This window comes from Zingiber officinale, chromosome 5A (genome assembly GCF_018446385.1).
Source record: "Zingiber officinale cultivar Zhangliang chromosome 5A, Zo_v1.1, whole genome shotgun sequence".
NCBI classification, from domain to species: Eukaryota; Viridiplantae; Streptophyta; class Magnoliopsida; order Zingiberales; family Zingiberaceae; genus Zingiber; species Zingiber officinale.
Window position 1 is genome coordinate 21283796 of NC_055994.1, and position 71798 is coordinate 21355593.

At 41.1% G+C, this 71798-nt stretch overlaps 4 protein-coding genes across 4 annotated transcripts; 1 reads left to right on the plus strand and 3 right to left on the minus strand.

Annotated features, from left to right (window-relative positions):
• The first annotated feature begins 16645 nt into the window (after positions 1-16645).
• On the plus strand, positions 16646-18321 carry LOC121979466 (putative protein TPRXL). The gene is made up of 2 exons (XM_042531456.1): positions 16646-17551; positions 17983-18321. Exons 1-2 carry the CDS (start codon positions 16646-16648, stop codon positions 18319-18321), a joined length of 1245 nt encoding a protein of 414 aa, XP_042387390.1.
• A 3871-nt stretch (positions 18322-22192) lies between these two features.
• Positions 22193-24729, minus strand: LOC121979467. Its single transcript, XM_042531457.1, has 3 exons — positions 24680-24729; positions 23715-23952; positions 22193-23155 (listed from the first exon to the last, which is right to left on the minus strand). The coding sequence occupies exons 1-3, from the start codon at positions 24727-24729 to the stop codon at positions 22193-22195; spliced, it is 1251 nt and encodes a 416-aa protein (XP_042387391.1).
• Positions 24730-25052: 323 nt separating this feature from the next.
• On the minus strand, positions 25053-26384 carry LOC121982676 (sialyltransferase-like protein 3). Its single transcript, XM_042535794.1, has one exon. It carries the CDS (start codon positions 26327-26329, stop codon positions 25130-25132), a length of 1200 nt encoding a protein of 399 aa, XP_042391728.1. The 5' UTR covers positions 26330-26384; the 3' UTR covers positions 25053-25129.
• A 25133-nt stretch (positions 26385-51517) lies between these two features.
• LOC121980300 (monodehydroascorbate reductase 3, cytosolic-like) lies at positions 51518-55412 on the minus strand. The gene is made up of 10 exons (XM_042532287.1): positions 55240-55412; positions 54948-55019; positions 54671-54722; positions 53777-53857; positions 53343-53461; positions 52988-53207; positions 52685-52803; positions 52354-52479; positions 52135-52275; positions 51518-52046 (listed from the first exon to the last, which is right to left on the minus strand). Exons 1-10 carry the CDS (start codon positions 55288-55290, stop codon positions 51723-51725), a joined length of 1305 nt encoding a protein of 434 aa, XP_042388221.1. The 5' UTR covers positions 55291-55412; the 3' UTR covers positions 51518-51722.
• Between the last annotated feature and the right edge of the window lie 16386 nt (positions 55413-71798).

Below are 71798 nucleotides of genomic sequence, written 5' to 3' on the forward strand. Positions count from 1 at the left end.
ATAGCCGACCAGGAAGGTCGTTGGGCGTGAGAGCATAGCTCACTTATAACTCGCACTGGGGCGAGAGTCTGGGACAGCCGACCGGGAAGGTCATTGGGCGTGAGAGTCTTGCTCACTTATAACTCGCACTGAGGCGAGAGTCTGGGACAACCGACCAGGAAGGTCGTTGGGCATGAGAGCATAGCTCACTTTTAACTCGCACTAGGGCGAGAGTCTAGGGCAGCTGACCGGGAAGGTCGTTGGGCGTGAGAGTTGTTCTCACTTATAACTCGCACTGGGCGAGAGTCTGGGATAGCCGACCGGGAAGGTCGTTGGGCGTGAGAGCCGTGCTCACTTATAACTTGCACTAGGGCGAGAGTCTGGGACAGCCGACCGGGAAGGTCGTTGGGTGTAAGAGTCGTGCTCACTTATAACTCGCACTGGGGTGAGAGTCTGGGATATCCAACCAGGAAGGTCGTTGGGCGTGAGAACATAGCTCACTTATAACTCGCACTGGGGCGAGAGTCTGGTGTTGGTTAGTCCTAGGAAAATCATACCGATTCCACTGTACAAAAATTTTGTACAAGTGTCGAACCTTTTCTTAAATAACCTATTGTGTTCTTTAGAAGTTAAATTAGGAATCACAGACAGAACTTAACATCATTGATTCTAAATTTAACTTATCTGTTCTTAATGGTTTAAATTTGAATCGCAAGCAAAACTTAACACTATTGATTCAAATCCACCTATGTTATTAATTCCATTAAATATTAATTTCCCAAATTGGCTTCCAGGACTGCATGACGAGGCACATGACCTTCTTAGATATGGGAGCAACCACCACCGCCTAGACAATGCCTTTTAAGGAAAGTTAATATTTAATTTCCTTAAATAACTCTAGGTTTAACCAAAAAGAACAATCGAATCACAAATTCGAAAAATAAAAGAAAAGAAACACAACTTCGAAACAAATCCGAAAACTCTAGAATCATATGCCTCTTGTGTTTGGTATTTCCAAAAATAACTATACAAAGAAAACTAGTATTATGCGGAAAACAATTACTAGTTATACCTTTTTTTGTAAGCAAATAACCTCTTGATCTTCTACCGCATTCCTCTTCTTATCCCGGACGTTGTGTGGGCAATGATCTACCGCAATGAGAATCCACCTAAGCCACCTTCTTCTCCAAGCAAGATTCGACCACCATAATTCTCCAAGAGAAGTAGAGGTCCGACCACCACCACCAAGCTCCAAGGGATGCTAGAAACAAAAACTCCTTTCTCTCCTTCTTCTCCTAGCTAGAACCGGCCACCATGGATTTCTCTTGTGTTGATGTCGCCAGCCACAAAGGAGGAAAAGAAGAGAAGAAGAAGAGAAGAGACCCTAGGGCCGGCCACACCAAGGAGGAAAAGAGAAGAAGAAAAAGAATAGAGTCGTTAGCCATAAAGACATCTCTACCCCCTCTTTTATAATCCTTGGTCTTGGCAAATAAGGAAATTTTAATAAAAACTTCCTTAATTCTTTTGTCATGAAAAATAAAATTTAATTAATTAAAATTAAAAATCTTTTCTCACATATCATGTCCGACCACTATAAACTCCAAAACAAGGAGAGTTTTAATTAACATAAGAATTAAAACTTCCTAATTTGTTTCCGGAAATTTATAAAAAATTTCTCCAATAATTTTCCCCTTCATGGTGGTTTGTAACAAGGAAATTTTATAAATTAAAATCTTTCTTTTAAACATGTGGATGATTTCCAAAAAGAAAAGTTATCTCTAAAAATTAAAATCTCTTTTCAATCTACAAATAAGGAAAGATATCAAATCTTTTCTTAATCTTTTGTAGAAACTTATAAAAGGGAATGTTTAATTTTTTAAACTCTCTTTTAAATCATGAACATGGTTAAAAAGGAAAATTTTCTTAAAATTAAAATCCACATTTCAATCTGCAAATAAGGAAAGATTTAAAATCTTTTCTTAATCCTTTGTAGAATGTTATAAAAGGAAAAATTTAAATTTTAAACTCTCTTTTAAAACCATGATACCCACATTAAGAAAAAATTTTAAATAAAAATAAAATCCTTTTTAATATGGCCGGCCAATCAAGCTTGGGCTCCAAGCTATGGCCGACCAATTAACTTGGCTCAATCCTTTGATCTTGGACGACCCTAGCTTGGGTTTCAAGCTAGCTTGGCCGACCCCATTAGGATGGGTAAAAAGTGGGTATAGTGGGTATAATTCTCTATATACAAAAGGCTACGATAGGGACCGAGAGGAGAAATTGGTTTTGGTCTCCTGATGAAATTAAACTTCCCGTATTCGCCCCGAACACACAACTTAATTTCATCAATAATAATTCATACCACTAAAGAATTATTATTGAACTACCGCACCAATCCCAAATTACATTTTGGGCTCATTCTTATTATGAGTGTGTTAGTCTCCCTGTGTTTAAGATGTCGAATGCCCACTAATTAAATGAGTTACTGACAACTCACTTAATTAATATCTTAGTCCAAGAGTAGTACCACTCAACCTCATCGTCATGTCGGACCAAGTCCACCTGCAGGGTTTAACATAACAATCCTTATGAGCTCCTCTTGGGGTCATTCTCAACCTAGATTACTAGGACACAATTTCCTTCTATAATCAACAACACACACTATAAGTAATATCATTTCCCAACTTATCGGGCTTTTTGATTTATCGAGCTAAATCTCACCCATTGATAAGTCAAAGAAATAAATACTAAATATATGTGTTTGTTATTATATTAGGATTAAGAGCACACACTTCCATAATAACTAAGGTCTAGTTATTTTATCAAATCAGTATAAAAAGAACTTACCTAAAATGGTCCTACTCAATACACTTAGAGTGTACTAGTGTAATTTATTAGTCAAGATAAACTAATACCTAATTACACTACGACTATTCCAATGGTTTGTTCCTTTCCATCTTAGTTGTGAGCAACTGTTTATAATTTATAAAGAACTGATAACATGATCTTCTGTGTGTGACACCACACACCATGTTATCTACAATATAAATTAATTGAACAACTACAAATAAATGTAGGTATTTGACCATTGTGATTCTTCATTTCTTAATAAATGTTTATACAAAAGCTAGGCTTTTAGTATACACTCTAACATCTGGGACAGCCGACCGGGAAGGTCGTTGGGCATGAGAGTCGTGCTCACTTATAACTCGCACTTGGGTGAGAGTCTGGGACAACCGACCAAGAAGGTCTTTGGGCGTGAGAGCATAGCTCACTTATAACTCGCACTAGGGGGAGAGTCTGTGACAACCAATCGGGAAGGTCATTGGGCGTGAGAACCGTGCTCACTTATAACTCGCACTAGGGCGAGAGTCTGGGACAACCGACCAGGAAGGTTGTTGGGTGTGAGAGCCGTGCTCACTTATAACTCGCACTAGGACGAGAGTCTGGGACAACCAATCGGGAAGGTCATTGAGCGCGAGAGTCGTGCTCACTTATAACTCGCACTAGGGCGAGAGTCTGGGACAACCGACCGGGAAGGTCGTTGGGTGTGAGAGTCATGCTCACTTATAACTCGCACTGAGACGAGAGTCTGGGATAAGCGACCGGGAAAGTCGTTGGGCGTGAGAGTCGTGCTCACTTATAACTCGCACTGGGGCGAGAGTCTGGGACAGCCGACCGGGAAGGTCGTTGGGCGTGAGAGCCGTGTTCACTTATAACTCGCACCGGGGTGAGAGTCTGAGATAACCGACCAGGAAGGTCGTTGGGCGTGAGAGCCGTGCTCACTTATAACTCTCACTGGGGCGAGAGTCTGGGACAACCGACTGGGACTTCTTAGGAAAGCCCACTCGAGGAAAGATGTTGCCGACCTAGGGGTGAGCTCCCGACCAGGGATTGTTTGAAGGGAACACGTTGACCCCGTCTGCAGTCAAGAAATATATAGTATCATACGTAAGAGAAAATTAAAAATATTAAAACCTTACTCAGCCCTCGGGAAAATGACGCAATGCAACATTGCAACATTCGAATTTATGTCCTGCCCTTTCCTTCCCCGCTTCCCGAGAAGATCGCATAGCAGACGCTTCCGTACGCATTCCCCCTTTCATGATTTCCTTATCACGTTTATCATTAATACGCTTCCTAGGGTGGTGACACCTGCCCACGTCTTTACTGCTTACGCCGTATGACGACGTCTGCTTAACTCCTTTTTGTACACGACTTCCCATAAGTGCATGACGTTCCTTGATTGGGCGACGTTTGGGCGCTTTACCCAAAAAGATACTCGGCTCCTCCTTCGATACTTTCCAGGAAAGCCTGCTTTATAAGCCCTAAAGGCAGTCCATCGTCGTCGTCTTAGCGCTTCGACTACCTTCGCCTCCTCGTTGTTTTGCTGTCCCCGGTGCCTTAGCCATTCCCCTTCTCGACCCCCAACGCCCGGTGTTCTTCCTCCTCTCGTCTGATTTCCCCTTCAATCTTCCTCATTTTGATAATGGCGGACGGTAAGCCATTCTTCTGGTATTCTTATTACATTTCTGACCTAGACACTATGACCTGTCCATGATCTAGTCTAGCTTGGAACTTAGCAAAGATTATGAACTTCGACTCCCCACACCCAACGAACATCCTTCATCTCCTCCTAAAGGCTTCATGACTGTTTTCAAGGACCAACTCCTAGGAGGCCTTCGTTTTCCCCTACATCCATTCATCTCCTCACTGAGTCGATACTTTGGTATTTGTCCCTCTTAATTCGCTCCCAATTTCTTCAAGGCTATATGTGGCACCGTCATTCTATGCCGCGTATACCAAATCCCCTTAACTATCCAACTATTTCATCATTTTTATTCCTTCAAATGATCCGAACTAGGGGTTTCATGGTGCAAGCCAGACCCGGTTATAAATTCTTCTCCGACATGCCTTCTTCCAATAAAGGTTGGAAATCTCATTTTTTCTTCATTAGATTACCTGGACCTCAGATCGGGCTAACCCAATGACGCTCTGATCTTCCTACTAATCTTCCTATGCACCAACATCAACCCTCCTGCCACGCCGCTTCAGAAAAACTCCAGGGCGTGAGCGTTCGCTTGTCCATAATACTATTGGAAGACTTCTTGCACTCTTTTGGGCTCAACCTAGTTTATACAGAGATAGGGGCTCCGTTAGGTAAGACCCTGCTTTCCTTGTGGCTATTCTTCGCTAACTGAGGTATTTCTCTTCCACTTTGCAGAGGATGCTATGCTCCGGGCCTACTCCTCATACATAAATCAACAGTCTCTCGTAGTTTTGAAAACCTTGAGTGAGGAGCTTAAACAGGGCCTGACAGCTTCCTCGCAGACCATCCCCCTTGCGCCAGCCCGGGCGGAGACCTCCCCTATACTTCCCCTAGAGGTTGCCCCTCTGGAAGACCTCGCCATACCAGAACAGATCAAGGAAGAACGGGCCGCTTCTCCTCCTCCAGCTAAACGACTGCGTCTCCAACGCAAAAGGAAAAGGGTCACTCCCGCGGCCCAGGCCTCTCCTCCACCTCCTCCTGCCGGCCAGCCTTCATCAGCAGCCTCCCAATCTTCCATGGCTTAGGTTGTCACTCCTGATCGGGAGACTGCTTTTGGAACAAAGGTTCCCACCTTGTCGCCGTCGCCAAGAATATCGGCCCCTACTCCCATTCGGGCTTTGTCTCTCGGGCAGGCCCCTCCTCTCGTTCAGGCCTTATCTCCCGAGCAGACCCTTCTTCCCGTTCGGGTCCTGTCTCCCGGACAAGCCCCTCTTCCCACAGTGGACCAACCTGGGAGCTCTGCGACTCTGGCCGCCTCCTTTCCTGTGGTCGCTTCGGCCTCTACTTCTTGAACCAGGGAGAGAATCCCCAAAAAGTATGCCTTCACTATTTCCTGGCGCCTGCCCTCCTCCACCGGGTCTGATACAGAAGCCGAAGCTGTGGAAGGTACCCCTCCTGCCGTTGGCCTGGTTCAGCAGCATGGTGATTTAGCCACGTCCTAACGATCAGGCAATCGACGATTTTGGAACAATCTGCCAATGGAAGGGCTGGACCAAGTCTCTCGCCAGATAATTTCTGTGAGTTTTCTTTTATTCGGGCTCCTCCTTTGAAACTACTTATAATCCTTCCTTTTGTGTCTTCTGTAGGCCTGCTCCGCAAGTTTGAGTGCAATCCAATATACCACCAATTTGCAGCGGGAGCACGAAGTGCTGAAGGTTCGCCTTCAAGAATTGGAGCTACCACTTACACCCCGCAATCCGCTCAACCCAACACCCGGGGACCTGGCTGGATATCTTTGGTCCATTGGGGAGTCCGTTGAGTCTGCCCGAAGCATTGGCCATGCAACTTTTGACAAAATAAAGACCTTAGAGGCGGCCCTAAAAACTAGCGAGTCTAAGTTGACTTTTGAGGGGGAGCGTCGTCGCTCGATCATGGCTGAACTGGATGAGAAAGATGCCAAACTGACCACTCTATCCTCAAAATTGAAGATTCTACAGGAAACTCAGGAGGCTCTTCAAAAAGACTTAGCGGATGCCCAGGCTCAGCTAACATCCAGCGCCGATCGGGAGAAAGCTACCCAAAGTCAATGGGAGGCCAGCCAAGCCACAATCAAATCACTACAAGCTGATCTTCTAAGGGACAGGAGAATGCTTCCCAAAGCCAGAAAGATATGGCTCTGATCCGAGCTGATGCTGAGAAGACCAAGGCAGAGCTGGTGGATTACCAAGCGGGTGAGGATGGTCGTCTTAGAGCGTACAAGATATCCTACGTCACATCTCCTTTCTGTTGGACCGTGATCATTAGATAGAAGGGGGGGGGTGAATATCGATTACAAAAATTCGTCGAGTAAACACAGCAGAAAAGTAAAATAATGCTAACACAGAACCTTTTTACTTAGTTCGGAGCCTGTGTTGACTCCTACTCCAAGGCTCGTACTCGTTGAGTACTTTCGTTCGGCAATCACTATCAATTCGAAAAATGGAGTTACAAATTTAGTACAAGAATTAATAGAAAAGAAAATACCGACAAAATGAAAAGAATTAAATTGAAGAGAGCGCTTTGTCGGAGTGGCCTCGCGGCGTTGCAGGAGCACAGTAGAGCAGTCTGAGGGATTTTAGTTATTGTTTTTAGGCTCCACCTCTAACCCTTCTTTTATATGAGGCTCGGGGCGCCCCGGATCCCTTCCGGGCGCCCTGGTGAGACATGGCAGGTCCAACCAGCAAGCTCCACGTGGCGACGACGCGATCAGGATAGAAATTGCCTCCCTGGCGCCCGGACCTGTTCCGGGCCCCCAGACCTCCGGGCGCCCGGACCACCTTTCTCCAGAGATTCCTTCTCCTGCAAGACAAGGTTAGTCCGAGGCACATATATAATATGTTTCCCGCAAAACAAAGTGTTAGCATAGTTTATAAATTCAATATCAAGAGTATGACTTAGATTCCATCTTTCCGAGACCGGAATCTAGTCACGATCTCGACTTAGATATCTGAAATGGATCTAAGCTAGATCGACGCCTAATGTTCCCTTCCCGAGAACGCGTCCTCACAGTCACTCTCTTCCAGTGACTTACCTTTACTCACCTTCCAGACGCCTGGTCAACCCTTCGATCCGTCTGGACTTCTCGCTAGCTATCCGGTCAGCCCGTCGACCTAGCTGGACTTCGTGCCAAGTGTCTGGTCAACCCGTCGACCCGCTTGGACTTCATGCCAAATGTCCGGTCAGCCCGTCGACCCATTTGGACTTCGTGCCAAGCGTCCGGTCAGCCTGTCGACTCGGTTGGACTTCGTGCCAGACATCTGGTCAGTCCGTCAACCTGTCTGGACTTCACCTGCACACTCGGTCAGAGTGTTAGATAACGACAAATCTAACTTAACCTAATTTGTCATTCATCAAAACCTGAGTTAGACTGTTAGTGCTAACTGTACCAACAATCTCCCCCTTTTTGATGGAATGACAATCTGGTTAAGTTAGTGAAAAAATATGCAAGTAACAAAACCAGTATGATATTTAAGGTTTAAGTTAGTTTTTAACTTTGACATTTTGTTTGCTCTAACTTAACCACCTATCCCTCCCCCTTTGGCATTCATCAAGTAAGGACAAAAGTTAAGCAATCAAAAATACAGAATATAGACAAAGTAAAAGTTGAAGAAGTCAAGTCAACTTGAGGGAGTTTTAAATTTTAACACTTAGTAATTTAACTTTTTGCAAAATAACTAATTTAACAATACAACTTAGTATTTAGTATATTTTGAGTAATTTTTAAAGATATTTTTTGCAAAATTAAATGAATTTGCAAACTCAAAGAGAAAATTTTAAAAGCTAATTTTTAAGTATAAGTTTAGGGAAGTTATGTTTAGATAGTCTAATTTTCAAATATAAGTGTTTAAGTTCCAAATTTCAAAAAATTATATTTTCAAAATAAGTTTCAACTTGGAACACTTTACAAACATGAGTTTTCAAAACCAAAGTTTCAAGATCAAGGTGTAAATTTTTCAAAACAAGTTTCAACTTTGAAATGCTCTTCAAACCTGAGTTTTCAAACCCAAACTTTCAAAATCAAGGTTTAAATTTTCAAAATAAGTTTCAACTTTGAAACATTTTTCACACATGAGTTTTCAAAACCAGAATTTCAAAACTAAGTTTGAAAAAAATACTTTTCAAAACTAATTAAAACTAAGTTTGTAAAAGATTCCATTTTCAAAATCTTAGTTTATAAAATCCAATTTAAAAGCTTAGTTTTATAAAAACTAGTTTTCAAAAATAGATATATTAAATTGGATTTTCAAAGATCAGATTTAAAAAGAAATTTTAAGAGAGGACATTATTTTTAAAGCGGAGAAAATAATTTTGGTACTAAGTATGAAAATAAGTTGATTTAATCCTCCCCCTAAACCTGACATTTAAAATAAATCTTTTGAAAATATTTGCTAAGAATATTTAATATAAGATTTTCAAAGTGATTTTTTTTGTTAAATAAATTGAGGTAGAATTTTCTAAAGAGATTTTAAAGAGAAAAAAAAATAACACTTAAGGAGATTAAAAAAATAAACCTCCCCCTGAATTTGATACTCCTTTAATTTATTACTCTCCCTTAATTTATTAATCTTCCTTATTTTATTATCCCCCTTAATACAATGCTAGGGTTTGGGTGTGTTAAATTTTAAAGCCCTAACACATTTTTCTATCTATGTGTTCTAGGGGATTTAGTAACACATAATTATCTCTGTATCCTTGGTATAATTGTTTATTTGAGTTTGATTAATCAATAATTAATTTTAAATTCAGGTGCTTAACTTTAGTTTAAGGTTAAATAAGATAAGATTTTATTAATTCAATAACAGTTAACCATTATCAATAATTTATTGATTGATTTTTACTTGATTTAATAATTTAATACTTAGTGAAATAATTTAAATTTTATATTAATTGATTGAGTTGGTCAATGAAAGTGTAAGTTATAATTATTAATTTTTTTTTATTTACTTCCTTTTAAGTAGGATTAATTTAGTTTGAAGTTAGCACGAAGTTAAAGTTATTAAATATAGTTAAGTAAGGTTTAATTCAAGTCAATTTTAGTTCTCAACTAAAGTGAGACTTAAACAATTAAGTTATACATAATTAGATTTAAAGTTTAAGTTAATGGAATTTAAATTTTTAAGATAAGTATCTAAGTTTTAAATGAATTTAAAAGATTTATTATTATTATTATTATTATTATTAAATTTTTTTTATAAGTTAACAAAACTTTATTAAAGTGAAAAATAATATTTAAAAGAATTTTTTAAAATAGTTTCTAAGACGATTTTTAAAATAGTTTTTCTTAAAAGGATTTTTAAAAGAATTTTTATAACGATTTTAAAATACATTTTAAAGGATTTTTAAAATACATTTTAAAGGATTTTTAAAATACTTTTTAAAAAGATTTTTAAAAAGATTTTTGAAATAATTTTTAAAAAGATTTTAAAATAATTTTTAACAGAATTTTAAATAATTTTTAAAAGAATTTTTTAAATAAATTTTAAAGAATTTTTAAAAGAATTTTTAAAGAATCTTTAAAAGAATTTTTAAAATAATTTTTTTTAGAATTTTTAAAGAATTTTTAAATAATTTTTTAAAGAATTTTTAAATAATTTTTTAAAGAATTTTAAAATAATTTTTTAAAGAATTTTTAAATAATTTTTTAAAGAATTTTTAAAGAGTTTTTTTAAAAGAATTTATAAATAATTTTAAAAAGATTTTTTAAATAATTTTTAAAAGAAGTTTTAAAATAATTTTTTAAAAGAATTTTTGAAAGAATTTTAAAATAATATTTAAAAGAATAAATAATTTTTTTAAAGAATTTTTAAATAATTTTTAAAATAATTATTAAATAATTTTTAAAAGAATTTTTAAAATGATTTTTAAAAGAGTTTTTAAATAAATTTTAAAATAATTTTTGAAAGAATTTTTAAAATGATTTTTAAAAGAATAAATAATTTTTTAAAAGAATTTTTAAAGTATTTTTTAAAAGAATTTTTAAATAATTTTTAAAAGAATTTTAAATAATTTTTAAAAGAGTTTTAAAAATAATTTTTAAAGGAATTTTTAAAATTTTTTTAAAATGATTTTTAAAGTAATTTTTTAAATTGTTTTTTTTAAAATAATATTTAAAATAGTTTTTTTAATGTATTTTTAAAATATTTTTAAAGTAATTTCTAAAATAGTTTTTAAAGAATTTTTAAAATAGTTTTAAAAGTATTTTAAAAATATTTTTAAAGTATTTGTAAAATATTTTTAAAGTAATTTTAAAAATATTTTTTAATGAAATTCTTTTTTTTTTAAATTATTTTTAAAGAATTTTTAAAATAGGTTTTAAAGAATTTTTAGAATAGTTTTTAAAGAATAATTTTTAAAGTAATTTATAAAATAGTTTTTAAAGATTGTTTTAAAAAAATAATTTTTAAAGAATTTTTGAAATATTTTTTAAAGAATTTTTAAAATAGTTTTTAAAGAATAATTTTTAAAGTAATTTTTAAAATAGTTTTTTTTAAATAATATTTTTAATATTTTTTTAAAAATAATTTTCAAATAATTTTTTTGAAAGAATTTTTAAAATAATTTTTAAGAATTTTTAAAATAGTTTTTAAAGAATTTTTAAAATAATTTTTTAAAGAATTTTTAAAATAATTTTTAAAGAATTTTTAAAATAGTTTTTTAAAGAATTTTTAAAATAAATTTTAAAGAATATAAAATAGTTTTTGAAGAATTTTTCAAATAATTTTTTAAAGAATTTTTATAATAATTTTTAAAGAATTTGTTAAATAGTTTTAAAAGAATTTTTAATATAATATTTTTAAGAATTTTAAAAATAATTTTTGAAGAATTTTTAAAATAGTTTTTAATGATTTTTTCTAATAGTTTTTTTAAGAATTTTTTAAAGAATTTTTAAAATAATTTTTAAAGAATTTTTAAAATAGTTGTAAAAAAAATTTTAAAATAATTTTTAACTAATTTTAAGTTAAAAAGATTTTTAAGATAATTTTAAGTTAGAAGGATTTTTTAAAATAATTTTAAGTTAAAAATATTTTTAAAATAATATTAAGTTAATTTTTTTTATTTAATTTAATTTAGTTCCAAATTATTTAAAAATTTAATTAATTTAATTCAAAATTTAGTTTAATTTAAACAACAATGTAATTCAATTCAAATTTTAATTTAATTAATTTAATTTGAAATTTAAATGAATTCAAAATTTATTTTAATTCCAAATTTAATTAATTTTATAAAGAAAATATATTTTATTTCCTTATTCATCTCACCCGATATAAATTATTAATCAGGGAATCTTATAATTTTGTGAGATGAGATAGATTCAATTAAAGGGTTTGGTTTAACTTTATGTTAGATTCAGTTTAATCTTTGGGCTCAACAAATAGACATTCTTGGGATAAACTTCTGGGCTATGGTGAGTCACCTGAACATCATTAGAGTAACCAAACCTTTGAAGTTTTCCGAATAGTCCTATCCACGGAACTTAATACGAAACCTTGGTCTAACTAGTTAGGATCCGTAAGGGGTAGCTTCGGCTAGTTTCACTTAGCCAAATGCACCAGGTCGAAGCCATATCTTCCTAGACATGCATAGACTAAGCTTCCCTAACGTACTATCATCCAAAACTTCACCAGTACTATAGGTCAAGTTAAACCTTGTCCTTTTACTTTAGTCCTAATTATCCTACTGGGTAGATTGGTTTCTGTTACCCTGCCGGGTAAATTATTTTTGGACGTGCCAGCTATTCTGGAGCCTCCCCTAAATTATTGATTTTTCTTTTACGATTTTTTATACAATTTAGTCTTAATGTTTAATTTATAATTTAGATTTAAATTTTTAATTTTGAATTAATTAAATTGGTTAAATTATCCTTCTTTAAGAAAGTGTATTTAATATTTGAATTTTCTTTCAATTTTAATTTTATTAAGTTAATTGAATTGTCTTTATTTAATAAATTATCGTTAATAATTGAGTTTTTATTAATTTTTGAGTTTGAATTAATCAAATTGTTTAAATTATATTTCTTTAAAGGTTTATCTTTTAACCTTTTATTAATTGTTAATTTTGAATTTTCTAGATTATCTTTGTTTAATATGTTATCTTTAACATTTAATTTGAAGTTTGTTAAATTTATTTTTGATTTTATTAGAGTGTTTGATTTTATTTCTATATTTTCTTTATCTTTTAAGTTGATATAATTAGTGGAATTTATTAAATAAGTTATCTTTAAAATTTATTTTTTTTTAATTAAATTATCTTGGGTTTGGATAGGATTTTCCAGATTGATATTTTCAAGATTATTAAATAATTTATTAATTATGTCTAGATTAATATTGACCTTATCATCATTATTATTTGAACTTTCGGATTTGTTTAGGTTTAAATTTGAATTTTTAGGGTTATTAATTATTTTCAGATTTTCTGAATTTTCTAAATTAATTAGATTTATTTTATCAAAAAATATCCTAGGGGTATTTTAGCAATTATTGCCAGCTACACTATTTTCACATATATTTTCAGAAATATCCAAATTAACATGTATATTCTTTAAACTACTATTAGCAGGGGTATTTTGGTAAATATTACTCACCTTAACCACATCCCCTAATTCAGTAGGTTTTTCGATTAGATCTGACCCGAGTTCGGATTCGATTTTTACTAGATCCTCGAACTCCATCGGCTCCTCATGAAGTTTGATCAATTGGGTCCAAAGCTCATGTGCATTTTTGTACTTTTCTAGTCTGCATAAAATATTGTTAGGTAAAACATTACAAATAATTTTACTTACATTTGTGTTTAGTTCTGAGTTTTGAAAAGGTTTTCTCAATATCAGCCAATAATCAAAGTTTAGACTTCCTAAGAAACATTCCATTCTCCGCCTCCAGTAGTTGAAATCTTGATCGTACGGTGGTGGTTCATTAGGGTTCCATCCTTCTTGAAGAGACATTGGTCTTGCACACATGGAAACATAGAAAAAGTCCCAAGACTTGGTCTTGGATTAGCAGTGTTAGAGAAAAATAGTACTTCACTATTTTTTAAAAAAAAATAAAATATTATTAAAATATTAATAAAAAATATTATTTCAAAATTTTGAAAATGTAATATTTTGTCAATACTAAACAATTGTGAAAGGATGACGATGTATTTTAAAGACGAACGATATCTAATTTTTCTTACAAAAAACAATCCCTTTGCCTGATTGGTGGTTACACCAAATCAGAGCGGTACCTGCTCTGATACCACTTGTTGGACCGTGATCGTTCAATAGAGAGACGGTGAATATCGATTACAAAAATTCGTTGAGTAAACACAGTAGAAAAGTAAAACAATGCTAACACAGAACCTTTTTACTTGGTTCGGAGCCTGTGTCGACTCCTACTCCAAGGCCTGTACTCGTTGAGTACTTTCGTTGGACAATCACTATCAATTCGAAAAATGGAGTTACAAATTTAGTACAAGAATTGATAGAAAAGAAAATACCGACAAAATGAAAAGAATTAAATTGAAGAGAGCGCTTTGTCGGAGTGGCCTTGCGGAGTTAGAGGAGCACAGTAGAGCAGTATGAGAGATATTAGTTGTTGTTTTTAGGCTCCACCTCTAACCCTCCTTTTATATGAGGCTCGGGGCGCCTCGGATCCCTTTCGGGCGCCCTGGTGAGACGTGGCAGGTCCAACTAGCGAGCTCCACGCGGCGACGATGCGATCAGGATAGAAATTGCCTCCCGGGCACCCGGACCTGTTCCGGGCGCCTGGACCTCCGAGCGCCCGGACCACCTTTCTCCAGAGATTTATTCTCCTGCAAGACAAGGTTAGTCCGAGGCACATGTATAATATGTTTCCCGCAAAACAAAGTGTTAGCACAGTTTATAAATTCAATATCAAGAGTATGACTTAGATTCTGTCTTTCCGAGACCGGAATCTAGTCACGATCTCGACTTAGATATCCAAAATAGATCTAAGCCGGATCGACGCCTAATGTTCCCTTCCCGGGAATGCGTCCTCACAATCACTCTCTTCTAGTGACTTACTGTTACTCACCTGCCAGACGTCCGGTCAGCCCTTCGACCCATCTGGACTTCTCGCCAGCTATCCGGTCAGCACGCCGACCTAGCTGGACTTCGTGCCAAGTGTCTGGTTAGCCCGTCGACCCGCTTGGACTTCATGCCAAATGTCCGGTCAGCCCGTCGACCCATTTGGACTTTGTGCCAAGAGTCCGGTCAGCCCGTCGACCCACTTGGACTTCGTGCCAGACATCCGGTCAGCCCGTCGACCTGTCTGGACTTCGCCTGCACAATCGGTCAAAGTGTTAGAAAACGACAAACCTAACTTAACCTAATTTGTCATTTATCAAAACCTGAGTTAGACCGTTAGTGCGAACCGCACCAACACTTTCTTCCTGAGGAAGATGGGAGGTTTGATGAACCTTATGTTATGTTATGGCGCGGTCGACGGGGCTCGTCAACTGTTTGAGCAGGGCCTACTCCACTCTACACCTTCGGAAAATTTCCTGGAAACTGCTCGCATGATGCACGAACTTCCTGTAGGGTCTTATCCTTCCTTCAAGGACGATGACGACCTCTTTCTCCTCCCAGCACCCTCAGCTGATGCCGAACCTTGATGTAGAACTGGAGCTATAAAATTTTTGTCGATATTGTTTACTTGTATTTTCAAACTTATTACTATCTAGGACGGCTTAACCCTTTCATGATATGACTGCCTGTTTTTGCCCTTCCCTCTGCTCGTTAATCTCTCAACAATTTCTATGCGCCTTTCCAGACCGGTAGGAACTATGGCTATATGAATGTATACTTCGACCTTCTAGTTCAGGCTTTAACTGGTCACGGTCGGAGCTCACTTCCTTACCCTGACTTGGTTCCATTCTCCTTTTCCTGCTTATCGCCCTGGCTCAGCTAGTCACCCTGGTCTGCCTTTCCATCGTCCTTCCTTAATCCGGTATAAGACAAAACCAGAGTGAGAAAGCGAAGGTTAGGAGTTCATAGGACACTTATAATCGTCACGTCTTTTCCCGAAGTCTATCTCCTCGTACTTCGCACTGATGCTTTTCCAGATATACCCTTGGGCACTGCTTTCTAAGATGATCCATCGACCTTCTTTGCTCCCGCCAATTGTTGTGTACCGATGGATGATAACTGACCAAATTGCCCTTACACCCAACAACTATAAATACTTTCCACTCGCTTCTACCTCCCAACTTTTCCCCACTTTCTTCTTCCTCCAGCCTGAATCCGTTACTACGCTCGAACCTCTATTCTTGTGTCGGTAGCTTCTTACTTGATTTATTCTCCGTCTGCTTCTTTCAAAATAGCCTCTTCCTCTTATCTATCTTCTCTTGCGGCAATGTATTTTCCTGGCTCGTCCACCTTCAATTAATTAGACCTGGATGATTTGCGCTATAACTACGGAGTTGCTGCCAACACCCATGTAATTATCCCAACTAGAGTGCACCAATTTTTTGCTCCTCCCACCGGTTACTGCACCTTCTTTAAAGAGCAATTTACGGCCGGCCTTCGTCTCCCTCTTCACCCCTTCTTCTCTGATGTGTGCCGCTACTTCAAAATTCCCATGGGCCAACTGACGCCCAATTATATAAAGCTCCTCTGCGGCTTTGTAATACTCTGTAAAGTATGCGAGCTATCTTGGCTTGCCCCTCTGTTTCACTGTTTCTTTGTCCTTCACCGGCAGGAAGAAGGCTTATTTCATTTCCAGCCACGCATTCGAACTGTTTTTTTCTCATCCCTTCCGCCTTCTGAGGTGAATTAGAAGAGCAAGTTCTTTTTCATTCGATTTCCCCATGAGGTGGAATGACCCCTGCAATGACAACCGTTGCTTCCCCTGACCTCGTAATTAGGAGAGTTCCACCTTGAGACCTTTTACATAGAGGCTTCCTCTCGATTGGCAGAATGACAACTGAACTTAACGCGATTACTATCTGAGGAATTGTTGTCCTATTTTAGACTGAGTCGCCTTACTTCTGAAACACCCCACTTCCTGGGTAAGCTTTTCTTCTGATTCTTTTGTGACTTCCTGCATTTTCTCTACCTACTGGAACTAACCCCATATTCTGGTTTATGCAGATGATATTTTAACCCGTGCCTCAGAGATCCAGCCCCTTCCTTTAAGTGACATGGAGATAATGCGACAAGGTCGAGTCATCCTGGAGAGGAGGTCACTCCCCCACTCAACTTCCACCAAGGTCGAGATAAATGCCTCTACAATCCCCCGACCCAGTCGTCCTCCGAGGGCCTCGTCTACTTCTCAGCCTGCCTCCTCTGTTCATCCCAGGGCCTCCTCTATTTCTCGGCCTGCCTCGTATGCTCATCCTAGGGCCTCGCCTACGTCCCAACCGACCTCTGGCCCGGGTCGCGGCCATGGTCAAAGATCAACCAATGTAACTTATGCCAGCCCTGCCTTCAGAGAAGCATCTCAGGCGGCTCGTCGTGCACGCTCTGAGACTGACCGCTTGAGTCGGGACACACCCTCTTCTTCACGACGTCAGACCCGATCGCCCTCCGATGATTCTGATTCTGACGATAGACCCCTGGCTTACAAATCTCGCCGCAGAACCACCAAACCTAACCAAGCTTCGGGCCCTTCCTCTGCTCCTCATCCCTCGCCTCCTGTTGCAACCACCACTCCTATCCCGAGCCCGTCAGAGGCTCCTCCTGATCCTCCCGTAGTTCCTGGCGGGCCTCCACTAGCTCAACCTTCAATCTCTCAACGACACAGGAGTATCAAAGCTGGCCCCTCACATCGTCTTTCGCCTGCCACCTCACCTCCAGAGCCCTCCAGTGCACCCCCTTCAGCTCCTTCTAGCTCAGCTGCTGAGCCTTCGCAGCCACCACCACCTGCCTATCACTATTGCCGTACCACCACCCCTTCTGAGGTTGAGTTAAGATCCAAGCAAGATGTCCCCATCAGCACCTTAACAATGAAAAGTCATTTGGCTACTTTATGGGTAGAAAGTATGAATCAGATGGAACTCTTGCCGCTACCCGCCCAAATGGATAGATTTTCAGAGCTGTATATCAGGGTACACTTTAATTATTCCTACATTTACTACCTCTCCCACTCTTATTAAATGCTTCCCTTATGTCCCAGGCTTGTGCCGAATCCTTGATATTAAATCAATCCTTTCACACCACCCATCACCAGAATAAGATGTTGCAGGATAGGGTAACAGAACTGGAGCTCCAATTGAACAACCCCACGAAGGCTAGTTATACCTTGAGAGCGGAGATAAAGGACCTGACCAGAAGGAACACCCATCTGGAAGTATCCTTGGCATAGGCCAACCGTAAGCTTAAAGGCCTCCAAGAAGAAAAGAGCCAGATTGATATCGTGCACCAGCAACACCTAGATCAACAAGCTCTGGTGTATCAACGAGCCACAGACTAGTTAACACAGAAACTACGTTCCGAAGAGATCCTAGCATAAGAGAAGAACAAAAGATTAGAATCCCAGGCGGCGCAACTGGCGTCTCAAGCAACAGAACTTCTGGCCGTTCGGACAGAACTATCTCAGGCTCGTGCTACCACAGAGGAAGTATCCACAGCCTTGACTGTCTACAAGGAAGGGGAGAATGGCCGCTGCAAGCAGAGCCACGACTTGTACTTACGCTCTCCAGAGTTTTGCGCTCAAGCGGGGCAACATTTTTCCGCATCTGTTATCTATGGTGCAGCTGGGGCTCTGAGGCAACTATATGAACAAGATTACCTGAAATCCGCTCCTCCCGCCGAGTTTCTGGATCATGACCGGATCATTAAAGAGATTCCGGATGATATTTTTGCTCCTTTTAAATGATTGGTACTGACTGCCTATACACACTGTGGCTCAGTGATGTCGATCCGAATATTTTTATTTCTTGTATAACCATTTACACTTTAAGTTTTAACTTGCCGAAGCATCTTAGTTTACTGAAAGAAATGTGAGGACCTACAATTCCCGATCGAATGTATCTTCTTACTAATGTTCACCACCTGGTCTGGCAGACACTTTATAGCCCAGCTCCTTCCACTTTATAAAATTACCTAAACTCGGTAAGGTCGCAAGTAATTAGCACTCCAAGGCCGGTCTAACTTCCTGCCCTAGTTATCCTGTAAATAATAAGCCCCGGACGATAATTTCTTAATGACTTTGTAAGGCCTCCTCCCATTGTGGTGCTAGCTTGGCCACGTCTCTCACGGGTTTCACTTGCTTCCAGACCAGGTCATTCCCCGAAGAACCATGGGATTACTCTCTTGTTATAATTCTGCCTCATTCTTTGTCTATAGGCCTTCAGTCTGGCTGCTGTCCTCTCACGGATTTCACTAATAAGATCCAGCTCAGCCAGTCGCCGCTCGATATTTCCTTCATCGTATAACATCCTCCTGACTGACGGCACTCCAATCTCTATAGGTACCACCGCTTCGTTGCCATAAACTAGATGGAATGGTGTCAGGCCTGTGCTTTCTCGGGGTGTTGTGCGATAAGCCCATAGAATGCTCGGTAACACTTCTACCCAGTTGCCTCCCACGTGATCCAGCTTAACCTTTAAACCTTGTACTATTTCTCGATTGACCACCTCGGTCTGACCGTTGCTTTGGGGGTATGCTACTGAAGTGAAGGCTTGCATTATACCGAACCCCTTACACCAGGCCTGGATTTTTTGCCCTTGAAATTGCCTCCCATTATCTGATACCAATTTGTGGGTATGCCGAACCTGCAAAGAATATTCTTCCATAGAAACTGGATGACAGCACCTTCTGTGATCCTGGCCAATGCCTCTGCTTCTACACACTTAGAGAAATAATCCACCGTTACCAATAAGAAACGCTTCTGGCCTGGAGCCCTTGGAAATGGTCTTACAATATCCATACCCCACTGATCAAAGAGACACCAGACTATAGATGTTCTCAGAAGTGCAGTTGGTCGGTGCATCAGATTCTGATGTTTTTGGCAGGACAGGCAGGTGTTCACCAACTTTTGAGCATCCCTCTGTAAAGTAGGCCAGAAATATCCGACTAGGAGCACCCTGTGAACTAATGTCCTACCTTCCACATGACTGTCATAGCATCCCAGATGTATTTCTTGCAAGGCTTGATCTGTCTCTTCCATACCCAAGCACTTGAGTAATGGTCTAGAAAATGACCTCTTGTATAGTTGGTCCCCTATCATGACGTAGGCATGAACTTGTTTCCTGACCAGTCGTGATTCCTCTGGGTCAGTCGGTAAGGTACCCTGCAGAAGATAGCTGATCAAGGGCGCCCTCCAATCAATGGTTGCTTCCTTATTATTCTGCAAATCTATCTGAGCTATAAGGAAGGTTTGTGCCATTGATCTGTCCAATACCCAAGTAGTTAAGGAACTGACCATCTTTGCTCGCTCATCCGCTTTCTCGTTCTCTGCCCTGGGGATCTTAGTCACTGTGACTTCCGCAAATTCTTCCTTCATCTTCTCATATGCTTCTCGATATATTTATAACTTATTACAAGTTATCTCAAAGTTGCCAACCACCTGTTGGGTTACTAATTGAGAATCCGAGTAAATGATGACCCGGGCAGCCCCTACGTGTCGAGCTGCCTGCAACCCTGCCAACAAAGCCTCATACTCTGCCTCGTTGTTAGTGGCTCTGAAATTAAGCCGAACAGCCAACTGCAATGTGTTCCCTTGAGGAGATATCAAGAGAATCCCGACCCCACCCCACTTCCTTTGTGAGTTGTCGACCCATCCACGTAGATTTTCCAAGTTTCCTCAGAGTTAGTCTGATGAATCTCGATCAAAAAATCTGCCAAGACCTGCGCTTTGATGGTTGTGCGTGGCTGGTATTGTATGTCGTATTCTCCTAACTCAGTTGCTCACTTGATAAGCTGACCCGTTACTTCTACATTAGTTAGAGCTCTTCTCATGATGCTATTAGTCAAGACCGTGATAGGGGTGTGCTAGGAAGTATGGTCTTAACCGCCGAGCCATAAGAACCAATTCATAAACAAACTTTTCCAGGGTCGTATGCTGAGACTCGACCCCTTTCAATAGATGACTGAAGAAATACACTAGCCGTTGTATATTATTCTGTTCTTTAACAAGCACAACCCCTACGACGTCAGGGGTAGTAGACAAGTAAACCCATAGTGGTTCTCCAATGACCGGCTTGAATAAGGACGGCAGAGCCTCCAAATACTTCTACAGTTCCTCAAAGCTCGGGTAAATTCCTCGTCCCACTGAAACTTGGAGGCCTTCTTGAGTACTTTGAATAAAGGAGCAGCCCGATCTGCAGATCTGGAAATGAACCTTGACAGGGCTGTTATTCTGCCTACCAACTTCTGTGTTTCCTTCAAATTCTGAGGAACTTGCATATCCCGTAGTGCCCGAACCTTTTCTGGATTAGCTTCTATTCCGCGGTCGGTCACTAGATAACCCAAGAACTTTCCTCCTTTAGCTCCAAACAGCCATTTCAATGGGTTTAGCTTCAGTCCGTATTGTCGGAGAGTCCCGCAGGTTTCCTCTATATCCATGATCAGATTCACTGCTAAAGGGGATTTAATGAGTATATCATCCACATAAACCTCCACGTTGCGCTCAATCTGCTCCCGGAAGATCTTATCCATCATCCTTTGATATGTGGCTCATGCGTTTCTGAGACTAAAGGGTATGACAGTATAACAGAAGGTACCGTCAGCCGTAATGAAGCTAACCTTTTCTTGGTCCTCCACCGCTAAGGGGATCTGATGATACCCCTGATAAGCATCCAGCATGCAGATCCTCTCACAACAGGCAGTGGAGTCTACCATCTGATCAATCCGGGGCAGGGGATAGCAGTCCTTGAGACTAGCTCGATTTAGATCTCTGAAGTCTATGCATATCCTCCACTTATTGTTGGGCTTCTTTACTAAGACCACATTGGAAAGCCAAGATGGGAATTGCACCTCTCGGACGTGGCCTGCTTTCCTGAGCTGGTCCACCTCAGCTCTGATTATTTTATTCTAGTCGGCTGAGAAGTTCCTTTTCTTTTGTTTGACTCGCCGGGAGTCCGGTAATAGTGTAACTTGTGCTCTGCTACTTCGGGTTTAACTCCAGGTAACTCCTCTGTAGACCAGGCGAAGACATCGCGATTGCGGATCAGACATTGGATTAATTCTTCCTTGAGAGGAGGAGGCAGGTTGCTTGCTATGCGAGTAAGACTTTCGGGGCGTTCAGCATATAGTTGTACCTCCTCTCAGGGAATGGGTTCTTCAGCCATGGGCAGAGGTTCTTCTTGGACAGCATGAACTCCCTTGTCTTGCATCCTTTGATTCTTCCAAGCTTCTACCCGGACCATATCAATGTAACATCTCCGGGAGACCTTCCATTCTCCCTTAACTTCCCTGACCTGCTCGCCAATAGGGAATTTGATCTTTTGATGGAAAGTAGAGACCGCAGCCCTAAACTCATGCAGGGCTGGTCTTCCCAGGATGACATTATAAGAGGAGGGGGAATCCACCACTATAAAAATGCTCCTCCTAGTACGCACCAATGGCTCGGTGCCCAGAGAAATGGCCAGCTTGATCTGACCCATTGGCTTTACTTCGTTGCCCGTAAAGTCGTATAGAGAGGTGGCCACGGGCTGGAGTTCAGTGGCATCAATCTGCATCTCTTCGAACGCAACTCTGAACAAAATATTAACCGAGCTCCCGGTGTCAACGAAAACCCGGGCCACTCAGCTGTTGGCAATAATGGCCTTAATGATAAGAGCGTCGTCATGAGGCAGCTCCAGACCTTCCAGGTCTTGCGGTCCGAAGCTGATGAAAGGGCTAACAGCCTGCTCCTGTCTGCATCCGACGGTGTGGACCTCCAAGCGATGCACATGGCACTTGCGCGCTCTCCCCGAATCTCCATTAGTTGGGCCTCCGGAGATCATGGCTATCTCTCGAACGACCGCATTGCTGCGATTTTTGGCTTCCCGATCTTCTCCTGGTTCCCCAACCCGACCGGGTTGCTGGGCATTGGATCCCGCTGGGTCGGGGTGGGGTCGACCTCCTGACCCGGCTGCGGCGCGCTGCTCCTCCATCATTTTGAGTATTTGAGGAGCTAACTCAGGAGGCGGTAACCCTAGCTCAGCAGCTCGCCTAGAATCTCGAGCGAACTGAAAGCAATGGTTAATATCGTGAGTACGAGATCGATGATAGGTGCAGTACCGGGAGTTCCATGGTCCAAGTTGGGAGGCATGAACTGCCGAGACTTGTGGTGCCGGTCTAATTTCCTGACCGAGCTGAAAGAGAGGCCTGACTTCCCGCGCTCGGGGAAGGGGTTGGGCTGATTGTTGAGGTGTTCGCCTCTCCGGTTTGTTAACAGCGGCAGGCGTCCGGTCTGCCTTCCTTCGAACAGCTTGGGCCTCCTCCACGTTAATATAACTGGCCGCTCTTTCCAGCATGCTATCAAAATTCTTAACTGGATCTCGAATAAGATCCCGGAAGAACTCCCCCTCTGCCAGTCCGTGATAGAAGGCGCTCATCAGTATCTCCGAAGTGGCTGATGAAACGTCCTGAGCTACTTGATTGAATCGCTTGATATAGCTCCGTAGGGGTTCGGCTGACCCCTGCTTAAGGGCGAAGAGGCAATGATCTGTTTTCTGGTACTTCCTGCTACTAGAGAAGTGACGCAAGAAGACGGTCTTAAAATCCTGAAAGCAGGTGATGGATCCATGTGGCAATCCATCAAACTACTTTTGCGCCGAGCCAGAGAGAGTATTCAGAAACACTCGGCACTTAACAACGTCACTATATTGATGTAGTAAGGCAGCATTCCTAAATTTGTGAAGATGATCCTCGGGGTCCTTGCTGCCGTCATATTCTCCAATGGCTGGGGGTCAGTACCCTTTAGGCAACTTCTTCTCCAATATTTTGAAAGAGAAAGACACTTTCTCGTCGGGTTCCACGCGGGGCTCCTCCCTAAGAATTATAGCCTTTCCCTTCCTTGAATCTCGAGGGAGAGAACTTTCGGCCGCTGAGACCTGCGGTTGTTCCTTCTTGAAACTAGGACAGTTGGACCTTGGCTGATAGTACCCCAGGTCAGGCTCACGATAAAGAGCCTGGGGAAATTCTTCAGGCTGCTTCCTCTTAGAGCCTCGATTTGATACGAGAATGGGCTCCTTAGAGACCTCGAGTGCTCGGCGTGGTCGTTAGACAATTGCTTGTTTTTCGGAGGGCGCTCGCCTCTTGGCTTCTTTGAAGAGTTCATACTCTCCCGCGGTCATGGTGACATTGATTCGACCCGACTCCTCCATCTTCCTGCTCCGGAACAGGTAGTTGTGTTCTCACAGTCGACGCCAAATTGATCCCGTCCGGAAGCTGAATCAGATGAAGGCGGTCGCGGTGTTGCCGGTGTTGACGGAAAGTCGTCGGGCCTCCTGGATGACCTGGCAACCCGCCGAAAGACTCCCACGAGCGGATGACGACGGGGGTGACGAAACTGCTGATCCTGCACACACTCAGACGAGTCCCCCCACGTTAGAGGCCAAAAACCAGGGAAAAAGTTCTCGGGTCAGGCCCTCCAACGCTCAAGTCAGGTACTTTTTCCCCATAAGAAATAGAGAAAGTTCAAAAGGAAAAAAGTAAAAGACTAGTGAAAAAGGACGAGTGAGCATACCTGCGTAAGGGACAAAGCATCCCTTTTTATACTGCACCAGATGCTTCTGGAATCTGACAGGTGTCAGGGAATGTCGGATGTCAGGCTTTGTCTGGAGGTAGATGACATGTGACTTCTTCCTATAGGTCTAGGAAAGAATCAGAGTGTTGTGAGCCCCCAACCATTGGCATATTCTATGACAGGTAGTGATTATTCATTGACAGGTGGTTACGATTCCTTGACATGCTTGTCGTGTAGTGTCCGACCTTCTTATTCCATTGCTCCTGTATTGGCTCTTCATATTTGCTGATCCCGAACTGTATGCATTGGTCTGCTTCCACTTATCTTGAGTCCGAACCTGCAGTATCCTTGGTAAGCACAATCCCGACCTGTACGTTTGTCCATGTATCTTGCGCCGCAAGGCTAGAAGTCCCGACCTGTATCCTTGGTAGGCACACTCCCGACCTGCACGCTTGGTAGGCACACTTCCGACCTGTATGTTTGTCTAGTCCTGAGTCGTCATTCGAGACGCCCTTCTTGTCTAACCCAGCCCATCTTATAACCGGGCCTCTTGAGCTACCCGTAAACAAGCTCTTCGACCTCCACGTAGGTCAGACTTTTGACCCCCATATAGGCTTGACTTATGACCGCTATGTAATTTTGACTTCTGACCGTCACATAAGCTTGACTTCTGACTGTCACGTAAGCTTGACTTCTAACTGCCACGTAAGCTTGACTTCTGACTGTCATACAAACTTGACTTTTGACTACCCCGCAGTCATGACTTCTAACCGTCATATCTTTCTGACCCCACAATCATGTACTGTATCACATATTGAAATTTTATTCCATAGAAATGTATTTGTTTTCAGATGAGGTGCTCCAATTTTAATATACACTTTGTGTTAAAATAGTTGGTAGAACATGCAACAAAAACTACCAAATGCTCCACATTGAACGTTTGTACATGTATCCAGCTAGGTTCTTCTGCCAAAAATGGCGTATCATTTGTGTACAGTGTGCGTATTATTTAATTGTAGAAGGAAACAGAGGGGACCTTAATGCCGGCGCCTCGGAGGAACGGGATGGCCTGCGGCCGCTCGACGAGGTCGCGGTAGAACTCGTACTCCGCCGGGTAATCGTGCAGGCCGAGCTCCGCCTTCTGGTTCGTGTGGTAGTGGTGCTTCGCTTCCGGCGACTTGCCGAACCCGAAGACGCTCACTTTATCGCACATGCCGAGCGCCAGCACCACGGCCTGCATCCCCGACGAGTAGTGGAACATCTCCACGTCGTGGAACTTGCCCCACATCGCCGGCGGCTTCCCCGTCTCCTCCACGAACAGCTTGAGGGAATAGTACTTCACGATCCGGGCGCAGAGGGTGTCGAGCCGACCGTCCGTCACTAGCAGCGGCGACTTGTGGGTGGAGTTGCAGACCAGGTACTCGACGAAATGCGCGGGCTGGCAGAGGTAGAAGACGATGGGGACGAAGTCGCCGTAGGGATGGCAGAAACAGCCGTCGCGAACGGCGCACGAGCGGAGCACGTTGCTGTTGATGAAGGAGAGGGAGGTCTTGGCCCCGACGTGCCGCTGGTAGCCGGCAATGCGGGCGTTGTTGAGGCGGATGACGAGGTCGTGCCCGTCGATGAGGTCGCCGTGCTCCGCCTTCAGGAGGATGCCGCTGTTGCCTACCACCGCGCAGGTGGCGTAAGGCCGGCCGGTGTCCGGGTGCCCGTAGCTCCGGTCGACGGGGCGCTTGATGCGGTCGACCAGTTCCGACATCACCTCCTGTCGGAACTGTCGGCGATTGCGGAACCAATCGGTGAGCAGCCGTCGGAACTCCGGGAGGACCCGGCCGTGCTCAGGGTGGCCTGGCCGGGCCGGGAACCTCAGGCTTCCCAATGACCTCGACCTCCCCCCCGGCATCGCTCCGCTCCTCCACAGAGAGATCTCCCTGTACCGCCCTCCGGCGATGTCGATCGATTCGAGGTTCGCTGAGAGGAGGTCCGCCACATTCTGCTGCAGCTCCGCAGCGCCTGGCTCCTCTGCGGAGAGGAGGAACAATGTCTCATTGACAGCCTCCACGTCCCCAGCGTCGTAAAGAGGGCCGGGGATTTTGCCGCGGAGGCCGACGGAGCGGCAGCTCAGCGCGCCAGCGACGAGGACGAGGAGAACTAAAGGGAAGCGGAGGGAACGCTTCATCTCTCCCGCTCTCACCCAAAATCTCAGCATTACAACTCCAGCACCAGCTCAGATCAGGTCGCCGCTCCTCCGGCGACTTCCCTCTTTCTCCACTCGACCCCCGTAAAAACGCCCCTTTTAATCATCAGTCCGCGCTACACGAGCCACTCCATCATCTACCCCTCCCCGAACACGAAGCATTCAGAGCACACCCTCCACGACAGCGCGATTCTCTAACTGAACGAACCACACACAGCCACGTACCTCGATTTCGGTGGTGGCTGTTGGAATTCGACGTCTGATACGGAACGCAAGGGAATGAAGGCGGAACTAGGAAGAGACATGCCGGGGGAGGAGAAGAAAACCGGTGACGTATACGAGGGTTTGACACATAATTAATTAGTTAATTAATAAATAATTGACCGTTTTCGGATCGGACTGTTATGGCAACCCATTTTCTTACTCAGATTGAATACGTCTCTCTCTATTTTTCCACCTCTAAAACTAAAACTAAAAGCATGGGTATGTTGTTGGGTTGAAGAGTGGGTAACATAAAAAATTTACGCGTGGAAAGATGTAATAGTTTGGTGCCGCCTCCACCAGTTGAGGTCGAGTCCGGTTATCAGATTGGGCGTCTGAAGTCAACCTGTCACAGCTTCATTTTATTCCATATTTATTTTGTAGTATATTTTTCAGTAATTTTTTTAAAAATTATATTTCGTATTCTCTTTGGTGTTTATCTGCTGTTAGTTATTTAATGTCGTTTTCATTGGGATCAAATTACACGGTGTTTGTGATTAAGAGATATTGGTGATAGCTACTGCCGCCGACGTCCGCAGGGACATAGTTTTTTATGAGAATACCTGTTGATTTGGTATGAATTTTGTCGCATACAAGAAGAAGACCAAGTTAAAAGAAGAATTTTTATTATAACAAACCTAATTTATCTAATCATTTACTATTGTTAATTGTTATTACAATTTTAAAATATTATCCAATACTTGGGATTCTAGAATATGATTCAGTCTAAACTTTCATAGATTTTTTTTTTGAAAAAAATAATAGAACTTTTGGCCATAAAACTACTCTACCAATTTACTTTTAAAATTCAATAAAATATTATAAAAATTATAAAACACTTGATTGTGATATATTCTCCGTGATTTAATTTTCTACTAAGTTATTACATTTATAATACTTTGTTGCAACTACTCGTGTGATTTTTAATCCATTTTTAGTTCCTTTCATATTCGTAGGGGCGACACTAGAGAAGTTGTTAAAATAATAGATCTATCTATTTTTAGATTTGTTAGATATTTGGGCTTTAAATGGACCAAAACGATTTTGAGGAAGGAAGCCATCAATTGTTGAAAGTCGTAATTGACTTCAAAATTGAAATCTACGATTCGCGTAGATAGATTTAGACTATTAATTTGCTCAAAACCGATTAAGGGTGAATGAGAAATTAATGTTTAAAATCGGCCCAAAATAACATTTATTATTCATTAATAAAGTGCATGGAGAATAGTCCCACATCGGAAATTCTCGATGTGTGTTCTCTACTATTAGGTTCGCTGGTCTCGGAAGTTGGAGTGCTACGATTCCGAGACGTTCGTCGTCATTGTATTTTGGGAACGAATTGCAACAATCCGTTAAGCACCGTAGCGGAGCAATATCGTTTACGGAGATAGTGTCGAACACTAGCCTCGACGATCAGTTTGCATAGTCCAGAAGCTACCCGGGAATAACAGTCGTAAACGATCTTTCGTGCAAACTGATATGGCTACCAACGACATTCCGACGGCCGTTCCGACCGCCATTCCGACAACCATTTCCCACGGAGAAAAGCCAGAGAAATTCACCGGAACCGACTTCAAAAGATGACAGCAGAAGATGCTGTTTTATCTAACAACGCTAAACCTTGTACAGTTTTTGCACGAAGACACGCCAGCCGCTACGGAAGGTAGTAAGGCTGCTAGCGATGCGTGGTCTCACGGAGATTTTCTGTGCCACAATTATATACTCAACGCCTTGGACAACACGTTATATAACGTATATTGTTCTCTGGAGACGGCGAAATCTTTGTGGGAATCCCTTGAGAAGAAATACAAGACCGAAAATGTTGGATTGAAGAAATTCATCGTCGGTCGGTTTCTGGATTTCAAGATGGTGGACTCAAAAAGCGTCTCATCTCAAGTCCAAGATATGCAATTAATACTGCATGATCTGGACGCCGAAGGCATGAAGCTGAACGAGACATTCGCAGTTGCTGCGGTAATTGAGAAGCTCCCTCTGTCATGGAAGGATTTCAAGAATTACCTAAAGTACAAGCAAAAGGAGATAGGGCTGCAAGACCTGATCCTGAGGCTATGAATAGAGGAGGATAATCGAAAGTTATCCGACTCCAGAGGAACCAAGCGGACTATAGACGAAATGTCCAACCTGGTCGAGCCGAACGCTAAAAAGCCGAAGCAGTTAAAAAAAAAGGCTCAAGCAAACAAGTTCAAAGGCTCCTGCTACAACTGTGGAAAGGCAGGACACCTGTCCAAGGACTGCAGACGCCCAAAGAAGCCAACCAAGGGGCCAAAGGATGCTGTGAATCATGTCGCAACCTCTCTTCAGGACTTGGATCTCACTGCGATTGTATTTGAAGCCAACTTGGTGGATACCAACCCGAAGCAGTGGTTCATTGATACTGGAGAAACTCGTCATATCTGTTCCGATAAGGCGATGTTCTCCAAGTATACTCCAATAAATGGCAGGAAGCTTTATATGGGTAATTCCACGACGTCGCCAATTGTTGGACTCGGAAAGGTTGTTATGAAGATGACGTCCGGAAAGGAGCTAACACTCATTGATGTACTCCATGTTCCCGACATCAGTAAGAACCTAGTTTCTGGAGCGGCATTGGTCAAGGCCGGATTTAGGCTAGTGTTCCAGTCAGACAACTTTGTACTTACAAAGAATGGTGTCTTCGTAGGAAAGGGGTACCTAGAAAAGGGTCTATTCAAAATGGTTGTAATGCCTGTACTCCGAAATTTTGATGGTAATAAAATAAATGCTTCCAGCTATGTTGTTAAGTGTTATAATTTATGGCATGATCGACTCGGACATGTGCATAATAATACTCTCAAACGTCTCGTCAAATTAAATTTATTACCAAACGTCAATGTTGACGGAACACACAAATGTGAAGTGTGCGTGGAAGCGAAAATGACGAAACTACCTTTTCATTCGGTGGAAAGGACAACAACTCCTCTAGAGTTAATACATAGTGATCTATGTGACTTGAAATTTGTGCAAACTAGAGGAGGTAAAAAAATATTTTATTACTTTTATCGATGACTGCACAAAGTTCTGTTATGTCTTTCTTTTAAGAAGTAAAGACGAAGCCCTAGAGGCGTTCAGAACCTATAAAACAGAAGTTGAAAACCAACTTGACAAAAGAATTAAAATAATTCGAAGCGATAGAGGTGGAGAATATGGTGCACCGTTTGATGAATTTTGTACAGAATCTAGCATTATTCATCAAACAACGGCGCCTTACTCAGCTCAATCAAACGGTGTTGCCGAACGTAAAAATCGGACACTAAAAGAAATGATGAATGCCTTGTTGATAAATTCAGGCTTACCTCAAAACTTGTGGGGGGAAGCAATATTATCGGCAAATCACATTCTCAATAGAATCCCTCATAAGAAAAATGATAAAACTCCATATGAACTATGGAAAGGCCGCGAACCATCGTACAAATACCTGAAAGTGTGGGGGTGCTTGGCAAAGGTCGAAGTACCTAAACCAAAGCAAGTAAAGATCGGACCTAAAACGTTCGATGCGGTATTTGTCGGATATACCCATAATAGTAGTGCATATCGTTTCCTAGTTCACAAATCAGACATTCCTGACATACATGTGGGAACAACCATAGAATCTCGGAATGCGATATTCTTTGAAAATGTATTCCCAAATAAAAAGGGAAACGTTGAAAGTGATAACAACGGAAGTTCAAACAAAAATGACGTTACCGAACTTAGCTGTTATAAAAGGACTATTGACGATCAAAGTGAAGAGCCACGTCGTAGCAAACGGGCTAGAGTTGAGAAATCGTTCGGGCCATATTTCATGACTTTCATGTCAGAAATGGAACCAAGAACATTAAGTGAAGCTCTCTCTAGACCCGATGCTCCAATGTGGAAAGAAGCTGTCAATAGTGAAATTGAGTCTATCATGAATAATCATACTTGCGAATTAGTAGACATTCCTTCTGGTAATAAACCATTAGGTTGTAAGTGGATACTAAAACGTAAGTATAAAGCTGATGGATCAATTGACAAGTATAAGGCCAGACTTGTAGCCAAGGGGTACAAGCAAGAGGAAGACCTTAATTACTTCGATACATACTCACCGGTGACAAGGATTACGTCCATACGAGTGCTAATAGCCATTGCAGCACTGTATGACCTTGAAATACATCAAATGGATGTTAAGACTGCGTTCTTAAATGGTGAGTTGGAAGAAGAAATTTATATGGAGCAACCCGAAGGGTTCATGGCTCCTGGAAATGAGGAAAAGGTGTGTCGACTTGTTAAGTCGTTGTACGGACTTAAGCAAGCGCCTAAACAATGGCACGAAAAATTTGACAAAGTAATGCTGTCAAACGAATTCAGAATAAATGAATGTAACAAATGCATTTATGTCAAAAACACACCTGAAGGCTATGTAATTGTCTGTCTATACGTAGACGACATGCTAATAATAGGCAGTAATCATGATGTAATCATGACTACAAAGAAAATGTTGACCAGAAATTTTGATATGAAAGATACGGGTCAAGCAGATGTTATATTGGGAATTAAAATTCTCAGGACATCAGAAGGGATAGTTTTAACACAATCCCATTATGTAGAATCTGTATTGAAAAAATTCAATGCGTACGATTTCTCTACAGTGAAAACATCTATGGATCTAAGTCAACACTTAGCGAAAAACCATGGTGAGACCATATCGCAGTTGGAATATGCTCGGATAATAGGCAGTTTGATGTATCTCACAAACTGCACACGTCCAGATATTGCCTGTACGGTCAACAAACTGAGTCGTTTTACGAGTAATCCAAACGACACCCATTGGAAAGCATTGATGCGAGTTCTCAGATATTTGAAATATACTATGAACTATGGATTACATTATGGAAAATATCCCGCTGTGTTGGAAGGATATTGTGATGCTAATTGGATATCAGATACAAAAGACTCCAAATCCACTAGTAGATATGTATTCACGATCAGTGGGGGAGCAGTATCTTGGAAATCCACTAAGCAGACTTGCATTGCTCGGTCAACTATGGAATCCGAGTTTATAGCACTAGACAAAGCAGCTGAGGAAGCTGAATGGCTGCGGAATTTCTTGGAAGATATTCCGAGCTGGATGAAACCTGTACCTGCCGTACTAATCCACTGTGATAGTCAATCGGCGATTGGAAGGGCACGGAGTAATATGTATAATGGGAAGTCACGACATATACGTCGTAGACATAATACCATTAGGCAGTTGATCTCGAATGGAGTGATTGCAATTGACTATGTTAAGTCCAAAGATAATTTGGCATATCCTCTAACGAAGGGGTTGAGTCGAGATCAAGTATACTGCTCATCAAGAGGAATGGAATTAAAAAATCTACAACTGAAAACTACTGTAGCGGTAACCCAACCTTGTTGACTGGAGATCCCAAGATCTTGGTTCAATGGGACAACGAAGTTACAGAAGTTGTGGTCCAGCACATTAGATAGTTTATCTCTATCCCAATCCTAGGATAAATTTGTGTTGTCCTACCTCATGTAGTGAGGTTAAGCTTATGCTTTTAGTGACTTCTATACCTGATAAAATGGAGTATGGTAGGATACTTTTGATAGAAGTGTCACCTATGTGAGTGTGAAGACAGGCCGCTTCAATGAAACACTCATGAATCCAAGATGGTATCCATGGCCGAAACGGAACCAACCATGAGAACCTAAAGTAGGTGAGATAGATCTCTGTGTGGGTGTTATTGTCTAAGTATACACCAACAGCTGAGCAGTTCAAGACATCACGTTCACTGCGCAGCCTAGTATACTCGATAGAATTTCACTACGGAAGGTTCAAAGCCACAAGCTACCTCTCCCGATGCAGTGACTTATCGATTGGACTCTTGTAAAGTGTCAGCATGCATACACGCATTGCATTAATTTCTATTCATGTGGGGGATTGTTGGATATTGGGGCCTTAAATGGACCAAAACAATTTTGAGGAAGGAAGCCATCAATTGTTGAAAGTCGTAGTTGACTTCAAAATTAAAATCTACGATTCGCGTAGATAGATTTAGACTATTAATTTGCTCAAAACCAATTAAGGGTGAATGAGAAATTAATGTTTAAAATCGGCCCAAAATAACATTTATTATTCATTAATAAAGTGCATGGAGAATAGTCCCACATCGGAAATTCTCGATGTGTGTTCTCTACTTATTAATGAAGGTGTGTTAATGGAGTTAACACAAAAATAAAAGGACAGGTGCTCCCTTAGCCCAGGGCGAGCAGGTGCTCGCACCTGTGAGCCCGCCACCCGCCTCGTGCGCAATGGGCGCTTTGTAGGCGCACTTTGCACTTCGAGCTTAAATTTATGCTCCAGGTGACATTGCAGTGCCTAAGTGGCACTCGGGTGACGTGTCAGGCTCGTACCTGACGTGGCAGTACCTATGCGGCATCCTCGTGGGCAAAGGGAGATGACTGGACAGTTGACTTAGGGAATGGATGGCTACCGTTGATCAACGTTGATCAAATAGGTATGATGGATCGCTTGTGATGCGATCTAGAGCGTTGGATCGCAAAGAGTAACGATCTGACGGCTTGGGATGAGACTGTTGGTGCAATATCCCTCAGGTCAAGGTTGACCTGGGTAACCAAGCTGAATCTTGGTTTGGGTTTAGATGTTTGACAATAAGATATTGATTGAAGAAGAGTCAAGTAGGTCAAGGTTGACTGGATACTTGACTGGGAAGTCCTAACTGGGATGTTAGGCAAAATGAAAGACCTAGTGAGTGAAGCTAGGCAGTATGAAAGTCCTGGTGAGTGAAGCCAGGCAGAAGAAAAGTCCTGGTGAGTGAAGCCAGGCAGAAGAAAAGTCCTGGTGAGTGAAGCCAGGCACAAGGAAGTCCTAGTGAGTGAAGCTAGGCAGATGAAAGTCCTGGTGAGTGAAGCCAGGCAGAAGAAAAGTCCTGGTGAGTGAAGCCAGGCAGAAGGAAGTCCTAGTGAGTGAAGCTAGGCAAATGAAAGTCCTAGTGAGTGAAGCTAGGCAGATGGAAATCCTGGTGAGTGAAGCCAGGTGAAAGTCCTAGTGAGTGAAGCTAGGCAGATGGAAAACCCTAGTGAGTGAAGCTAGGTGAAAGTCCTGGTGAGTGAAGCCAGGCAAGGGAAAATCCAGATGGATCAAGGATGATCGGACATCTGGTGCTGGGAAGTCCAAGTAGGTATTGACTGGATATTTGGCATGAAAGAAAAGTCCAAGTAGGTCAAAGGGATTGACCGGATACTTGGCACAGAGAAAAGTCCAAGTGGGTCAAAGGGATTGACCGGACACTTGGTAAGGGAGTCCTAGCAGGTCAAGGGAGTGACTAGATGCTAGACATGACATACCAACAGGTCAAGGTTGACCGGATGTTGGTTTGGGAGGTTTGGGACTTGGTTTTGGACAAAAATCAAGTGCTGGATCGTCGATGGATCGATCGGGCTCTGAATCGATCGCTGGATCGATCCGACTGTTCCAATAGAGCCTGCGGATCGATCCGTGGATCGATCGAGAGGTCAATCGATCGATGGATCGATTGGGGCCTTTTCGCGCGATAAGCGCCGGATCGATCCGTGGATCAATCCAGCGATTCGATCCACGGATCGATCCGTGGATCGATCCAAAGCCTCCCGATCGATTGGGAACATTCGAATCGATCGGGATTGGCGTCGTTTATAGCCGCAGCGTTCATTTCCTTCGGCATCGCTTCTCCGATTCACTCCAGATACTCCTCCACAGCGCTCTCAAAGATCAGATCGCCAGTTCTTGAAGGATCTTGGAAGCTTTCCAAGTCAAGAGGCGGATCAAAGGCAAGAAGAGAAGCTAGGGTTAGAGTTTTCTGTACTCATTGTAAGCTTTGCGCTTGTATTTTGTTTCCCTTTCCTTTCTTCTTGTACTAAGAGTCTTGTAGGGCTTCTCCGCCCTCGGTAGTTACAGAAAAGGAGTGTTTTCATAGTGGAGGGTGCGTGCGTGGTGTGGATCCTTGGACTAGTCACCTCTTGTGAGGTGGATACCAAGTAAACCAACCGTGTTAGCGTTGTTGTATTTGTTTCTGTATTTTCCGCTGCATATTCTTGAAGAAACAAGCAACGCCGAGCAACGAGCGAACGCGACGAGCTATTCACCCCCCCCTCTAGCTACTTTTGGTCCTAACAAGTGGTATCAGAGCAAGGTTGCTCTTCACCGGAATCACCGCCGGAAGGGGCAAACATATCAAGAAAAGCTAGAGGGTGAAGAAGTTGGAGCAAATTCTTCAAGTTCAAGATTCTATCAAGCTCAACTTCAAGATGCAATTCCAAGATGGACTTGGATTTGACACAAGGGTGGCTCCACCATATTCATCTACAAGCTTCGATTCTTGGAAATCAAGAATCGAAAATTTTCTTATGATGGAGATAGAGCAATGGTTTGCTCTCATGGAAGGTTTTGAAGCTCCCACAAATTCCAAGGGCAAAGTACTCAAAAGGAGCAAGTGGAGCAAAGACCAAATCCAAAGATGTGAGGCCAATGACAAAGTGACCAAGCTTTTGGTCAATTTATTGCCAAGCAACATCTTGGAACAAATTGGAGAGTTTGAAGATGCCAAGGAGCTTTGGAGCAAATTGGCAAGAATTCATGAGATCCCCTCCACTGTATCAAATCAAGGAGAATCCAAAGAGGGCGACTCATTGGATCAAGACCAAGAGGAGGACTCCGAGGTTGAGAGATGCTCAACCTCCGAAGAAGAGGAAATCCAAGAAGCTTCATCCTCAAGGGAATGCAACGAAGGGAACAAGGAGGAAGCATACTCCTTGTTTCATATTCAAGATAATGAAGCCTCCACCTCTAGGATTGAGGGGGAGCAATCCTTGGTGACACCGGATCAAGAAGAAGGAGAAGCTTCTACATCCGGGTCAAGAGATAAAGAGGATGAAGAAGCTTCCACCTCCACAAGTCAAGAAAAATCAAATGGAGGAGCATCACTATCAGATCAAGAGGAAGCCCCTACATCCACATCACATGGAGGAGAAAGCACCACCCCTACACAAGAAGGTATAAATGTTTCAATTAAAAATAAAAATCATATAATATGTTTTGAGTGTAGGGAAAGTGGGCACTACAAGAGCAAGTGTCCCAACTTGGCCAAGAAAAAGGGTCAAGTGACACAAAAGGGTAAGGAGAAGCCCAAGGAGACCACCCCCGGGACAAAGAAGAGCAAGGAGCACATTGTGTGTTTCTTGTGTCAACAAAAAGGGCATTACCGAAGTCAATGCCCCAAGGGGAAGAAGATGGTCAAGGCTCAAGGAGGCACTAGTCAAGGGGGAGCCTCCAAGGTAAAAAGGAAGGTAACTTTCGTTGAGCCTATTCCCTTGCAAAATGGTAAAAAGCATGCTAGGTCAAATTTTTATCATTTTAATGCGATTTACCATAAGAATAGGAAGCATGAGGGCTTTAAGGAAAAGCATGTGGCCCTACATGCCAAAACTACTATCCCTAAGGCTAGGAATGTAGGTAAAAACCTATGCGATAACTCTAAGGATTTAAGATACAAGCCTAGAAACAAAAATGCTCATGGATCAAATACTAAGGACTTAGTGAGAGAAAATCAAGTCTTGAGGTCAAGACTTGATAAAATGGAGAAGACCCTAAAAATGATGGAAAATATCCTATTAGGGCAAAGTGAGCATAACTTAGGTTTAGGAAAATCAAAGTCATCCAATGGCCATAAAGGTTTGGGATACAAACCAAAAGCTAAGAAGGATGTGCCTAGTTATCATAGGGTTCCATATAGTTATGGAACGAACCCTAAGTCTAGAGGTCAAGTCAAGGATACAAGGGAAGATATCCCTAGAAGTATCTTTGCAACCAAAGTGACTAAGACTTCTAGGAAGTCTAAGAAAGTCACGAACAAGGTCACAAGGGAGGCTATCCCTAGAGTTGACCTAGAAAATGTGACCAAGGCTTCTAAGAAGCCCAACAAGGTCACTAGGAAGGTATCTAGGGAAGTTATCCCTAGTGAGTACCTAGAGCATCCAAGGAGCACCAATAGGTGTTGGGTTCCTAGGAGCATCTTCTCTACCCCATAGATGGGTTAGAGAGTGTCAACTCCGATTAGAAGGGTAGTTAACCCAACTTTGAGGAAATTGACACTCAAGGAGCATTTTCAAGGTTTTAGTTAACCTTTGAAAATGAAATGGAATTATTGATTACTCCTTGAAAGAGTAAAATGTGCCAAATAGTGAAAAATTGTTTTTATCTTAAAATGGCACAAATTGGGAAATTCATAAGAACTATCAAGTTGGGATTTTGGTATGTTCTTAGGCAATTTAAGGCAATCCAGGCCTTAAAATTTAAAAGTGCTACTCTTGAGGAAAAATGGAATATGCCAACATTTGAGGACATGTTTACTTTCAATTGGCATACATTAAATCAAGGAAATTAGAAATGTCAATTTAGGTTTTGGCATTCTCTTGAAGCACTTTAGGGCAATCTAGGTTTAAGTTGTAAGTTTAGCTAAGATTTTAAGGATACTTAGATAGCTAATCTAGGTATATTTTATTTATGCTAAATCTTGCCATGATTGTTTGCCCATAATATGCCATGACTGTTGGTGCAATATCCCTCAGGTCAAGGTTGACCTGGGTAACCAAGCTGAGTCTTGGTTTGGGTTTAGATGTTTGACAATAAGATATTGATTGAAGAAGAGTCAAGTAAGTCAAGGTTGACTGGATACTTGACTGGGAAGTCCTAACTGAGATGTTAGGCAAAATGAAAGACCTAGTGAGTGAAGCTAGGCAGTATGAAAGTCCTGGTGAGTAAAGCCAGGCAGAAGGAAGTCCTAGTGAGTGAAGCTAGGCAGATGGAAATCCTGGTGAGTGAAGCCAGGTGAAAGTCCTAGTGAGTGAAGCTAGGCAGATGGAAATCCTGGTGAGTGAAGTCAGGTGAAAGTCCTAGTGAGTGAAGCTAGGCAGATGGAAATCCTGGTGAGTGAAGCCAGGTGAAAGTCCTAGTGAGTGAAGCTAGGCAGATGGAAAACCCTAGTGAGTGAAGCTAGGTGAAAGTCCTGGTGAGTGAAGCCAGGCAAGGGAAAATCCAGATGGATCAAGGATGATCGGACATCTGGTGCTGGGAAGTCCAAGTAGGTCAAAGGATTGACTGGATACTTGGCATGAAAGAAAAGTCCAAGTAGGTCAAAGGGATTGACCGGATACTTGGCACAGAGAAAAGTCCAAGTGGGTCAAAGGGATTGACCGGACACTTGGTAAGGGAGTCCTAGCAGGTCAAGGGAGTGACTAGATGCTAGGCATGACATACCAACAGGTCAAGGTTGACCGGATGTTGGTTTGGGAGGTTTAGGACTTGGTTTTGGACAAAATCAAGGCTTTGGATCGATCGATGGATCGATCCGGGCTCTGGATCGATCGGTGGATCGATCCGGACTATCTGGACCAGAGAGCCTCGGATCGATCCGTGGATCGATCGAGAGGTCCATCGATCGATGGATCGATTGGGGTTGCTGATTGCGCGATAAGAGCTGGATCGATCCGTGGATCGATCCGGTGCGTCCTCAGAACAGGCACTGGATCGATCCGTGGATCGATCCAAAGCCTCCCCGATCGATTGGGAACATTTGAATCGATCGGGTTCCGACCGTTGGCGTCGATTTAAGCTGCAGGCGTGCGATGGCTGCGACATCTCTTCACCGATTCACTCCAGATCTCTGGCCAACTCCTCCACAGCGCTCTCAAAGATCAGATCGCCAGTTCTTGAAGGATCTTGGAAGCTTTCCAAGTCAAGAGGCGGATCAAAGGCAAGAAGAGAAGCTAGGGTTAGGGTTTTCTGTACTCATTGTAAGCTTTGCGCTTGTATTTTGTTTCCCTTTCCTTTCTTCTTGTACTGAGAGTCTTGTAGGGCTTCTCCGCCCTCGGTAGTTACCGAAAAGGAGTGTTTTCATAGTGGAGGGTGCGTGCGTGGTGTGGATCCTTGGATTAGTCACCTCTTGTGAGGTGGATACCAAGTAAACCAACCGTGTTAGCATTGTTGCATTTGTTTCTGTATTTTCCGCTGCACATCTTTGAAGAAACAAGCAACGCCGAGCGACGAGCGAACGCGACGAGCTATTCACCCCCCCTCTAGCTACTTTTGGTCCTAACAAGTGGTATCAGAGCAAGGTTGCTCTTCACCGGAATCATCGCCGGAAGGGTCAAGCATATCAAGAAAAGCTAGAGGGTGAAGAAGTTGGAGCAAATTCTTCAAGTTCAAGACTTTATCAAGCTCAACTTCAAGATGCAATTCCAAGATGGACTTGGATTTGACACAAGGGTGGCTCCACCATACACTTCTACGAGTTTCGATTCTTGGAAATCAAGAATCGAAAATTTTCTTATGATGGAGATAGAGCAATGGTTTGCTCTAATGGAAGGCTTCAAGGCTCCAAGAAATTCAAAGGGCAAAGTTCTAAAGAAAAGCAAATGGAGCCCGGAACAAGTCCAAAGGTGCGAGGCAAATGACAAAGTGACCAAGCTTTTGGTCAATTTATTGCCAAGCACCATTCTTTGCAAAATTGGAGAATTTGAAGATGCAAAGGAACTTTGGAGCAAATTGGCTAAGCTTCATGAAGAGATTCCCTCCACTGTACAAGATCATGAAGAATCCAGAGAGGGTGACTCTTTGGAGCAAGACCAAGAGGAGGACTCCGAGGTTGAGAGATGCTCAACCTCCGAAGAAGAGGAAATCCAAGAAGCTTCTTCCTCAAGGGAATGCAACGAAGGGAACAAGGAGGGAGCATACTCCTTGTTTCATATTCAAGATGATGAAGCCTCCACATCTAGGATTGAGGGGGAGCAATCCTTGGTGACACCGGATCAAGAAGAAGGAGAAGCTTCTACATCCGGGTCAAGAGATAAAGAGGATGAAGAAGCTTCCACCTCCACAAGTCAAGAAAAATCAAATGGAGGAGCATCACTATCAGATCAAGAGGAAGCCCCTACATCCACATCACATGGAGGAGAAAGCACCACCCCTACACAAGAAGGTATAAATGTTTCAATTAAAAATAAAAATCATATAATATGTTTTGAGTGTAGGGAAAGTGGGCACTACAAGAGCAAGTGTCCCAACTTGGCCAAGAAAAAGGGTCAAGTGACACAAAGGAGAAGCCCAAGGAGACCACCCCCGGGACAAAGAAGAGCAAGGAGCACATTGTGTGCTTCTTGTGTCAACAAAAAGGGCATTACCGAAGTCAATGCCCCAAGGGGAAGAAGATGGTCAAGGCTCAAGGAGACACTAGTCAAGGGGGAGCCTCCAAGGTAAAAAGGAAGGTAACTTTCGTTGAGCCCATTCCCTTGCAAAATGGTAAAAAGCATGATAGCTCTAACTTTTATCATTTTAATGCAATTTACCATAAGAATAAAAAGCATGAGGGCCTTAAGGAAAAACATGTGGCCCTACATGCCAAAACTATCCAACCTAAGGTTAGGAAGGTAGATAGACACTTGGGCAATAACTCTAAAGATTTTAGATACAAGCCCAAAAACAAATATGCTCATGAATCAAATGAAAAATCTAAAACTAAGGACTTAGTGATAGAAAATCAAGTCTTGAGGTCAAGACTTGATAAAATGGAAAAGACCCTAAAAAGGATGGAAAATATCCTATTAGGGCAAAATGAGCATAACCTAGGTTTAGGGGTACAAAAGCCATCCAATGGCCATAGAGGTTTGGGATACAAACCAAAGGCTAAGAAGGATGTGCCCTCTTACCATAGAGTTCCATATAGTTATGGAACAAACCCTAGGTCTAGTGGTCAAGCCAAAAATACTAGGGAAGTCATCCCTAAGAGTATTTTTGCAATAAATGTGACTAAGACTTCTAAGAAGTCTAAGAAAGTCACGAACAAGGTTACAAGGGAGGCTATCCCTAGAGTTGACCTAGAAAATGTGACCAAGGCTTCTAAGAAGCCCAACAAGGTCACTAGGAAGGTATCTAGGGAAGTTATCCCTAGTGAGTACCTAGAGCATCCAAGGAGCACCAATAGGTGTTGGGTTCCTATGAGCATCTTCTCTACCCCATAGATGGGTTAGAGAGTGTCAACTCCGATTAGAAGGGTAGTTAACCCAACTTTGAGGAAATTGACACTAAAGGAGCATTTTCAAGGTTTTAGTTAACCTTTGAAAATGAAATGGACCTATTGATTACTCCTTGAAAGAGTAAAATGTGCCTAATGGTGGAAGAATTGATTTTAATCTTAAATGGCACATATTGGGAAATTCATAAGAACTATCAAGTTGGGATTTTGGTATGTTCTTAGGCAATTTAAGGCAATCCGGGCCTTAAATTTAAAAGTGCTACTCTTGTGGAAAAATGGGATATGCCAACATTTGAGGACATATTTATTTTCAATTGGCATACATTAATCAAGGAAATTAGAAATGCCAATTTAGGTTTTGGCATTTTCTTGAAGCACTTTAGGGCAATCTAGGTTTAAGTCGTAAGTTTAGCTAAGATTTTAAGGATACTTAGATAGTTAATCTAGGTATATTTTATTTATGCTAAACCTTGCCATGATTGTTTGCCCATCATATGCCATGACATCATGTCTATTTTTGCATTCATGTTTTATTATGAAAAATCCAAAAATACCATGTCATGACATTCATACATCATGTAGCAATAGGATATTTTCTTTTGAAAATTATTTTCTTTTGATGTATGCTATAACATAATCATGCATTAAGTTTAATTCCTTGTAATTAAGGACAAATGGCATTTAACGACACTTATTGACAAGTGACATCCTAGGTGGATGTCTAACAATTCTAAAATGCCTAGATAAATATGCATGATCCTTAGATTAGGGCAAAAACCAAAATCTACATCTCACAAAGACTATAAGGTGACTTGTATGTGTTTTAGTGCATATTATATACAAGTGAGATGTTAGGATGATGAACAAAACTCAAGATTTTGATTTAATGCATTATTTTGAGTTTTAGGTTCATCAAAACACATAGTTATGTGTTTTCCCATCATTGGGAAAGCTAATGTACAAGTCATGTGCATTATGCCCAAGGAACATGATGGGATATTGGTTTTGAAAATGTTTTTAAAATGTTTTTGGAAAACCTTGGTGAATGCTATCTTTTGATAGTAATCACCATTGAATAGTTAGACACAAACTTGAAGAAAAACACTAAAGTTTTTGCAAGTTTTCAAGTCTGTGTCAATCTTTGAAAATATGATGTATTTTCATAGAAAACTATTTTTTCATGATTAAGTATGCCCTAAATAATGTCTACACGAAATTTCATAATTTTTGGATTTTTGTAGAATTTTCTAGGGGTTTCTGAAGTTGACTGAAATGGAATTTCAGCAACTATCAGAGCTCCGATCGATCCATGGATCGATTGGAGTTCCTGAATCGATCCATGGATCGATTCAAACGGCAATTCCTGCGAGCAGAAGCTCGCTGGATCGATCAGCCGATCGATCCAGGTAGTCTGAATCGATCAGTGGATCGATTCAGAAAGGTTCAATCGATTGGAACCCAACTCCAATCGATCCAAGTTACTGATTTTGGCAGGGAATGCTTGATTTCAGCATCTTTGAACCCCTTTGAGTCTAGGTAACCATTCCAAACCCCTTAAATACATTTGTATACATACAAAGGGTGTTTTCATGTTGAAAACAAGGATGGATTGGTTAACGAAGACTAAGTAGAAGTTTAGGTTGAGGTTGTTTCAAATTTTGAATATTTGAACCTCAAAACTTCTAAATTTGGGTTTCCTAATGTTTTAGGGATTCCAAGTCATTGTTGGTGCAATGACAGAAGTTACCACCATGTCTTTAGGGGGAGGGACTCTTTAAAGACATGAAAATTATTTTTCATAAACCTTGGAAGGTGGTTAACCTTCTGTTGTGAACTTGCTCAAGGTTGAGCATTTAAACTTGAAATGGGGAGAAATGGGGAGTGGATATCCTCATTATTTCAAGTGGACACTTAAGTGGTAGATAATGCTCAAGGTTGGGTAGTTGTCTACATTGAGGGAGAAGTTAAGGATAAATGAAGGGTATGAGACCTTCATTATCGTGTTGATCACAACGAGTGATGTTGTGAACAACGATGAGCAACTCTTCAAGGGGAGAGTCTTCAACAAATGGATTTGTTGAAGTGTGCCCAGAATTGGAGCATAGGTTGATGTGTGTCCAACGATGGGTTGATGTGTGCCAATAGGGGGAGAATGTATGGTTAAGTTTAGGCTTTCATTACCTATGGGAAGGTCATAGGGGGAGAATGAAAGGACTCATGAAAGGGAGTAAGTTAGGCTTTCATTACCTAGAGGGAGTTTGTCCTCTTAGGGGGAGAATGAAGAGCTTAATTTATGCTTTCATTACCTAGTGGCATGAAGAAGGAGGCTATGGGATTAGCCTAACTTACATATGGGATTGTAAGTGTTATTGTGGTATTGTCAAACATCAAAAGGGGAGATTGTTGGTCAATATCCCTCAGGTCAAGGTTGACCTGGTAACCAAGGTGAGTCTTGGTTTGGGTTTAGATGTTTGACAATAAGATATTGATTGAAGAAGAGTCAAGTAGGTCAAGGTTGTTGGAGCTATCTTGGAAGTCCTAACCGGGATGTTAGGCAAAATGAAAGACCTAGTGAGTGAAGCTAGGCGTATGAAAGTCCGGTGAGTGAAGCCGGAAGGAAGTCCTAGTGAGTGAAGCTAGGCGAGATGAAATCCTCGTGAGTGAAGCCGGTGAAAGTCCTAGTGGTGAAGCTAGGCGGATGGAAATCCTGGTGAGTGAAGCCGGTGAAAGTCTTAGTGAGTGAAGTTAGGCGGATGGAAAACCCTAGTGAGTGAAGCTGGGTGAAAGTCCCAGTGAGTGAAGCCGGGCAAGGGAAAATCCGGATGGATCAAGGATGATCGGACATCCGGTGTTGGAAGTCAAGTAGGTCAAAGGATTGATTGGATACTTGGCATGAAAGAAAAGTCCAAGTAGGTCAAAGGAATGACCGGATACTTGGCACGAGAGAAAAGTCCAAGTGGGTCAAAGGTTGACCGGACACTTGAAGGGAGTCCTAGCAGGTCAAGGAGTGACTAGATGCTAGGCATGACATACCAACAGGTCAAGGTTGACGGATATTGGTTTGGGAGGTTTGGGACTTGGTTTTGGACAAAATCAGCTCTGGATCGATCGATGGATCGATCCGGGCTCTGGATCGATCGTGGATCGATCCAGGCTCTGAATCGATCGGTGGATCGATCCGGACCTATCCATGAACAGAAAGCCTCCGGATCGATCCGTGGATCGATCCAGAGGTCCAATCGATCGATAGATCGATTGGGCATTGCGCGCGATAAGGGCTGGATCGATCCGTGGATCGATCCGGTGCGTCCGATAAGCGCTGGATCGATCGTGGATCGATCCAAAGCCTCCCCGATCGATTGGGAACATTCGAATCGATCGGGATCCGACCGTTGGCGTCGTTTATAGCCGCAGGCGTTCATTTCCTTCGGTATCGCTTCTCCGATTCACTCCAGATTACTCGCCACCTCCTCCACAGCGCTCTCAAAGATCAGATCGCCAGTTCTTGAAGGATCTTGGAAGCTTTCCAAGTCAAGAGGCGGATCAAAGGCAAGAAGAGAAGCTAGGGTTAGGGTTTTCTGTACTCATTGTAAGCTTTGCGCTTGTATTTTGTTTCCCTTTCCTTTCTTCTTGTACTGAGAGTCTTGTAGGGCTTCTCCGCCCTCGGTAGTTACCGAAAAGGAGTGTTTTCATAGTGGAGGGTGCGTGCGTGGTGTGGATCCTTGGATTAGTCACCTCTTGTGAGGTGGATACCAAGTAAACCAACCGTGTTAGCATTGTTGCATTTGTTTCTGTATTTTCCGCTGCACATCTTTGAAGAAACAAGCAACGCCGAGCGACGAGCGAACGCGACGAGCTATTCACCCCCCCTCTAGCTACTTTTGGTCCTAACAATGACATCATGTCTAGTTTTGCATTCATGTTTTATTATGAAAAATCCAAAAATACCATGTCATGACATTCATACATCATGTAGTAATAGGATATTTTCTTTTGAAAATTATTTTCTTTTGATGTATGCCATAACATAATCATGCATTAAGTTTAATTCCTTGTAATTAAGGACAAATGACATTTAACGACATTTATTGACAAGTGACATCCTAGGTGGATGTCTAACATTTCTAAAATGCCTAGATAAATATGCATGATCCCTAGATTAGGGCAAAAACCAAAATCTACATCTCACAAAGACTATAAGGTGACTTGTATGTGTTTTAGTGCATATTATATACAAGTGAGATGTTAGGATGATGAACAAAACTCAAGATGTTGATTTAGTGCATTCTTTTGAGTTTTAGGTTCATCAAAACACATAGTTATGTGTTTTCCCATCATTGGGAAAGCTAATGTACAAGTCATGTGCATTATGCCTAAGGAACATGATGGGATATTGGTTTTGAAAATGTTTTTAAAATGTTTTTGGAAAACCTTGGTGAATGCTATCTTTTGATAGTAATCACCATTGAATAGTTAGACACAAACTTGAAGAAAAACACTAAAGTTTTTGCAAGTTTTCAAGTTTATGTCAATCTTTGAAAATATGATGTATTTTCATATAAAACTATTTTTTCCATGATTAAGTATGCCCTAAATAATGTCTACACGAAATTTCATAATTTTTGGATTTTTGTAGAATTTTCTAGGGGTTTCTGAAGTTGACTGAAATGGAATTTCAGCAACTATCAGAGCTCCGATCGATCCATGGATCGATTGGAGTTACTGAATCGATCCATGGATCGATTCAAATGGCAATTCCCGCGAGCAGAAGCTCGCTGGATCGATCAGCCGATCGATCCAGGTAGTCTGAATCGATCAGTGGATCGATTCAGAAAGATTCAATCGATTGGAACCCAACTCCAATCGATCCAAGTTGCTGATTTTGGCTGGGAAGGCTTGATTTCAGCATCTTTGAACCCCTTTGAGTCTAGGTAACCATTCCAAACCCCTTAAATACATTTGTATACATACAAAGGGTGTTTTCATGTTGAAAACAAGGATGGATTGGTTAACGAAGACTAAGTAGAAGTTTAGGTTGAGGTTGTTTCAAATTTTGAATATTTGAACCTCAAAACTTCTAAATTTGGGTTTCCTAATGTTTTAGGGATTCCAAGTCATTGTTGGTGCAATGACAGAAGTTACCACCATGTCTTTAGGGGGAGGGACTCTTTAAAGACATGAAAATTATTTTTCATGAACCTTGGAAGGTGGTTAACCTTCTGTTGTGAACTTGCTCAAGGTTGAGCATTTAAACTTGAAATGGGGAGAAATGGGGAGTGGATATCCTCATTATTTCAAGTGGACACTCAAGTGGTAGATAATGCTCAAGGTTGGGTAGTTGTCTACATTGAGGGAGAAGTTAAGGATAAATGAAGGGTATGGGACCTTCATTATCGTGTCACAACGAGTGATGTTGTGAACAACGATGAGCAACTCTTCAGGGGGAGAGTCTTCAACAAATGGATTTGTTGAAGTGTGCCCAGAATTGGAGCATAGGTTGATGTGTGTCCAACGATGGGTTGATGTGTGCCAATAGGGGGAGAATGTATGGTTAAGTTTAGGCTTTCATTACCTATGGGAAGGTCATAGGGGGAGAATGAAAGGACTCATGAAAGGGAGTAAGTTAGGCTTTCATTACCTAGAGGGAGTTTGCCCTTTTAGGGGGAGAATGAAGAGCTTAATTTATGCTTTCATTACCTAGTGGCATGAAGAAGGAGGCTATGGGATTAGCCTAACTTACATATGAGATTGTAAGTGTTATTGTGGTATTGTCAAACATCAAAAAGGGGGAGATTGTTGGTGCAATATCCCTCAGGTCAAGGTTGACCTGGGTAACCAAGCTGAATCTTGGTTTGGGTTTAGATGTTTGACAATAAGATATTGATTGAAGAAGAGTCAAGTAGGTCAAGGTTGACTGGATACTTGACTGGGAAGTCCTAACTGGGATGTTAGGCAAAATGAAAGACCTAGTGAGTGAAGCTAGGCAGTATGAAAGTCCTGGTGAGTGAAGCCAGGCAGAAGAAAAGTCCTGGTGAGTGAAGTCAGGCAGAAGAAAAGTCCTGGTGAGTGAAGCCAGGCACAAGGAAGTCTTAGTGAGTGAAGCTAGGCAGATGAAAGTCCTGGTGAGTGAAGCCAGGCAGAAGAAAAGTCCTGGTGAGTGAAGCCAGACAGAAGGAAGTCCTAGTGAGTGAAGCTAGGCAGATGGAAATCCTGGTGAGTGAAGCCAGGTGAAAGTCCTAGTGAGTGAAGCTAGGCAGATGGAAAACCTGGTGAGTGAAGCTAGGTGAAAGTCCTAGTGAGTGAAGCCAAGCAAGGGAAAATCCAGATGGATCAAGGATGATCGGACATCTGGTGCTGGGAAGTCCAAGTAGGTCAAAGGATTGACTGGATACTTGGCATGAAAGAAAAGTCCAAGTAGGTCAAAGGGAATGACCGGATACTTGGCACAGAGAAAAGTCCAAGTGGGTCAAAGGGATTGACCGGACACTTGGTAAGGGAGTCCTAGCAGGTCAAGGGAGTGACTAGATGCTAGGCATGACATACCAACAGGTCAAGGTTGACCGGATGTTGGTTTGGGAGGTTTGGGACTTGGTTTTGGACAAAAATCAAGTGCTGGATCGATCAGTGGATCGATCCAGGCTCTGGATCGATCAGTGGATCAATCCAGGCTCTGGATCGGTCAGTGGATCGATCCAGACCTGTCCCAGCGAACAGAGAGCCTCTGGATCGATCCGTGGATTGATCCAGAGGTCCCAATCGATCAGTGGATCGATTGGGACGTGGCTGCTTCGCGCGATAAGCGCTGGATCGATCCGGTGAGTCCCCCATGGTCGGATCGATCCGTGGATCGATCCAAAGCCTCCCCGATCGATTGGGAATATTCGAATCGATCGGGATCCGACCGTTGGCGTCGTTTATAGCTGCAGGTGTGTGATGGCCGCGGTAGATCTCTTCTCCGATTCACTCCAGATTACTCGCGAGCTCCTCCACAGCGCTCTCAAAGATCAGATCGCCAGTTCTTGAAGGATCTTGGAAGCTTTCCAAGTCAAGAGGCGGATCAAAGGCAAGAAGAGAAGCTAGGGTTAGGGTTTTCTGTACTCATTGTAAGCTTTGCGCTTGTATTTTGTTTCCCTTTCCTTTCTTCTTGTACTAAGAGTCTTGTAGGGCTTCTCCGCCCTCGGTAGTTACCGAAAAGGAGTGTTTTCATAGTGGAGGGTGCGTGCGTGGTGTGGATCCTTGGACTAGTCACCTCTTGTGAAGTGGATACCAAGTAAACCAACCGTGTTAGCGTTGTTGTATTTGTTTCTGTATTTTCCGCTGCATATTCTTGAAGAAACAAGCAACGCCGAGCAACGAGCGAACGCGATGAGCTATTCACCCCCCCTCTAGCTACTTTTGGTCCTAACAGAGACTTGATCTGAAGCATCGAATCAATGGATCTAGATCCGATGGCCGATGATAATAGGCGGGATCTGAGGGTCACAACTCCTCAGATCTGATGGATGAGATTGAAGTGGGCTTGGTGAAGGGTTACAACCCTTCAGAATGGATGATCTAGATCGATCCAACCCAAGGAACACATCCACTCACCCAAAGGACACTCAACCTCTTCTTTCAGTATAAATAGAACCTTCCAGATGATGGAATATTCACTCAATCTTCTCTTCTCTTCCTCAAGCATTCATCTCATCTTGTGTATTCAAGAGTCCAAGAGGTCTACTAGAAGGTTCGCTGGTCTCGAAAGTCGGAGTGCTACGATTCCGAGACGTTCGTCGTCGTTGTATCTTGGGAACGAATCACAACAATCCGTTAAGCACCGTAGCGGAGCAATATCGTTTACGGAGATAGTGTCGAACACTAGCCTCGACGATCAATTTACATACTCCAGAAGTTACCCGGGAATAACAAGATTAACTTTTGAGCCAGTTAAAAAGTGGAATATATATATTAAAAAAATCTTTGTTAAATTATTGTTGAGTAATTTTATTTCAAAATTTCATTTTATTGTATATTATTAGATTAACCATTATTTGTTTAATGAAGGGGACTTATTCTTCATTTTTAAATATTCTTCCAATAAAGAAAAGGTTAGTTGAGGAGGGATCCTTTTGGATCGTTCGTTCAACAACTCAACTCTCTTTCGGTTTAGATTTAGATTGGAGCACAAACATTCCAGCGGGAGATGGAGATGCACCTATAAATTAAGCTCCACCTACTGCATTTCTATCACTGATTAATCTTTCTTGCAATTGTCAATTCTAACTCAATAAATTAATCCATAATCTCAGACTATCAAGTGCTCAATGATAGAGTGCAGAGCAACATTTGTACAGGTCGTATTCATATATGAGTTAATTTAATTTAGTATAATTCAAACCCTGAATTTGTACCCTTATATACACAGAAAGCCTCTCTTGATGTATTTGTTCACATCATACATGCATTTGAACCAATATTAATTAATCAATGTGCCTTAAAACACTTAATATGAGACTAAAGTTTCATCACAATTAAGTCTCTTTCCTTTTCATCTTTTTTCCATTCACATATATCTAACATTATTTGTAAGTAACCGAAAAAAATGCATCGTCTATTCACCCCTCAATTAGATCATTGTTATTCGAATATTTGCCCCACGGGGTTATCCGGAGTGGTTAATGCGTAGAAGATTGTCCAATGAGATCGTGGATTCGAATCGCGGGGTAGTCAGAGTTTAAATCCCTGGTCCCTGTGTCCCTCTTTCCACTGTGCACTAGCTTCTCCGGTTACCGTGATTAACTTTCCTCGTGATGGCCTTGGGCAAAGTATGGCGGGGGCGCTGGGGGTGAGCGTTATCGCTTTTTGCCCAATTATTATTCGAATATTTGGTAAATAATAGAAGCTCAAGTATTTTTCAATGTGATTGATGTAAAATATGATAATGCTTATGTCAAAAGCCCCTTTTCTTCCTTTCGATAGTGAGATGAAGAGAGGTAAATTAATTAATGAGCAACCCCTTAAATGAGAGGGTTATTGTATTTCAATATGATGTTAGTATAGAAGTAGAAGAAGGAGAAGAAGCAGAAGAATAATATGTAGGCGTAACGAGAAAGATAGTGATATGATGTACCCAAAACTCAACTCACCATATTCGTCATGGAAAAACTAAGAGAAGGTAGCCTAAATGGGTCAAGTATAAAGTAATTATCATTGAGCTTACGACCATTGAGAGCAAATTGTCAAGCGAAATTTATTATGAAACATTGCCAATGAATTTTTGATGGAATTGAATGGTAATTCTTACATAATGTTCAATTGTCAATCCTCTTAAGGTAATGGTGCAGTAGTAGTATAATAGGCAGTTGATCTAAGAATGTTGTATTAATGGATCGTCTATTATAAGTACTTTTCAATTTATTATGGTAGCTGATGGAAAACTTTCGTAAGATTTTATCGATCATTTTAAGATTAATTGATATAAGTTAGATGCCTAATATCAATTAAAAAACATTATTGATGAGAACTTCATGAGATTAGGCTAAACAAATAACTTTTAAAAAAACATATTTTTAAATTTTAATAAATCTACGTTTTAAAAAAATCTAGTCTTAAAATTTCATTTAAAATTATAAAAAAAATACCAAATATCAAAATTAATTAAGCCTTCTTAATTTTTTTTTAAAAATGAATTATAATAAAAAAAATATATGTTAAGATCTCAAAGTTGTTGATAATTTTTTGAAAGCTCGTGATACTTTTTAAATTTCCCTTCATTACAATTTTAGGATTTAGAAAGTTATTATAAATTATTAATTTTAATTAGAATTTAGAAAGTTATTCATAGGTTTCATTAATATTAGTTTACAATTGCTAAGTGCACATCACGCATCGTTATCCACATGGCACAAATAAAGAAGCTTGATTGACAAAATTAATCCCTTATTTAAAAAAAAAGAAGAAGTTAGTGATGGATTAGAAAATGTTAGAGACGGATTAAAAAAATTAATGATCGATTGCATAAAGGTATGTGTGAGTGGTAGTAAAAAAGAGTTAGTGATTAAACCAAAGGTCTGTGGGTGGGTAACCAAAACAATAGTCCCAAGCTTTTGATCTTCTTAATTTCCTAACAGTGAAACTATGGGCTTGGAAATTAACAGTGAAACTAAGGGCTTAAACAAGACAAGCTGCTCACGAGTTATTCAAATAACAGTTTGAAAAAAAATTATTGGAGTTTATTTGATTAAATTAATAAGCCGAGCTCGAGCTTGATTTTGGACTCGAAAATATTATCGTGTCGAGTTCGAACTTAACAATATTTGATTAGGGAACTCAAGAACATGTTTGTTTAGAGACCCGTTATATATATATATAAACTTAAATATCACATAAATAATAAATATAATAATATATTATTAATTATTATAGCTATTATCTTAAACAAGTTAACCTCGTTTAATTTTTAAATGAGTTTTTTTTAAACCAAACTTGAGCTCAACTTGAGCTACTTGATTTTATTATGAATTGAGCTCGAGTTTAAGCACTAAAACTTGAATTGAATTCGAACAGAACTTGAGCTTAGGGATAACGAACTGATCCCGAACGAACTGATCCCGAGCTCAAAGCTCTTATTGTTCGGCTCAGCTCGGTTAAATTACACCCTTAAGTGGAACACAATGGTAAGGTTGGATGAGAATGGAAGATCACTTTCTTTCTATCCTCCACAGCATGGGTTAAATATGTTTGGGTGAATCAAAAGAAAAGATTATCTAAGATTTATCGAACAAAGTTTAGACAAGTAAACAACTGATGCTCAAGTAATGTTGGCTGGCATCCCTCACTTAACTGAGTGCCAACTTCCCTGTAAATAAGTTAATTATTTTAAATACACTGGGGAAGGATAAATTTTTATTGATGAAAAACAAGGAGCACCAGTCTGAACGACTATTCTTATCAACCTTTGTTCTCTCACATCCAAACACCCACCAAGCTTAGTTATTCATGAACAAAGCATTTCCATACTTGTAGATAACAATAAACTGTCATTAATTTCCAATCTTCTTTAGGACTTCAGCACCAACTTAGATGTCACTAGCAAATGCAAGTCCTTGCTTTTCAAGCTGTTGAATGTCTTGCACTGCTGGCTGGAGCCTAGCTACCTTGGCTATCAAACTGTTCTCCTCCGGAGTTCCATGTTCAAGGAACACACCCACCACCTTCCCATCTTTGATCCAGTAAGTACCAAACTTTGGGCTCGTGGAGGTTGGGTCGTTGTCTCCAAACAGGACTGTATCCCCATCATTGTCTCCATAGAATTGCCACGACAGATCAAATGCGCGAGAGTAGAAGTATGGTAGGTAGTCATATTCCTCTATCGGCGCATCTTGTTCTGCTGACCTGATTGCCTGAGAAGAGGAAGATATGCTATGCTTATTATTTTTCATGGAGGCAAACAACAGTGCTGCACAAGCAGAATACTGCAAGGAGGTTCACCTTCACAGCCTGCTCAGCTGATTTCCGAGCATGATCCACATGTTCCACTCTCCTTTGTTCACCAAAGAGCTTCAAGGGGAAGGTAGCCACATCTCCCACAGCATAGACATCAGGAATACTCGTTCTAAAGAAACTATCAGTCTGTAGCCAATTAGCAGAAATGAGATGAGCATAATTAGATATGAAACAGGGAAGTAAATAAAGAGAAGTGGATCTCACCTTAATTCCACCTTTCTCCTCTTCTAGCTGTCCCTTAAAGAGACTAATGAGTGGTCTTCCACCAACTCCAACAACAACAATATCAGCTTCCAGTACTCTACCATCCTTCAACCTTACAGCAGTAACCTGATTTTTGCAAAGTTAACCAGATGTATCTGCTTAGCTTAAATGGATGAGAAATTAACAGAACATAGGTTAAGATGTTGTGGTGGAGAAGTTCAAAAAAGGCCAACAGATTTGAATGTTGGAAGAGTTCACCTGATTAGAGAGAAGTAAAGGGAGACGAGAAAACGATAGTCAATGAAACAAAAAAGAGATTAAGTTGAATTACCTCTCCATTTGTATCAGAATCAAATCCAACAGCCACAGTTCCTTTGACTATTTTGATCCCTTTATTGGCATAATATCCTTCATAAAAAGCAGCAATTCCTGCAGTGAATAATCTTGGCACTGCAAAATAGAAAATACATGAAAGGTGAGTGACATGAAAGGTGAGTGACCTAAGATGTTGGTCTCTAGATGAATTCAGTAAACTGTCACAAAATTGCAAACATTAGTATCCATGGCATTAATGAGTCTGATAATGAATTAATTTACTGTAAAAAATTGATAATGAAGTTGGAGTGCAACTTACTGCACCAAGGTTCAGGGTAGACCATAGTAACATCTAAGTTATTGACCTTCAATGCTGCACCAAGTTCAAGACCAATATATCCTCCACCAACAATTACAGCCTTTCCATCTTTCTTTGCTTGGATAGCAGCATAAAGATTATCAGCATCCTCAATCTCTCTCAAGTAGAATATGTTTTTTGCATCTGCCCCTTGGACGCCAAAATCAGACAGTTTTACAACCTAAACAGCATAGAAATGCCACTTAAATCAGGTCATATAATGAATTAATAGCAGATTTCAACTGACTCAAGGGGGTGAAATGATGCACAAATGTGTAGAAAGCTATAATTAGCAGATATAATGTCGTTGACTTACTGTGGATCCAGTAGAAATAATAAGAGTATCATACTTGAAGATTTCACCGGATGTACTAATAAGAGACTTGGATCCTAGATCAGCTTTTACAATTTCTGTGCCAAGTATAAGTTCTATGCCTGCAGAAAAAAGTTACGATAATATTCGTTATGATAGAGATTCTTAAGTAACTATATTGGTACTGAAAGTTAAAAACAAAGAAGTTGCAGAGATTGAAATTACCTAAAAGACAACAAAAAATGAACTAGTATCACACAAAATGAGATTTTGACCAGTTACTTACAAAAACAAGCAATCATATGGTTTTTCTAGTGGCGAATGAAAAATATAAGGAATGATGGGCAAGTAATGTTTCAGTGTGATTAACTGGTTGGTCATTGCAGAATGAGAATACTGAAATGAAGTGTAAAAAAAAAACTTACAAACTAATTTACCTTTCTCAGTGTACCATTCCGGAAGGAGTCTTTCACCGCCACTGCCGACACAGACATAAAACCCGGGCAGTCTTGCAGCACCTATAAACCAAGATATGTTTTGTGATGGCAGGAAAGAAGTCTTGATAAAAATTGCTAATGTGAAATCGATGTGCTTCATAGTGCATATTGATAAGGGAATAGAATGTTAGTTTGGAAAAAGAGAAATAAAAAAAATAGAGAGATGAAACTGATAATAGTTGGGTATGAGATAAAATATATTTCAAGCCAAGCATGAACCACAACAACTAGACAAAGCTAATAAATCATAAAAATACAAAGAATGGTAAGTTTGGAAAGAGCGAACAGTTGTGAAAATATGTTGGGAATTTCATTTTTTTTTTAAAAAAAATCAATATAAGGTAGTACAAGAGGCTACATACTACTAATGGAACTTATTGAATTGATAAAAAAAGAAAATACCGGTCAGGCATAATGTGCAAATCAGCTTGATCTCTTTCCTAGTGGAATTGGTCACATAGAGTCAGGATTTATGTACCCAATGCTAAACAGGAGCTTGTGGAAGAAACACCGTGTGATCGACACACACAATTAAAGTGTGTCATGTTGGCCAGTAACAATTCAACTTCAAGTAAACAATTTCGAATATGACCATTTGCCCTTTAACTAGAGTTTGAGAGGAGCACTTAACCAGATAGATGTCTTAGAGTATTAATTCTTCACTAAAATTCGAATGTATATAAAAAGAATAGTGAAGAGCAGAAATCCACGAATTAATATCCAAACCATTCCATTTGACGGTCACAAGGACAGTAATTGGGACCAAATTAACAAAAACGGCATTTAATCGAACAAATAAGATTTACTACTATCTATTTGAATCCAAGTGCATACCTTGAGGGAAAAGGTAGCCTTTGCTGAGCGCTGGCCGTTCATAAGGTGCTACCTGAGTAGTTCATAAAGGAAAACAGAACAAATGTCCTTATTTTGCCCAAAAAGATTTCAAAAACAACTTCTAACATGAAACAAGTGAATCCATCTGAAACATAAATGGTTTCCACCGATAAGATGAGAAAATCGATTGATTTATTGTGCCTCAATACCAAAGTTAGAAGCTTTCAATTTCCCTATGAATCAAAAAATGTAAACAATCGGAGGAAAGATGCAATACCGCCTCTTTCGATATGATTGCCAACTCTCCCGGGTTGAGACCAAGTTTCGCAAATTCCCGAGCCGCGTATCCCTAATCGCCAAAACCACAGAAGAGAGAATCAAATTAGGGCGAGAATTTACAACAGTTCCTTTGATTACATGCCACAGAAGAAACGGATTCAACCGAATAAAAGAACAATCCTCAAAGCAAGAAAACGCGATCGGAATATTAAATCGTTTCTTAAATCCCTAGTTCGAATAAGAAAGGCACGAGACCGTCATCCAGAAGCAACCGCCGGGACCGGACTTACCGCCGCAACACCGCCGCCGAGAATCACGTACTTGAAGTGCCTCTCCGCCATGGATCGATCTGAGAAACTCAAAAGGCCGAACAAATGGGAGATTGAAGAAAGAAATGATGCGTCGAAGGGTGGTGAGTTCGATATATAAAGAAAGAATCAAAATGATCAATCTCAACTTGCACAGCTGGCGTTGCCAATTTTGTTTCGACGAGAAAGAACGGTAGCCATAGCCGCCGTCACAGTTCTGGTCAACCACGGGATCACGGCCGTCCGTTTATCCAGCCAACGCATGGATGCCGTTACAAATGTCGATGGAAAAAACGCGGCAAAATTGGTACCCACCGGTCACAATGGATTTGGACAAAAGCTACTGCCAGATGCATAGAAGGAGGCACAGATTTTGGCTAAGTTTGGAACGGTATTGAAATGAAAGCAAAACTTAAATTGCATTTTTTCCTTTCCTGTTTGAAAATTTTAAGTCAGACTCTTCTATTTCTATTTTTTTCCTTAATAAAAATATTTTCCGGTATAAAAATGTTGACTCTTTATTGGTGAAATAACTAAAGTAACCGAAAAAAAAGTGTAAATTTTGAAGGTATTTTTGGTAACTTTTGACCCATTGGTCCAGTTAAACTTGCCATAAATATAAATGATAATTGGTGTAATGTGTCTTGGATGATTCGAACCCTTTTTTTTAGGGAGTCTATTTTACTGTCACAAATAATTTGAATTTCTTAAGTATAATATTCTTTATTATTTAGGTAGTCTATTTCACCGACGCAAATAATTTAAATTTCTCAAGTATAATGTACCTTGGGTGAAATTTGAATCTTCATTCCTTAAGAAGTCATTTCTATCATTTAGTATTGCACTATATAATTCTTGATGTGGAGGTCTCTTTTTGGCATCTATGTGCCCTTTGGATCAATACCTAGGTTGATCTATCAGTCAAAGTCAAGATGGATCAGACTTAATTCGAAAGACAATTAACTTAGCTCAAATAAGGTCCAACATGCTCCTCTTTGCATATTTGGTCTGACTAAGGAACTAGTCTCAAACTCCATCTCAGACTCCGACGCCATTTTGATTTCAAACTCTATCTCAGTTTTAGACGTCATATCAGTCTCATACTCCATCTTAGTCTTAGACGTCATCTCGGTCTTAGACTCCATCTCAGTCTCAGATGCCATCTCGATCTCAGATTCCCTCTTGGTCTCAGACTCCCTCTTAGTCTTAGATGCCATCTCAACTTGTCCTATTGCCCCAAGCGACAACTTCGCCTTAGCCTTAGCCGCTAACATCCTCCTTCTCAGGCGATGCTATACATAACCTTCTTTAAGGTCACTCCGTACTAATATTACTTTTTCTATCCTTGAAATAGATTTGCCTCCTATAAGGAACTCACTAGCGGTGATAGTGAATATTCCCAAGCATGTGACATCTTGGAAATGGTCTAACAGTTATGAGGTTGTCAGACCTGGTCCCCTAGATGCTCACCTAGCTAACACGTGGCGTTGTGTAAGAGGACTAACGACTATTGGATTTGGTCTCCTCTTTGGCCCCTGCGATAATGATATTTCAATTGGCATAAAGATGCTCTTCGGAGGAATATATTATTAGTGCAGGTTGTACTAATAATTAGATTTTGATACATAACAAATAGATTAAAGTTAGATGTATTATTTATCTAACTTTTTTACCAAGTATGCAGGACTGAAAGATAGAGACCTGGCACCAAACTAAAGCCTAGTTAGCTCTGGAGGACCTGATAACTAGCATGAGTCCAAATAGATAAAGGAGTGACATGATATTTGGCAGAAAGTCCAATTGGGTCTGCGGGACCTAACAACTGGCTTAAGTTCAGATAGGGCATCTAGCAGAAAGACTTGGTGGGTCAAAGAGTCCAGTGGGTCTGCAATGGTAAGTGAGGTAAGCACTGGAGGAGAGAGTTCCAGTGAAGGCGAGTCGCAATTAGGGCTTATAGGTGTCAATTCAACTTAAAGCCATTTTGGAAGTCTAAGTTGAGATCATGACTATATCCTGGTCTTGGGAAGATAGAATCTAATTAATAATTATTCTGTTTATTTTATACTGTCATAACTCTGTGATGCAGGGTATTTTACTAACACTTTCATGCAGGGAAAAAAGTTGGAAGAAGGTTGTCCAGGCTCTCGAATCTTGTCTAGGCGCCTGGAGGTCTGGGCGCTCGGAGTTGCTCTAGGCTCTTAGACAAGGTGGGTGCGACAAGAGGTGACCAGCTAAGGTGGCGATCATTGTTTGGCCTGTTAGGACCAAAAATAGCTAGAGGGGGGGGGGGGTGAATAGCTCGTGGAAGTGTATGGAGGAGCCACCCTCGTGTCGAATCCGAGCCCATCTCGGAATTCCATTGTAGAAGTTGAGCTTTTGAATTTCTTTGACTTTGACAACTTTGCTTCAACTTCTTCACCCTCTAGCTCTTCTTGTTATGCTTGACCCTTCCGGCGATGATTCCGGTGAAGAGCGGCCTCGCTCTGATACCACTTGTTAATAAGTGTTGTTAAATGCCATTTGTCCTTAATTACAAGGAATTAAACTTAATGCATGATAATGTTATGGCATACATCAAAAGAGAATAATTTTCAAAAGAAAATATCCTATTACTACATGGTGTATGAATGTCATGACATGGTATTTTTGGATTTTTCATAATAAGACATGAATGCAAAACTAGACATGATGTCATGGCATATGATGGGCAAACAATCATGGCAAGATTTAGCATAAATAAAATATACCTAGATTAACTATCTAAGTATCCTTAAAGTCTTAGCTAAACTTACAACTTAAACCTAGATTGCCCTAAAGTGCTTCAAGAGAATGCCAAAGCTTAAATTGGCATTTCTAATTTCCTTGATTTAATGTATGCCAATTGAAAATAAACATGTCCTCAAATGTTGGCATATTCCATTTTTCCACAAGAGTGATTACATAAATCAAGGCCCGGATTGCCTTAAATTTCCAAGAGAATACCAAAATCCCAACTTGGTATTTCTCAGGGTTTTCCCAATTTGTGCCATTTTAAGATAAAAATCAATTCTTCCATCATTAGGCACATTTTACTCTTTCAAGGAGTAAACAAAGATTCCATTTCATTTTCAAAGGTTAACTAAAACCTTGAAAATACTCCTTGAGTGTCAATTTCCTCAAAGTTGGGTTAACTACCCTTCTAATCGGAGTTGACACTCTCTAACCCATCTATGGGGTAGAGAAGATGCTCCTAGGAACCCAACACCTATTGGTGCTCCTTGGATGCTCTAGGTACTCACTAGGGATAACTTCCCTAGATACCTTCCTAGTGACCTTGTTGGGCTTCTTAGAAGCCTTGGTCACAGTTTCTAGGTCAACTCTAGGGATAACCTCCCTTGTGACCTTATTTGTGACTTTCTTAGACTTCTTAGAAGTCTTAGTCACATTTATTACAAACATACTCTTAGGGATGACTTCCCTAGTATTTTTGGCTTGACCACTAGACCTAGGGTTTGTTCCATAACTATATGGAACTCTATGGTAAGAGGGCACATCCTTCTTAGTCTTTGGTTTGTATCTCAAACCTCTATGGCCATTGGATAGCTTTTGTACCCCTAAACCTAGGTTATGCTCATTTTGCCCTAATAGGATATTTTCCATCCTTTTTAGGGTCTTTTCCATTTTATCAAGTCTTGACCTCAAGACTTGATTTTCTATCACTAAGTCCTTAGTTTTAGATTTTTCATTTGATTCATGAGCATATTTGTTTTTGGGCTTGTATCTAAAATCTTTAGAGTTATTGCCCAAGTGTCTATCTACCTTCCTAACCTTAGGTTGGGTAGTTTTGGCATGTAGGGCCACATGTTTTTCCTTAAAGCCCTCATGCTTTCTATTCTTATGGTAAATTGCATTAAAATGATAAAAGTTAGAACTATCATGCTTTTCACCATAATGTAAGGGGTAGGCTCAATAAATGTTACCTTCTTCTTTACCTTGGAGGCTCTCCTTGGCGTGCCTCCTTGAGCCTTGACCATCTTCTTCCCTTGGGGCATTGACTCGTAATGCCCTTTGATTACAAGAGAAGCACACAATGTGCTCCTTGCTCTTCTTTGTTCCGGGGATGGTCTCCTTGGGCTTCGCCTTGCCCTTTTGTGCCACTTGGCCCTTCTTCTTGGCCAATTTAGGGCACTTGCTCTTGTAGTGCCCATGTTCCCTACACTCAAAGCATATAATATGATTTTTATTTTTAATTGAAATATTTATACCTTTGCTTGTAGGGGTAGCATCTTTCCCTTTGGATCCGGAGGTAGAAGCTTCCTCTTGATCCGATCTTGATTCTCCTCCATTTGATTTTTCTTGACTCGTGGAGGTAGAAGCTTCTTCAATCTCTTCATCTCTTGACCCGGATGTAGAAGCTTCTCCTTCTTCTTCATCCGGCGTCACCAAGGATTGCTCCCCCTCAATCCTAGAGGTGGAGGCTTCATCATCTTGAATATGAAACAAGGAGTATGCTCCCTCCTTGTTCCCTTCGTTGCATTCCCTTGAGGATGAAGCTTCTTGGATTTCTTCTTCTTCGGAGGTTGAGCATCTCTCAACCTTGGAGTCCTCCTCTTGATCTTGCTCCAAAGAGTCACCCTCTCCGGATTCTTCATGATCTTGTACAGTGGAGGGGATCTCTTCATGAAGCTTGGCCAATTTGCTCCATAGTTCCTTTGCATCTTCAAATTCTCCAATTTTGCAAAGGATGGTGCTTGGCAATAAGTTGACCAAAAGCTTGGTCACTTTGTCATTGGCCTCGCACCTTTGGACTTGCTCTTGGCTCCACTTGCTCCTCTTGAGAACTTTGCCCTTTGAGTTTGTTGGAGTCTTGAAGCCTTCCATAAGAGCAAACCATTGCTCTATCTCCATCATAAGAAAATTTTCAATTCTTGATTTCCAAGAATCGAAGCTAGGGTTAGGGTTTTCTGCATTCATTGTAAGCTTTGTGCTTGTATTTTGTTTCCCTTTCCTTCTTCTTGTACCGAGAGTCTTGTAGGGCTTCTCCTCCCTCGGTAGTTACCGAAAAGGAGTGTTTCATAGTGGAGGGTGCGTGCGTGGTGTGGATCCTTGGATTAGTCACCTCCTTTGGAGGTGGATACCAAGTAAAATCCTAGTGTTAGCGTGGGTGTATTTGTTTCTGTATTTTCCGCTGCATATTCTAGAAGAAACAATCAACGCCGAGCAACGCCAAGCACCGAGCGAACGCGACGAGCTATTCACCCCCCTCTAGCTACTTTTGGTCCTAACATGGCCGACACATGTCACGGTCTAGGCATCCAGAAGGGTTTGGGCGCCCGGAGGTGAATAAAGTTTACAGGAAAAACTTTCGATGAGGTGCATCCATGTTAACACACTGCATGTTGGGTTCGTCGGGCCGCGAAAACCGCTTTTTCGCGTCACGGAAACCCCGAGTCACCCGAAGCCATGGATCTCGTGCAAAGATTCGTAAACAAAACTTTTCGAAAAACCTTTTCTTGTACGAGTTTGTAAAAACTTTAGATCTACACTAAAGTTAAGACCATTACCCTTGATGCGCGCCTCACGCGAATCCCGCTCGTCCAAATGTTGCCGGATCTCAAGACCGTCAAGCGCACGGTCCTCTAGAAGTATCCACACGGACACACTAGATGGAGGTGACCAAAAACCAAGGTGTGCTAGCACCTATGTGGTTCGGCCAAGGAAGGAGGAGACGGAGAGAGCAAGAAGAACTCTAGGAGGAAGAAGAAGGAATGAATGATGGAATCAATTTTCAAAAATGAAAATTGTTCTCCACATTCAAGTGGCCAGCCACCTTCTAGGAGGTGTAACCCCCACATTAATTCCAATTAATGTGGAGACCATTAAGAGTTGTAACCCCCATGAGGTGGCACTCTAGGATGATGTGGATCAACACTATTGGTCCACATCTTGCCACCTCACTAAATGATATGGCAACAAGTGTAACCTCCTCATTTAATGTGGGCCGGCCACATTAAATGCTATGGAGGCTTGTAACCTCCATGAGGTGGCACACATTGATGATGTGGAGCAATTCTATTGGTCCACATCTTGCCAACTCACTAGTGATGTGGCAAAAAGTCAAGTCAAACATGACTTTTTCTCTTCCTCTCAAATCAAGTCAAACTTGATCAAATCTCTCTCATGGTTGATCTAATCCAACCATATGATTCAAGCCAACTTAATATAATGAATCTAATTCATTAAATTAAGTTGATTTAATGAGTCATAATCTAAATTAGACTCATTGAATACATGAATCAACTTGAGTCCAACTCAATTAGCCCAATTTGGATTACTCTTAATCCAATACTATTCATCAAATGAATCTAATCCTCTTAGTTCATCATATGAACCAAATCTCCATCTAATTGTCCTTAGTGTGTGACCCTATAGGTTCTTGTAACGTTGGCAATGCCCTAAACCCATTTAGGAGCATAAGTAATGAGCGGTATCTAGCAACACATCATTACTACCCAAGTTACAAGAATGTCGAGATCCGACATCACCTTGTGACTACTAATTGTGACTCCTCACAATATATGTCATTGTCCTTCTATCCTAGACATCTAGATTGATCAATATGAGGCATAGACCGTGTCATCCTCTAATCAATCTAAATCTTGAACTCCAAGTAGACTCACTCGATCAAATGAGCTCAACATCTAATGTTGACTCATTTGGGCATGGCCATGCACTTCGTGGTCTAACTCTATCAAGAATATTGATGTCGCTCCCATCATATGGGAGGGATAGATCCCATCTACATCACTCACATCCCTCTGCATAATTTGTTATATACCCAGTAATCGCCTTTATAGTCCACCCTGTTACGGGTGACATTTGACGAAACCAAAGTACATAACTCCTTATGTAGGGATCCATGGTGACTTCAGGTCTAAGGACTAATAGTCATACTAATAGCCACATGAGAAAGTATATGACACTCATATAACGATCCATGATACTTTCTCATGGCGGGTCATTCAGTATACATTCTCCAATGTATACCCATGTGTCAGCTTGATATCTCTATATCCATGACTTGTGAGATCAAGTCATCGAGCTGACCTACATGCTAGTCTTATTGCATTAACATTGTCCCTGAATGTTAATACTCGACTAGGAATGATTTAAAGTAGTGTTCCCTATGTCATCTCACTTTCGATTCAACTAATCGATTGATATAGGTATGAATCTTCTACTCAAGGACGCTATTATACTTAGTCTATTTGGCACTAATACAAATAAGTATAATAACCAAACAAATGCCTTTATTAATATACAAGAATATGATATACATGAGTCCATACAATTATCAAATGATTGGGTCTAGGGCTCTAACTAACAATCTCCCACTAGCACTAGTGCCAATCAGTATAGGCTCTAAGGCCTAATGACCTAGTGTGACCATCATGCTTCCTCTGTGCCAAAGCCTTGGTCAAGGGATCTGCGATGTTAGCTTCTATAGATACTCTGCAAATCTTCACATCTCCTCTATCGATAATCTCTCGAATAAAATGGAAACGTTGTAGAACTGCTGTGAACTCTGCCAGCTCATAACACTACCATTCAAGTAGAATACGAACCCTGACTGCGATCTATAGTCATCCTGGTCGGTCTGGAATCTAGCATCACTGTAACCCTTTACAGCTAGCTTATCATTGCCTCCATATATCAAGAAATATTCTTTAGTCCTTCTTAAGTACTTAAGAATATTCTTGACCGCTATCCAGTGACTTTCACCTGGATCTGACTGGTATCTTCTCGTCATGCTCAAAGCATACGAGACATCAGGTCGAGTACATAGCATGACGTACATGATCGATCCTATAGCTGAGGCATAAGGGATCTGATCCATGCGGTCTCTCTCCTCTCCAGAAGAGGGACCTTGAGTCTTCAAAAGACTCACGCCATGTGACATCGGCAGAAATCCCTTCTTGGAGTTCTGCATGGCAAACCGTAGGAGTACCTCGTCAATGTATGTACTCTGACTTAGGCTAAGCAATCTCTTAGATCTATCTCTATAGATCTGTATCCCAAGAATGTGGGATGCCTCACCTAAGTCCTTCATTGAGAAGCAACTCCCTAGCCAGGTCTTGACAGACTGAAGCATAGGGATGTCCTTCCCAATGAGTAGTATGTCATCCACATACAATATGAGGAAGACAACTATGTTTTCTACAACCTTCTTGTAGACACAAGGTTTATCTTCGTTCTTGATGAAACCAAACTGTTTGATCGCATCATCGAATCGAAGATTCCAGCTCCGAGAATGGCCTCTAGCCATTTCTCGTAATCTGGTCTCATCACAGCTTCCTGATAGGTGGTGGGCTCATCCTCTATGAGCACAATGTCATCATGGTCAGACAAGAGAAATGAGTATCTCTCAGGCTGACGACGTACCCTATCAGACCTGCGAAGAGGTATGTCTACTTGAACTGGTTGTTGTTCCTCAACTCTTCGTGGAACAACATCATCCACAACACTTTGTGGTTCCAGTTCAACTTCCATCAAGGCATCAGTGCTATTGTTCGCATCTTGAACTTCTTCAAGATCGAACGTGCTCCCACTAGTCTTTCTAGAAACAAAGTCCCTTTCTAGAAAGATCCCAGTCTTTGCCACAACTACCTTGTGCTGACTGGGAATGTAGAAGTAATATCCCTTAGTTTCCTTGGGATATCCGATGAAATAGCACTTGTCAGATTTGGGTCCTAATTTGTCTGAGACTTGACGTCTAACGTAAGCCTCACAACCCCAAATCCTCATGAAAGACACCTGGGCATCTCTCCAAGTCCATATCCTATATGGTGTCTTTATCACGACCTTGGATGGAACTCGGTTGAGAATGAAAGCTGCCGTGTCTAGAGCATAACCCCAGAGGTATGTCGGAAGATCTGTGTGACTCATCATAGACCGTACCATATCTAATAAGGTACGATTCCTCCTTTCGGACACACCATTCACCTGTGGTGTTCCAGGAGGAGTGAGTTGGGATAGAATCCCACACTCAGCTAAATAGTCACGAAACTCATGGCTTAAGTATTCACCACCTCGATCTGATCGAAGTATTTTAATACTCTTGCCAAGCTGGTTCTGTACTTCATTCTTGAATTCTTTGAACTTTTCAAAGGATTCAGACTTATGTGTCATCAAGTACACATAACCATATCTACTGAAGTCATCAGTAAATGTGATGAAGTATCTATAACCGCCTATAGCAGCAACATTGAAAGGGCCACATACATCACTATGTATGAGTCCTAATAAATCAGTTGCTCTCTCGCTATGCCCACTAAAGGGGGACTTAGTCATCTTGCCTCGTAGGCATGACTCGCATATCTCATATGATTCTAAATCAAATGAGTCCAGCAAATCATCCTTATGGAGCTGGGATAAGCGCTTGTCATTTATATGATTTAAGCGACAGTGCCAGAGATAGGTTTGGTTCAAGTCATTTGACTTGAACCTCTTGGTACTAATGTTATAGATAGGGCTCTCAAGATCTAGAATATAGAGTCCGTTTATTAGTGGTGCACTACAATAGAACATATCTTTTAAATAAACAGAACAACATTTGTCTTTTATTAAAAGTAACCTTTCTTGTCCAAACAAGAAACTGAAACTTTGTTCTTAATAAGAGCAGGCACATAATAACAATCGTCTAAATCTAGTACAAGCCCAGAGGGCAGAGATAGATGGTAAGTCCTTACAGCAACAGCAGCAACCCATGCTCCATTGCCTACTCGTAGGTCCACCTCGCCCTTTGTCAATGCTCTGCTATTTCTCGGCGCATCAGGACAAATGTGAGAAGCACATCCGTATCTAATACCCATGATGTAGAAATAGATAGATTGAATTCTATAACATATATACAGTGGAAGTCTCACTTCGCTTCTTCTTTAGATCCTCCAGTATACCTTGCGGTTCCTCTTCCAATGCCCGGTGTGACCGCAGTGGAAGCAGGTAACATCCTTGGCGACCCCTCCTTTAGGCTTGCCTTGCCTTTGCCCTTGGTTTGGGACTTTCCCTTACCTTTGGGCTTGCCTTGCCCTTGTGCTTCGACCATCAGAATGGGCTTAACCTTCTTAAGGTTAATCTCAGCAGTTCGTAATATACTAAGTAGCTAGGGCAGTGGCTTGTCAATCTCGTTCATGTTATAGTTGAGAACGAATTGACTATAGCTATCCGGCAAGGACTGCAAGATCAAGTCAGTGGCCAGCTCTTGGCCAAGTAGGAACCCCAGTCTTTGTAGGTTCTCTATGTACCCAATCATCTTGAGTACATAAGGACCTACAGGAGCCCCGTCTGACATCTTGCACTGAAACAAATCTCTCATGCCTCGCTTGTCCCTGATATAGTTGGCGAAGATGCTCAACCATATCATAAGCACCCATCAACTCATGTTGCTTCTGAAGCTCTGAGTTCATGGTCACGAGCATTAGACAGGACACATCTAATGCGTCGTCTTGATGCTTCTTATAAGCATCTTTGTCGGCTCGCGGGGCATTGGCAGGAGGAGCCTCCGGAATAGGCTGCTCCAGAACGTACAGTTTACGTTCTTGGGTGAGAACTATTCTCAAGTTCTTGTACCAGTCCAGGAAATTCACTCCGTTGAGCTTGTCCTTCTCAAGGACAGATCGCAGGGAGAAGGAATTCGTGGTCGACGTCATAGTTATCTACAACAGAAAAATTTACAGAAATAAATATCATATTCTTAAAATCATTTAATTAGGCCTTTAATTAAATGATGCTCCCACTGAATTCTATAATTCTTGTGGGACAAGATCCACATCATACTAATCCTTGAGTTAGCTTTGGCTAATACGCCCAAGGCTTAGCATGATCGGTAGGTAACGATTACCAATTACATCTCTATGCAACTCTTGTTTATAGAATCAATATCCGCATTTATATTAAAACTCGAGTTAGCTTTGGCTAATGCCGAGAGTTAATATAGATGTGATTTTGACCTATCTTTTCCAACCGTTGGAATAATGCCTATAGTTGACTCGATCCAACCGAGTAACTAGGAATACTCAATCTAATTGAGTTTGTATTCACCCATGCGTTGATAGGCGGGACCAAGATTGTCCCTCCGTACCCTACCAAGATAATATGTATTGCTCTGCTTTGGCAGATTCAACAATACATGTGATCGAGGTAGTGATAGGTATCACGGCACGGTTAGGCATTAGAGTTGAGTCGATTGAGATCTAATCTAATCGAAAGGGATGCATCTTGTGCACGACTTAGATCTAATCTAATCGCAAGGGTGCATCATGTGCACGACTTAGATCTAATCTAATCGTTAGGCACTAATTAATTAACTACTTATTAAATATGCATCACATACACAAGCAATTAATTAATCTATTTGTGATTTAGTCATGGCCCTACTACGATCTTCTCAAGCCAATGAGAAGATCGAATGGTCAACCTAGGGTCAACAGCTTCTCCAAGCTCCTCCCTTTGACCACCTTGTGTTGCTCGTGCCCGCCTCGGAACTCCGTCTCGTGTGGACCCTCCACCGCTCCAATTTGTACATTACAATTTGAAACTCGAGTTACATTCGAGTCTAACTAATTTACAATAAGAATATAAGAGAAGGCACGACGCACAGGTCGCGAATATAATACAACACTCGCAAACACATAACGGCACGCAGGCCGTATTATGAATTACAACACAATCCAATCACATTGGGTTTTTGGGCCATGACTATCACAAAATTTAATATATAATTCAAAATTATATATTTGTCATAATTTTCTGTAATTTAAAAAAAAAAATTTACAATTTTTACGAGTAAAATTTCCCGGCGGACCCGTTTAGCGGTTTCGGGCGCAATCGCGGAACGGATCCCCTTGCGGGGCCAGGGGCAGCGCCCCTACCCGCGATCTAACCATCGCGAGTGTTCCTTTGCGATCCAACAGCGCCTAAACCCGTTGTCCCAAAACGATTTGGGCCGAGACATTGCCGTTTCGGAAAAATCTTCCCGGCGGGTTTGTTTTTAGCAATTTCGGGTGCAATCGCGGAGCAAATCCCCTTGCGGGGTTAGGGGCAGTACCCCTACCCGCGATCTAACCATCGCGAGTTGCTCCTAAGCGATCTAATGGCACCCAAGCCCACTGTCCCAAAAAATTTTGGGGCGAAACGAAGCCGTTTTGGAAAAATCTTTCCGGTAGCCGAAGCCTACAAGCGACTAAACACTTGTGCTTCGATTACTCGAGAAAAATACTCATCAAAACCCAAAAATCACAATTTTACAGAAAATTACAGAAACTTTAGTTTTCATAAAACCAAAAATTAAATTCGTACAAACCTTGCACGTGGCTCTGATACCACTGTTGGGTTCGTCGGGCCGCGAAAACCGCTTTTTCGCGTCGCGGAAACCCCGAGTCACCCGAAGCCATGGATCTCGTGCAAAGATTCGTAAACAAAACTTTTCGAAAAACCTTTTCTTGTACGAGTTTGTAAAAACTTTAGATCTACACTAAAGTTAAGACCATTACCCTTGATGCGCGCCTCACGCGAATCCCGCTCGTCCAAATGTTGCCGGATCTCAAGACCGTCAAGCGCACGGTCCTCTAGAAGTATCCACACGGACACACTAGATGGAGGTGACCAAAAACCAAGGTGTGCTAGCACCTATGTGGTTCGGCCAAGGAAGGAGGAGAGGGAGAGAGCAAGAAGAACTCTAGGAGGAAGAAGAAGGAATGAATGATGGAATCAATTTTCAAAAATGAAAATTGTTCTCCACATTCAAGTGGCCGGCCACCTTCTAGGAGGTGTAACCCCCACATTAATTCCAATTAATGTGGAGACCATTAAGAGTTGTAACCCCCATGAGGTGGCACTCTAGGATGATGTGGATCAACACTATTGGTCCACATCTTGCCACCTCACTAAATGACATGGCAACAAGTGTAACCTCCTCATTTAATGTGGGCCGGCCACATTAAATGCTATGGAGGCTTGTAACCTCCATGAGGTGGCACACATTGATGATGTGGAGCAATTCTATTGGTCCACATCTTGCCAACTCACTAGTGATGTGGCAAAAAGTCAAGTCAAACATGACTTTTTCTCTTCCTCTCAAATCAAGTCAAACTTGATCAAATCTCTCTCATGGTTGATCTAATCCAACCATATGATTCAAGCCAACTTAATATAATGAATCTAATTCATTAAATTAAGTTGATTTAATGAGTCATAATCTAAATTAGACTCATTGAATACATGAATCAACTTGAGTCCAACTCAATTAGCCCAATTTGGATTACTCTTAATCCAATACTATTCATCAAATGAATCTAATCCTCTTAGTTCATCATATGAACCAAATCTCCATCTAATTGTCCTTAGTGTGTGACCCTATAGGTTCTTGTAACGTTGGCAATGCCCTAAACCCATTTAGGAGCATAAGTAATGAGCGGTATCTAGCAACACATCATTACTACCCAAGTTACAAGAATGTCGAGATCCGACATCACCTTGTGACTACTAATTGTGACTCCTCACAATATATGTCATTGTCCTTCTATCCTAGACATCTAGATTGATCAATATGAGGCATAGACCGTGTCATCCTCTAATCAATCTAAATCTTGAACTCCAAGTAGACTCACTCGATCAAATGAGCTCAACATCTAATGTTGACTCATTTGGGCATGGCCATGCACTTCGTGGTCTAACTCTATCAAGAATATTGATGTCGCTCCCGTCATATGGGAGGGATAGATCCCATCTACATCACTCACATCCCTCTGCATAATTTGTTACATACCCAGTAATCGCCTTTATAGTCCACCCTGTTACGGGTGACGTTTGACGAAACCAAAGTACATAACTCCTTATGTAGGGATCCATGGTGACTTCAGGTCTAAGGACTAATAGTCATACTAATAGTCACATGAGAAAGTATATGACACTCATATAACGATCCATGATACTTTCTCATGGCGGGTCATTCAGTATACATTCTCCAATGTATACCCATGTGTCAGCTTGATATCTCTATATCCATGACTTGTGAGATCAAGTCATCGAGCTGACCTACATGCTAGTCTTATTGCATTAACATTGTCCCTGAATGTTAATACTCGACTAGGAATGATTTAAAGTAGTGTTCCCTATGTCATCTCACTTTCGATTCAACTAATCGATTGATATAGGTATGAACCTTCTACTCAAGGACGCTATTATACTTAATCTATTTGGCACTAATACAAATAAGTATAATAACCAAACAAATGCCTTTATTAATATACAAGAATATGATATACATGAGTCCATATAATCATCAAATGATTGGGTCTAGGGCTCTAACTAACACTGCAAGCGCCCGAAGAGGAGCTCTAAGCGCCTGGAACAACTTATATAAGTAGCTTGGACTAGCAGCTTCAAAACACCAATTCCTATGACTTTCATACTCACGGGTTTCTCTGGAAAGAACTCTAGGATACCGAAAAGCTGCTCCGACAAGCTATGCTCGAGTCTTCCATTTTTGTATTGTCGCTATACTTTTATTTCGTGTAGTTTGTGTAGGATTGGAAAGAACGCTAGGGGGGGGGGGGGGGGGAATAGCGATCATAAAAAAATTTGAATTAAAACAAAGTTATGCAGCGAAAAATGGAAGAAACAAACAACGCTAACACAAGTTGGTTTTACTTGGTTCGGAGCCTTCGACGGCTCCTACTCCAAGGCCCTCACTCGTTGAGTACTTTCGTTGGGCAATCCACTAATAGTTCACAAAATGTGTTAAAAGATAAGTATAGGAACAAAGAAACAAGGTTACTGACAACAAGGAAAGTATGAAAATCTGAGTAGCCGGTTGTCGAAGGAGCTTCACAGTGTCGCAGGAGCTTTTTCAGAGCACCGAGCAAGAATGAAACTTGTCACAATTGTTGTACTGAAGCTCTGGGTCGAAGGCCTTTAAATATATCCATTTCGGGCTCCTAGAACCCCTCCGGGAGCTTGGACCATGTGGCTCGGCCAATCGACGTGCTCCACGTTAGCTTGTGGATGATTTTTCGATTTTGGACGCCTGGATTGAGATTGGGTGCCCGGATCGCTTGGCTGCCCGGATCGCTTGGCTGCCCTTGGCACCCATTGGGTGAGCCTGCTCCAGGTGCCCGGAACAACTTCGAGGGCTCTGACCCTTTTCTTCAGAATCTTCCACCTGCAAGAAAAGGTTAGTCCAGGCAATTGAAAAATATATTTTACCCCTGTAAAACAGAATTAGCACAACATGATAAAATGTGAGTATTAATTAGATTCTGTCTCCACGAGACCAGAACTTAGTCAAAATCTCAACTTAGGTTTTCCAAATAGACTTAAGTTGGATCGACGCCTACAGTTCCCTCAACGGGAAACACATCCTCACTGGATCTCTCCTCCAATTGCTTACCTTTACTTACCACTTACAGTCACTTGACTTGCCTCTGACCCACCAGGTCTTCCCGCCAGTTGTCAGGTCCGTAGGCCCAACTAGACTTCGACCAATTGTCAGGTCCCGCGATCCCCAACCAGACTTCCCGCCAGATATCGAGCCCCATGGACCTATCTGGACTTCGCACCAGCTATCGGGCCCAATGGACCTTGTTGGATTTCAGCCTTGTGTCAGGTCCCTCAGACCAGTCAACTCTTGCATACTTGGTAAAGTAGTTAGACAAATAATACATCTAACTTTAACCTATTTGTCATAAATCAAAACCAGATTATTAGTGCAACCTGCACCTACAATCTCTTCCTTTTTGATGTAATGACAACCCGAGTTAAAGTTAGAAAAAATGCAATAAAGTAATAAAACAGATAACGCAGCATTAAGCATAAGTAATAAAGCAGATAAAGTAGCATTAAGCATGAAATTTGAAAATGGGTTGATTTTTTCTAACCTAACCCACTATCCTCCCCTTTGGCATACATCAAACAAGATAAATGCATAGGGCATAAATAAAAATTTAGCAAAGAGAATTCTTGCAACCTTAGTTTTTCAAACAAGGTTTCAAACAAGGGCATAAATAAATGCATAGTAATTTAATTAGTTCTGAAAATCAGTGTTTGAAAACCTAACAACTTCAAATAGAAAGGGCTTATCTTTTAAAAGAAAAATTTTGGAAGTAATGTTTTTTTAAAAAAATTACTCAAATAGGTTCAAAGAATGCAAATATTTTTCAAGAGAGTTTTCAAAAAAGTATTAAAAACATGTCTGAATGCATAATTTAATAAGAGGGTTTCAAAGTATAAGTTAAAGCAGTTTTCTAAAACACTTTCTAAGTTATCCATTTTCAAATCAATGTTTAAAATAAATTCAACAAATTAATTTTGAAAATATTATCAAAATGTATTTAAGAATAAAGTGAAAATATTTTTCAAAATAATTTTAAAGAAATTGTAATTTTACAGAAATTGTAATTTTACAGACAAGATTTAAGAAAAATTTTCAAATTGGAAGAAAAATTTTCAAAAAAATGATTTAATTTTCTAAAAACTTTCTAAAAGAAAATAATTTTTCGTAAGAT

Excerpts from the sequence above, each read along its gene's own strand:
- LOC121979466 (XM_042531456.1), top strand. The coding sequence starts at position 16,646 with ATGGAGATAATGCGACAAGGTCGAGTCATCCTGGAGAGGAGGTCACTC. Across the intron at positions 17,552-17,982 it reads TTTCAGAGCTGTATATCAGG|GCGGCGCAACTGGCGTCTCA; the intron begins GTACACTTTAAT and ends TTAGAATCCCAG.
- LOC121979467 (XM_042531457.1), bottom strand. The coding sequence starts at position 24,729 with ATGGGGGTCAAAAGTCTGACCTACGTGGAGGTCGAAGAGCTTGTTTAC. Across the intron at positions 23,953-24,679 it reads GTCGAAGAGCTTGTTTACGG|GATCAGCAGTTTCGTCACCC; the intron begins GTAGCTCAAGAG and ends GAGTGTGTGCAG. Across the intron at positions 23,156-23,714 it reads GTCACCATGACCGCGGGAGA|GATTTTAAGACCGTCTTCTT; the intron begins GTATGAACTCTT and ends ACCTGCTTTCAG.
- LOC121982676 (XM_042535794.1), bottom strand. The coding sequence starts at position 26,329 with ATGCTGAGATTTTGGGTGAGAGCGGGAGAGATGAAGCGTTCCCTCCGC.
- LOC121980300 (XM_042532287.1), bottom strand. The coding sequence starts at position 55,290 with ATGGCGGAGAGGCACTTCAAGTACGTGATTCTCGGCGGCGGTGTTGCG. Across the intron at positions 55,020-55,239 it reads TCGGCGGCGGTGTTGCGGCG|GGATACGCGGCTCGGGAATT; the intron begins GTAAGTCCGGTC and ends TTTGGCGATTAG. Across the intron at positions 53,462-53,776 it reads GGAATGGTACACTGAGAAAG|GCATAGAACTTATACTTGGC; the intron begins GTAAATTAGTTT and ends TTTTTTCTGCAG.